This window comes from Lathyrus oleraceus, chromosome 4 (genome assembly GCF_024323335.1).
Source record: "Lathyrus oleraceus cultivar Zhongwan6 chromosome 4, CAAS_Psat_ZW6_1.0, whole genome shotgun sequence".
NCBI lineage: Eukaryota > Viridiplantae > Streptophyta > Magnoliopsida > Fabales > Fabaceae > Lathyrus > Lathyrus oleraceus.
The window spans coordinates 452,258,307-452,330,395 of NC_066582.1; the positions used below are offsets into that span (position 1 = coordinate 452,258,307).

General features: G+C 34.0%; 4 protein-coding genes across 4 annotated transcripts; 3 read left to right on the forward strand and 1 right to left on the reverse strand.

Annotated features, from left to right (window-relative positions):
* The first annotated feature begins 3,544 nt into the window (after window positions 1-3,544).
* Window positions 3,545-19,409, forward strand: LOC127137936 (pentatricopeptide repeat-containing protein At4g01030, mitochondrial). Its single transcript, XM_051064342.1, has 7 exons — window positions 3,545-3,614; window positions 4,021-4,151; window positions 4,235-4,545; window positions 4,774-4,881; window positions 7,424-7,500; window positions 10,477-10,936; window positions 16,074-19,409. Exons 1-7 carry the CDS (start codon window positions 3,545-3,547, stop codon window positions 18,985-18,987), a joined length of 4,071 nt encoding a protein of 1,356 aa, XP_050920299.1. The 3' UTR covers window positions 18,988-19,409.
* A 1,470-nt stretch (window positions 19,410-20,879) lies between these two features.
* Window positions 20,880-22,612, reverse strand: LOC127076066 (abscisic acid receptor PYL9). The gene is made up of 3 exons (XM_051017615.1): window positions 22,320-22,612; window positions 21,648-21,863; window positions 20,880-21,510 (listed from the first exon to the last, which is right to left on the reverse strand). The coding sequence occupies exons 1-3, from the start codon at window positions 22,446-22,448 to the stop codon at window positions 21,289-21,291; spliced, it is 567 nt and encodes a 188-aa protein (XP_050873572.1). The 5' UTR covers window positions 22,449-22,612; the 3' UTR covers window positions 20,880-21,288.
* Window positions 22,613-28,156: 5,544 nt separating this feature from the next.
* LOC127137937 (aconitate hydratase, cytoplasmic) lies at window positions 28,157-35,262 on the forward strand. Its single transcript, XM_051064344.1, has 13 exons — window positions 28,157-28,211; window positions 31,776-31,924; window positions 32,097-32,276; window positions 32,377-32,538; window positions 32,701-32,845; window positions 32,920-33,062; window positions 33,144-33,200; window positions 33,291-33,370; window positions 33,474-33,549; window positions 34,223-34,408; window positions 34,614-34,681; window positions 34,819-34,937; window positions 35,118-35,262. The coding sequence occupies exons 1-13, from the start codon at window positions 28,157-28,159 to the stop codon at window positions 35,201-35,203; spliced, it is 1,506 nt and encodes a 501-aa protein (XP_050920301.1). The 3' UTR covers window positions 35,204-35,262.
* Window positions 35,263-35,407: 145 nt separating this feature from the next.
* On the forward strand, window positions 35,408-45,506 carry LOC127137938 (uncharacterized). Its single transcript, XM_051064345.1, has 6 exons — window positions 35,408-35,553; window positions 35,646-35,828; window positions 35,917-36,027; window positions 36,102-36,183; window positions 36,272-36,367; window positions 45,369-45,506. Exons 1-6 carry the CDS (start codon window positions 35,408-35,410, stop codon window positions 45,504-45,506), a joined length of 756 nt encoding a protein of 251 aa, XP_050920302.1.
* Window positions 45,507-72,089: the final 26,583 nt, after the last annotated feature.

Below are 72,089 nucleotides of genomic sequence, written 5' to 3' on the forward strand. Positions count from 1 at the left end.
TTGTTCTTTCTTTTAGTTGATTTCCTAAGTTTTATCGCATTTTATAATTTCCTTCTTGTTTTATGTTGTATTAGTGGTTCATCTCTTTTTGTCGCATTTTATGCGTTTTTGTGGTAGTTCTATTTGGTTTCTAGGTCCAACAATAAGCCCGAAAGATGTGTAAGGGAAGAGCGGGAGTCAAAGACAGTGTGCAAAGCGAAATAAGGCAAAAACAGGGTGCTGACACGGGTGCCCGTGTCAGCTGACACGGCCCGTGTCAGCCTGTGCAAAAGTCAAAGAGCAAGGAAGCAGAAAACAGGGGGATGACACGGGTGCCCGTGTCAGCTGACACAGCCCGTGTCAGCAAAGGCTGAAGGCAAAGAGTTAATAGAGAGCCAACACGGGCGCCCGTGTCAGCTGACACGGCCCGTGTTGGTCAATTCGCCCTTTTTGCTTATTTTTATTGTTTTGGTCTCTTTGTAAGTCCGGAGGGCAGTCTTGGTATTTCACTATGTTTTTAGATGATTTGGAACTATTTAGTTTGCTATTGGTAAAGAGAAAGGGGACTTTTGGATCGTACGAAGAATATACAGAAAAGAGAAGAGAGCTTTCAAGGTGTTTGGAGAAGAAGAGATTTTCAAGATCGGAAGAGATTGAAGATCAACCTTCATCACCAAAGAATTGTAATGTCTCTATTTTGTAATTTTCTTTCTTTGAATACTATGAGAAGCTAAACCCCCCAATGCTAGGGGGGTGTCCCTGAATTGCTACTGTATGAACAATATTTCTATGTTTTTATGATCATCAACGTTGTTCTTAATTGAAATTATTATACAAAGTTCTTAATGCTTTATTTTATCGGACAAATAGAATTTTGATCTATGGTTAAGGTTCAGGTCGGACAAACCACCTTATCGCTTGTTGTATAATAATACTTCGGTATAATCGCTTAGGAATAAGGATCATACCATAGTAGCCGTTAATTCTTATTCAATTGCGTATTTCTTAACGCCATTTCGAATAGCTAAGGAATTAGGATTGAAATTGACTGTTAATGGTTTTCGGCTAAGGAATTAGAGAAAAAAATTCTTGAGAAACGACTTTGAATAATTGCAACGTAGATATTATATAATGTGGAAGTAGTGTAGTACAAATCAATTCACACATCTTGCCCTAACATGTTTTCTCATATCGTTTAACTGATTTTTATACGCTTGTGTAATTTATTCTCATAATTATCATTTTGAAAACAATAAACAAACCCCCTTTTGATCTTTTGTTCAATGGAATTATTGTAAAGATTTGTACTTAACACGCAGTCCTTGAGATCGATACTTGGGATAACTCCCATTTTATTACTACATTGGTGAAAATAGTACACTTGCTATTTTATCGATCACGCACCACCCCATATTGGATAGCCCATTTTAACAACTCTATCATACCCCCCCCCCCCCCCTCGAACCCACATTTGGTTACGACGATCATATTATCCTTATTTCTTTCCCTTTGGGTTTTATTGTTATTTTCCTTTTCCTTAGGAGTAAATAAAATTTGGTGGCGACTTTGTAAGTCATTCGCGAGCGTGCAATGCACCCGCGGGGTCGTATTTTTTATGATGTGACAAAATAAATATTCATAACTTCCTCACAGAAGATGATATTCCTTGAATTTTAGAGCGCCATAATAGATCTAGCTAGTCTGAGGAAGAATACACCAAGTTAACATCATTATCACTAGGCACATTATTATCCAAACTATCTCTATATAAGCTATATAACTACCAAAATATTCATCTCTACAAACCTCAAATCTACTTTTCCGCATTCCCGTCTGGTGAATAGTGCACATACAATGATAATTTGCATTTGGAGGCTTTAAGGTATTTTAAAAGTTTTTTTTGTACTAAGGATCGTCTCATTTCCCCTCCTATAGCCTTAAGCACTTTCTATTTGAATGTTGTCCAAAAAAAATCCTCTTACCATAGTTACAAATCAAGAAGTCTACCAAACTCTTATGAGAATAAAATCTTATAAAACCCCTAGTTTGAATGAGTTCCAACCCATTTTCTTTAAATTGTTCTATGAGGATATTGGGGATGATATTTTGAATTATGTGAAGTCTACTTTTAACAAAGGTTACATAGGATTTAAGCCTTTAAATTAGTGTCTGAATCATATGGATTTTTTTGGCTCAACCTTAAAAAACATGTTATCCATTAGGGATAACTCTTATGGGACTTGGTAATATGTTTTACCCGCATGGCTCTAAATTTTATAAATCATACCGATATTTATGTTGCTTCTCTGAAAAAACAACACATTAAATTGTCTTCCTTTACTAAATTTAATCTCTTATATTCAATCTATCCTTGTTAAATATTATACATTAATATAATAAAATTAATATTTAATGATTTCAATTTTCACTTTACAACTTTTTCGTATTCTATTAATTTGTGTTAGGTCAGACATTTGTTTATTATTTTGAACAATTTCATATTTTTGTTGTATTTAAAAACTTGTTATAGTATTTTTTATAGTAATGTAGTACTTAAAATGTACTATATTTAAAGTAATTTATTTTATATATCATATTTATGATAAATATTAGGTTTAATACAATTTTAAGTCCTCTAACTAGATCACGAGATTTATTTTGGTCCTTTATATAAAAAAAGTACCACACATGTCCCTAAAATGTACAAAATGGATCAATATTTATCCATTAGTTATGAATTTAGTGATCAATTTTTAGTTTTTATGTCGTTATTTAGACGAAAAGGACTAACATGATACATTTTGAAAAGTTGAGGGACCAATATTGTATTTGTTGTAATATACCTTAAAACCTCAAGTGTGGAAAGAGAAGGAAAATGACATATTTCGGTACTGGCATATTTTCAAGATTGTTCGCAGATCTGTTTGTTAATGGATTGTGTTTTGTGTTTTGTTTTAGATATGTTGGATCTTAGCAATTATAAATATATATTTCTTCTATTATTGCATGTGGGATAATATTGAAAACTTAAGAGTTAAAGGGAGAAATAAGGGTTTAGGGTTTAGGGAAACCTTTGGAGTTATCTAGAAATATTAGACAATACATCTAAACATCCTGGATTTGTGTGATTACTATATTGAGAGTTTGAGAGATTTTGAAACACTTGGGGGTAGAAAATAAGATTTGTTCTTGGGAACTTTGAATGATGTTTTCTTGTAACTCATTTTTAGTCTCTTGTAATTTTTTTTAGAGTATATTGAATTAGTGAGCTTCTCTCTTCCCCAGACGTAGATCATTTTATCGAACTGGGTAAACAACCCTTGTGTGTTTCTCGACTTATTCTATTTTCTTATGCCAAGTTAATTCACTTTCTAATTGCATTAAAGGTTATTATTGTTGAAGGCCATTTGTTTGATTGTAAATGTTATTTTTGTCTCACAATTAAACTTCTTGGTGTGATTGAACTCTAATTAATTTCTTCTGAAAGAGTTTTAATTACTCTATTGATTTCACAATAAGTGTTGCCCACCGTGGGGAAAAGGGGTATTGCTTACAAGTGAGCACCATGGGTAAATGGGAGATTGAGAAATTTCCCAGAAACAACGATTTTAGGGTTATGGAAAGTAAATATGCAAGTAACTTTAATTCAAGAGAAGTGTATCGATGCGTTGAAGGGTGAAGAATCAATGATTGCGTGTATAAGTAAAGTAGAAAAGGCCGAGATGATGGATAAGGCCAGAAGTTTAGTTATTTTGTTCCTCAAGGATAAAGTTCTAAGAGAATTCGTCTGGGAGAAAGCTACGGTTGTTATGTGGGCAAAACTTGAGTCATTGTATACGATCAAGTGTTTGGATCACAAGTTATGTCTGAAACAACAACTATATTCACTCCTAATTATGGTGAACAAATCAATAGTGGAGCAATTGACAAAATTTCACAAGATTATTGATGATCTTTAGAATATTGAAGTGAAGATTAAAGATGAGGACAAGGCTCTACTCTTGTTGAGCTCATTACCTTGATCTTTTGAACACTTTAAAGATGACATACTTTATCGAAAGGAAGGTACTATTACTTTGGATGAAGTCCACATGATGGTGAAATCCAAAGAACGTTCAAAGGAGAAAGATTTGAATATTGATGATAATGGTGAAGGCTTGATTGTCTTAAGAGTAGGAAGTGAGCATAGAGGGATGTCAAAATAAAAAAGGTTTGACAAGTCAAAGGTAAAATGCTATAATTGTTATAAAACTAGTCACTTCAAGAGGGATTGTCCTTAGAAAAGGACAATTATGATTTTGTTCAAGTTACGGTTGCCTTAGATGAGGATGGTTATGAGAGTGTTGGTGCACTAGTAGTGTCGAGTTTGGAGACTCAAGATAGTTGGATCTTAAACTCAGGTTACTCTTATCACATGTGTCCAAGAAAAGAATACTTTGAGACTTTGAAGTTAGAGCAATGTGGAGTAGATCTTCTTGGTGACAATAAGGCTTGCAAAATTCATGGTATTGGTACAATCAGACTTGAAATATTCAATGATCGTGAGTTTCTTCTTCATAATATGAGGTATGTTCTATAACTTGGGCAAAATTTGTTATCCAGAAGCATGTTTCATGATCTAGGCTATTTCACTAAAGTTCAATGTTGGGTGTTGAAGATTTCGTATGATGAAGTGATTGTAGCTAAAGAGTCTAAAATATGTGATCTATATATTTTATAAGGTTAAAATGATATTGTTCATTCATTATCAACTAATGAATACCATCATGATAATAATAATCTATGTGATTTTAGGTCAATGTATGATGATTACTTGGAAGTTGTTTCGGAACACTTTAATGAATTTCACAAAAGACCAGAGAAAAAGGCATTAAACCACTTATTTGTCATTGAGTTTCTAGGGTAAGGATGATGTCAAAGTAACTTACTTGTTTGGAAGAGAGTCATATCAGGGGAAGAAAAGTACAAACCAAGGGATAAAGCTTTTAGAAACTATGGTGGATAAAACTTAGTTTGAGGTGGTGTTTCCTACTATAGATACTAGTATTAGTGAAGGAACAATCACAAAGACTTATAATTATCATTTGAATCATGATAAGGTAAGGAGAGAGATTGTAACATCCCAAAGGGATGGTTATGCTAACCAAAGGCTAAATATGCATTGAATGCGGTTGAAGGGTTAGAAAATTCAGAAACATTGACCTTTAGGGATGCATTCGAAAGCAGTTGGAGTTAATGATGGTTGAAAAATCATACTTATAGGCCTGTTAGATTACCTAGGTAGAAAAAGGTGATTGGAAGCAAGTGGATGTAAGTAGCGAGATCAAGGTTCAAGGGTGGATTAAACTTGGTCAAGGTTGTTAAATAGTGGTTCAAGATTTAGAGAGAGCGACAAGGTGGTTGGTGGTTAAATTGACATCACCATCGGTTTCAAGTCAAGGTGGAGATTATTGTAATATTTCTTAAAACCTCAAGTGAGAAAATATAATGAAAGATGACACATTTCGGTACTGACATATTTTCAGCTTTGTTCGTAGATCCGTTTATTAATGGATAGTATTTTGGGATTTGTTATGGATATATTGAGTCTTGGCAATTATAAATATGCATTTATTATGTTATGGTGTGTGTGACAATCTTTATAACTTTAGAGCTAAAGGGAAAAATAGAGGTTTAAAGTTTAAGGAAACCTTTGGAGTTATCTAGAAGGATCAAACAATACTTATAAACACCTTGAGTTTTTGTAATTACTATATTGAGAGTTTGAAAGGCTGGAAAACACGTGGGGTAGAAAATATAGTTTGTTCTTATGAACTTGGAATGCTTTTTTCTTGTAACTCATTTGTAATCTCTTGTAACAACTTTTGGAGTATAGTGAATTAAAGAGCTGCTCTCTCTCTTAGACATAGATCATTTGATCGAACTAGGTAAACAAACCTTGTGTGTTTCTCGCCTTATGCCAAGTTAATTCACTTTCTTATTACATTAAAGGTTATTATTGCTAAAGACCATTTGTTTGGTTTCCATTGTTCTTTGAACTCTGAATAATTTCTTCTGAAAGGGTTTTAATTATTCTATCAATTTCACAATAGTATTTTTTGAAGTTAAGGGATGAAAATGAACTTTGAGATCAAATCAACAGATCAAAAAGGGTATTGAGCATAAATATTGGGATTTTTATTTTATTTTATAATAAAAATAATTGTAAAAGCATTTTTAGAGTTGGGTAGTCCGCAAGGCGTCTAAGATCGGGCTCAGGTAATATATTTTGAGCTTGACTCTGTAAAACCCGAAGCCCGTTAGGGACAAAGCGCTTAGGGTTAGGTAGCCCATTTTGACAACTTTTTCATGGATCGTCAGGTGGTTGAGTCTCTTATGATTCTGATTTTGAAAGTTGATAGTGCACACACTTTCAAGGAATTTTAGCCTATTAGCTTATGTAACATGACTTGTATGTTGGTCTCAAAGGTTTTGGTGAATCACCTTAGGTTGATACTTAGTGAGATTGTGAGACCTCAATGGTGTAACTTCATTCCAGGTAGAGGTATAACTGATAATGCTATTATTCTCCAAAAGATCATTTACCATATGTCAATGTCTAAGACGAAACAAGATGATGTTATTTATAAGTTTGATCTTGAGAAGGATTATGAAATAGTGTAATGAGATTTTCTTCGTCAAACCCTCCTTTACTTTAGATTTTCTTCTAGAATCATATTTTTGATCACGAGATATGTCTCCTCTACTTATAACTCTTTGTTGTGGAATAGGAGGATAAGGAGATCCTTTATCTCCTTATCTTTTTGTTTTTTTCATGTAAATTTTTTGCGATTTCAATTGTTAAAGGAGTTCAAGAGGGTCAAAGGAAACCTCCACTAATCACATATGATGGTCCTAAAATATCTTATTTTTTATTTGAGGATGATGTGTTACTGCCTACAAAGGCAAAATCTTCCCAATAATAGTTCATTGATAAAATTTTGGATATTTTTGTTGTTGTTGTTTTAGGTCTAAAAGTGAGTTTAGATAAGTCAAGAGTGTAAACCTCTAAAGTTGTCAGTAAATCCACTAAAGGTGGTATTGAGCAGCTAACCAATATCAGGTGTATATACCAGTTAAAAAATAATTGACATTCAAAATGAAATATAGACGCACAAGAAAAGAGAATTTAATTAAAATCTATGATAAGGTAGCTTTGAAACGTGCTTCTTAGAAAGATAGAATCTTGAACAAGCCAATGCATTTTACTTTTGCCAAGACTATTCTTACTTCTTTTCCCATTTCAATATATTTGTAAGACCCTTGATAAAGTTGTGAAAAAATTTGTTTGGTGTGGTAAGCTGGATCCATCCATACATATGGTTGGTTGGTAAAATATTATTAATTCTAAAAATTTAGGTGGTTAGGAATTCCTATGACCCGATGCAAAACACTTATTTGTTAGGAAAACTTGTTTGGAGCTTAGTGGAATAAAACAAGAAACTTTGAGTCTCACTATTAAAGATAACTATCTCTTTAAAGGTAATATGTTAAATAAGAAAAAAAATATGACTTAATTACATGGAAAGTCACCATTAAAGCTCTGGATATGTTGAAAGAAAATTTAGTTTTTCATACAAAAGATGGAGATACTAATATTTGATTTCAACCATGGCTCTCAAAACATCCTCTTTTTGAGAATTTCCAAGATAAATTTCTCTTCAACCTACAAGGTTGAAGATCAATCATCTAAGGGTTGATGATAGAAATATCATTGCAGGCTTAAATTTTTCGGTTCCCTATGGAGTTACTAATTTGATTCAAAGATTACAACTGATTTTTGTTACTTCAGTTGAAGATTGTTGGTTGTGGAGTAAAAATATGAATGGTGAATATATTACCATAATCGACTTTCACTGAATATCATCCATACATCATGATTATGATTCTAAATATTAATCTGTAATTGAATATGGAAGCTACCTTTTGTGATAAGCGTTCAATTTTTATATGGTAGATTTGTCATAACTCACTTCAAACAAATTGTGTCTTGTAATATCGAGGTGTTATTGTTTCTCTCATACATATCCTTATTGTGTTAAACAAAAATTCAAAACTAATGCTCACTGCTTATTGCTTTGCCCACAAATTATATATTTATGGAGTGAATGAGACTTCCATATATCTCTATAAAGTTTTTTGAAGTTGATAATACGAACTTCTTAAATTCTATACAGAACATAGTTTTCGAGGTTGGTAATATAACTCATTTGATTATGTGGAGTATCTAGTGCACAAAAAATTAAATTATCTTTGAAGGAAACTAACCTCTTAGAACTAATTCAAATCTATTTGATTAACAAATGCAACTTTTCCATCCACCATATTTTCAAAGAAGGAAACTCTTGCATAAATATTTTTATTAGGTGTTAATCACATAGAATCTTTTGTGATGATGCATGAGCAGCTGTGTTGTCTTTCTTTTGCATTATTAGAAAATATTATAGAAATATCATTTATTTCAATATAGTCCTTTATTTTATTTTTTTATATTTTTTTTCTCATGTTACAACAATAAAACATTAGAGATGCTTGCATCATTGATCATTTTATAATTAAAGGTTATGTAACTAATTGCTCTAAGAAAATGTTTAATGAATTTATAAAAAGAAAATTTGAATTTTAAATACAAATAAAGTTTTGTTAAAGTAATAAATACATTATAAAAAATGTCAAAAATCAAAATTAAACATTAATATTACACCTAATGCACACTCACCCAGCCACTTAAACTTCTACCTCTTTAACACTTGAAATCTGAGTTCCAAAGATAACCTTATCCCGAAATCTCAAATCCCCAGGCCCCAAAGCTTAACCCAAATTCTAACATCAAATTTTTATGGTACTTACTAGTAACAAACTCGTGCTATCGCACGAGTTCGCGTCTGGATTCATAATACGCTTTGTCAACTTTAAATTCATATTTTCAAATCATTAACATTTAGAGAATTACAAATATAATCTAATATAGTCCACCAACTATGATTCCTTTATCCAAACAGTACATTCAAAAACAAATGTAACATGAATAAAACATTTAATAGTATGGAGTTATTATCAACTTCAAAAGGCAACATGTCAAGATCTCCAAAAAAATCTCTCAACTAAATCATAAAACCTTGAAGTTCATCATTGCAACAATAAACATTTTTCTGTTTATAAAAATATTTGTAATGGTTTATAAAATTAATTGTATTGGATACTCTGTCATTGCATATTTTCGGTCGAAGAAACATATCAAAATAAGTTAAAGAGGGGCAAAAATGAAGAATACAGATCAAAGAAATATGCAAAAATGACAAAGTATGAAGAAACAAGGACTTAGTGAAAATATGAAGGAAAAAGGAGCAAAAAACACGCAACTACTGGAATAATCACGCGCAACATCGCATGTGTGGTATGGAAGTTTTGTCAGCATCGTGCGCGCGATGAAAGCTGTCACGCGAGCAATAGATTCTTTTATGGGCCTATTCTGACGCGTTTTGGACTGATTTGACAGCTATAAAAGGGAGTTTTTGGCATATTTTCAAGGGTTCTTAAATTTTGGAATGAAAGTGACGGTAAAGAGCACCAATGGGGCGATTTTGAGAGCATTAGAAGTCATTGGAGGCCACTTCTTCAAGGATTTTCAGATGTAATATTCATCTTATCAATTGGTATTTTATTGTATCGTTATGAATGACTAAACATCTCTAAGCTAGGTTTTGTTTGATGAACTTATTTTGAACCTGTTGGGACATATGTTTAATTTGTCATTGCTTCTTTTGCTTAATTATTTTTATGTGAGATACTCTTTAATTTGATCTTGAGCACATATGGAATACTGACCATTAGTCTATGTGTTGGAACTAGGGCAATTCTTGTACTTACGCTGGTTGAATGGGGATAGGAGACCTCGGGTAATGGCATTTGAATTAACGTTGTATTGCATCGCCTAATTCCACTTATGCTGGTTGAATATGGATAAGAGACCCCGAGTAGGAACTAGTGAGCTATACACAAAAGGATTGGGTATAATGGTTGTGTTAATTCACCGTTGAAATATAATGACTTTCTCATTCATGTAATGCATTAGACATCAATAAGGAGAAATAATGGATTCTATACAAAACCTGACTGCTTTCGTATTAAGTCAGAACAAATTTTATTTTTCGCATCCAAACTAACCCCCCCCCCCCCCCCCAAATTGTTATTTTTTATACTTGCACAACTATTGTTTTGTTAAACAACAGTCCTTATGGAATCAATATCTTTTTATTATTGCGACACTATTGGTGCACTTGTCGAGAAGTCATCAAGTTTTTATCGTCATTGTCGGGGACTGTTGATAATTTTAACAACACAACGCTCGTGCAACACTTTAATTCATTTTATTTTAAGTTTACAGTAGTTAATTCATTTTTATTTTTTTATTCGAAACACTATTGTGGGTATTTAATTTCTGTTGGTGCATTTCAGGTTTAAGAATAGAGAAACCCACCATGGTAGAACCAAGAACACAAACTATGGAGGGCTACTGCAAGCCTACTGATGCAACACAAGTTTCTCTGGGTTATGTCCCAGCCACCCCAGTAAATTTCAACATCAAATACTATGTCCTTTCAGATCTTAGAGATAAGCAATTTAATAAGAACACAACAAACGACCCATGGGAACATCTAGTGTGGTTCTACGATACAGCATCAATGTGTCAACAAGAAGGTATTATCGAGGATCGGGTTAAACTTAAATTATTTAGCTTCTCCTTGGTGGGGGAGAGCAAAGGGTTGGTTTTTGTGCCTTCCAAACGGAGTAATCAGAACTTGGAGAGAATTGGAAGAAAAGTTTTTGGAAAGATTCTTCACTATAACACAAGGAAGGCTGGAATTACACACTTCGAGCAGCAAGAAACCAAATCTCTCTATGATTCTTGGGAGAGGTTTAAATTATTGGTCCCCACCGAATTTTATTTATTCCTAAAAAGGAAAGGAGATATATCGATAAAACCCAAGAAAGAACGACAATGATATTGGTCATCACAACCAAATCAGGATCAGGAGTCGATTACGCAAGGGAAAGGTATTATCACCCCTCATATCCGTTATACTCAATAGGAACCATTAGGTTAGTTGTACGCGTTAATGTTAGCTTAGAAATGTTAGACTTCTCGAGTGATTATGAGGGAAAGAAAGAATAAGAATAAAATAAGAGAGAGATATTTTTGGATTTTTTAATGTGTCTAATAAGATTTACAAATTTTGCTCCTACGTATCTCTGGGTGCAATAGAAAACTCAAGACTGACGTAGTTATGGGTAGAAAATGTTTGTTTATTGGTCTATTTTAGTGAAAGATACTTTGTGTCAATTGATGAAAACATTATTGGCTACCCAAAACAAGTGGAGAAGGGAACGTTTGCATCACGACCGAATGGATTTACAAATCAACATTTGTGGGCAACGTCGCAAGCTTACTCACACGTTCAAGTGGGTGAAACATTGTTTTGCACAGTCTTGAAAAAAAATACATTTCATTTGAGAAAAGTGTTTGAGGATCAATCGCACAATGACGAGAAAATAGTTTGATTGGTTTGAAGTATTTTTGGATGATGAGAGAGTTCAGAGAGGCGATAACTACATCTCGGTTCCTAACTCTCGGGAGTTCATGTACTACACCCACTCCTTTTTCATCTTATTTGCAAAAGGGTTTTGATAATTTTAGATACTTTTTGAAGTTTGGCTTGAGAAAGCGCACTCAAAACTAGTCGAGGTTTATTAAGCGTTATGGAATTGATTTGAAGATGATGAGTGTTTAGATTGACGAGAACTACATCTCGGGTCTTAACTCTCAGGAGCTCGTGGACCACACCCCGTTCCTTTCATCTCTTTTATTGAAAAATGTTGAATAATGGTTACGTGTTTTTAATTTTTGATTGGGAAAATGACTTGACATTGGATCAAGCATTTGATGATCGATTGCAAAAAAATTGATAGAAAGGTTGGAGAGTTTGAAAATGGTAGAAGTGGATTGAAATAAGGGTTTGAAATGGTTTGGAGATGTCTTTGAGAAAAATTCTCGATGTTGGATCGAGTTTTTATTTTTTTGTTCTTTTTGAGAAATGGTTGATTTTATTCTTATGTTATAAACTAACTAAACAAAGCAATAAAAAATAAAACGGTAAAATTATTATACGTCATGGGAATATGAATACATTTTGTCGAATGGGGATAGGAGATAATGAAACAATTAGAGCAAAACTTAATCAACAAATGCAAGCAAGTGAGCATACGTGCACGAAAAAAGGTCTCGTTGTAAGAAGACCAAAGAGTAAGCCATATGAATTGGAGATAGCAAACACAATGTCATATGCACAAAACGCGTTCCTTTTAAATCGAAAGAAGTAAGAACAAAAATGAAACGTGCACGGATCAGTATCATGATGCGAGGGTGTGAGTGGATGTTACATAACACAGGGATATGCAAGGCAAATGGAAGTTGAGTTCGAACTGAATTTAAACAACAACGATGTTGGATCGTTGTATGTTATCATGAATCGACATAAATGCTAATGTGCAACGTGTCATTGCAAAAATGTAATGTGAATGGGAATGAACTCACACACTCAATCGAATGAAGTTATAAAGTGAGGTTTAATTCGCATAATGACAAAGCAAATGGTATCAAAACCGATTTTAAGTAAATCTCACAATCGACAAATAAAATTAGCAAAAAATAAGGAAATACAAGAGAAACTCTAGGTAATATGCTCAAAGCCGATTTATGCATATCGACAATAAATGGAATGTCGTATGTAAAAGGTCATAACACAGAAAAATACCATTAATATATTGATAAAAATCTGACGGCATAACGAAATTAAAATATCAAATCTGCGAATTGAAAAATCTAATTTATCGCAATGAAGTAGAAACCAACAACTAAAATCATAGAACCACAAAACTATTCTCAGAGCGTGGGAGGTGCAATTGATAAAAGCAAGAGCGAACAAGATAAGTAAAAAGTGGACCTAATCTCTTAACATTCATATCGCCCAAAATTTGAACTTATTTTAACACCTACATATAATGATACTACATATAATAACCATAATGTGTAAATAAAATAAAACAGAACAAATAAAAGTTGATTTGTCAAACCAAGATTTTAAAACATAAAATAAAAATAATAAATAAATAAATAAAATAAAGGTAAGAAACACAATGTGAGGTTTTTCCTTCTCAACCCATATATTCAAAACCTCTGTTTTTTCATGAAACCATGGAGAAGATTAACCTTAAAAACAAATCTGATTTTCATAAGTAAAGAATCAACACCAACATCATAAACAACTATTAAAATGGAAGAAACAATATACCATGTCCATGTAGTGCTTATTCAGAATTGTTCGTGGTGGTGCGAACTCGTTGAGTTGTCGCGTGCGTAAAGAATGTCGTCGTCGGTTGTGAAACTCAATGGATGTCATGGTTGCTTCGTCGTCACCAGGAAATGAGTGAGATGTAGGTTTTGTGTTGTATTCGTGGTAGAGATTTTGATGTGGTGGTTGCGGATCGGAAATGTAGCGGATGGAGTAGTTCGAAGGTGTTAAAGGGTGGATTTCAGTGAATAAGTCAGCAGAGGGAGAAGTTTGGTTGTTAAAGAAAATGAACTAAGTGGTTGAAGGGATGCTTTATGGTGGGTTATTTCAGGCAACGACAAGTTTGAGGTGCGGGTGTTTCGCGAGTTGCAGAGGGAATTTTGAGAAGATAGTGATGTGATGTGATGTGAGCGGCTGGACTGAGTGGTTAGGGGAGGGAGAAGATGATGATGTGTGGCGAGTTATGGTTGCCGGAAGAGAGTTGTTGAACTAGTGATGGAAGTGTTTCGATTATGGTGGTTGGTGGAAAGAAAGTGGAGATTGAAATGGAGGTTGATGTGGGTTTTCCGACGAGCTTTACAAGGATGATGGAAGATGTTGTTAGAGGTGGAAGGAGACGGTCGGATTGTGGTGCAAGGAGAGGGTGGTTGCAATGGTGATTTCAAAGGTGGTTGTGAGTGGATGATGAAGAAGAAGGATAAACAAGGGAGGAAAGGTTAAGGCCCTAACAATTCTCACGTGATAATTGCAATTTCCAATTCAAAATTTCATCAAGCCCCTAACAAATGAGTGTCGCGTGGACTCATTTTAAGAGAGGTCATTGCATCATTTTTCATTGCCAGTATTTTTTGTCCGTTTTGAATTGGGACTCCAATTAGTGGACGCCACATGTCACTCTATTGTTGGCAATTTTCCTTTGATTTTTCTACTTCTTTCATTATGTATTATATCAATTAAATAAAACTAGATAAAACAACATAAAATTAAACTAAATAGTTAGTCAATTCTATCTAATTTTTCTGAACAATTTGACAAAAGAATAAAAATAAAATGGCTGAATATGAATAAAAGGCAAGCGTAAAAGTGCTAGAAAAAATAAAATAACCGCACCATAATGATCAGTGCGAAATAAACTTTTCGAAAACATATAGGTTATTGTCAAAATTTAAAATAAAAAATGACTGGTTAAAAGACTAAGACGAATCAAAATGTGATCGAAAAAGTAATCAAAAAAATAAATCGGGCACACTAGGTTAAACTACGCGAAACGTAAATTAATAAAACTGATGTTTGCAAGCTCGATTTTGAAAATTTCCGCCCACTGATTTGACACACATTTGAAAATTGATTCAACTGATCTGTCTGTAGATCCAAAAATTTATTTCGACTTATGCAATATGAGATGAATCTTATGATATGCAGAGAAGCAAAAACTATGATGTATGTATCGATTCGGTGATTCAGAGTCAATATTGGAGTGTGACACCCCCACCTTCATCAACTTTAACAATATAGTATCACCATTATCATCTTTTACACAACATAAATATCACAAACAACTTTACCAACCACAAAATCGCCATAACCAAACACAGTAACAAACTAAAGAATCTAAAACAAAAGTAAAGGAGAGAAAGAGAATCAAAATTAAAAGAAAAGAGGGAATCTGTGTTTTTTCGATCGCTGAAAAATCTTCCAAAAATTGCCCAGAATGCCACTGCGCGTACACGCAAAACTATTATGTCCGACCACTGCATCTATGAGGAAACTCCGGCGAACCAAGAAAGCTTCGTCGCAAGCCACAAAATGCTCCACCACATGAAACAACCTGACACTGCCGCGAAATCGTGCTCATAACTCGCTGGAAAACCATGTTCCATTTCTGAATCAGACAATCGCGCTGCCTATTTATGGATCACAGTCGCCACCTCATCACCTTTCATCCTCCACTGGTTGGTTTTCTTTTTGCATTCGTTCTTTTCATGTTCACGATGCTTTGGTCTCTTTTTTCTAAAGAAATGGAAGTTTGTGAAATGTTTGCTCCATGTTTGAAATTGATTATTTTGTCTGCAAAATGAAAATCCGGAAAATGAGACGTCTTGTTTGGTGTACGTAAGTGAAATAACTTTATTTATAGACTACACTACGTTTGCTTTCCCAAAGGATAGATAGAAAAACCTTTCAATTTTATGTTTCTTAAGTTGCTCATTGATACACTTCATATTTCTCAATGTGACCATTGAGTTGTTCAACACTCAATGCATTAAGGAGATGATATTTACATGAAGAACATGACAAATAATTGTCGTATATGATAAAGTAAAGTGGTAAATAATACTCTCTTCGTTTCTTTTTAAGTGTCATTTTTTTAACTTTTTATACATATCAAGGAAGCTAATCATTATTTTACTTTTCAAACAATATTTTTTCTTTTATCTATAATAGTCTTAATTATTTATTACATTCATTTTAATTTTTCTCTTTCTATAATAATTACCTATGAGTAATTTTGACAAAAGTGCAGTTAATATTAACTTGAACTTTACAAATGACAATTAAAAAGAAACAATATATTTTTCAAAAAAATGACATTTAAAAAAAACAGAGATACTAGCTAAAAAGTAAAAACGTTAATTAAATTAAATTAAATACGTTTAAACGAATATAACCTTATAATTAAAAAAAAACATAAATTAAATTTAGTAGTCAATTTGAAAAACATGTTCTTTTAATAGATAGATTCATTCATTCCAATGGACATTTTGCAATTTTTTTGAAGCACCAAATCTTCATGGATAATCTATCTACTTTTCACCATCTTAATCCTTATTCTCATCAAAACCCTAAAAAAAATCACATGCTACCTAAAAGCCGTTCACCCCCTTCAATCTCTCTTCCAATTCCAGATACCCATTTCCCCCCTTCTTCTCCTATTCAATTTTCACCACAAAAAAATTCTCCTTTTTTTCACCCTTTTGATGAATTCAATGAGTTAAGAACTTTGAATTCTGTCAAAGAAATGCATGCCCAGATGGTTAAAAACCCTAAAAATGTTAACTTTACTACAATGGATGGAACTATCATGAGATACTATTTGGAGTTTGGTGATTTTGTATCAGCAATTAAAGTGTTCTTTGCGGGTTTTGCAAGGAATTATCTTCTCTGGAATTCTTTTATGAAAGAATTTGAAAGTTTTGGAGGTGACCCATTTGAGATTCTGGTGGTTTTCAATGAATTGCATAGTAAAGGTGTGGAATTCGATAGTAAAGCTTTCAACTTTGTTCTGAAAATTTGTTTGGCTTTAAGGGAATTATGTGTTGGTTTGGAAATTCATGCTTGTTTGATCAAGAAAGGGTTTCATGATGATATACACTTGAATTGTGCATTGATCAATTTCTATGAGAAATGTTGGAGTATAGATAAGGCAAATCAAGTATTTCACGAGACTCCATATCAAGAAGATTTTTTGTGGAATACAATAGTTATGGCGAATTTGAGGAGTGAAAAATGGAAGAATGCCTTAGAATTGTTTGGTAACATGCAGAGAGTTTCTGCAAAAGCGACTCCTGGCATCATTGCCAAGATGTTGCAAGCATGTGGAAAATTAAGAGCTCTCAATGAAGGAAAACAGCTTCATGGGTATGCTTTACGATTTGGACTAGTTTCGAATACTGTAGTTTGCAATTCCATTATTAGTATGTACTCTAAAAACAAAAGATTCAAACTAGCTAGGGCAGTTTTTGATTCGATGGAGGTTCGTAATCGTGACTTATGGTCTTGGAACTCAATAATTTCGAGTTATATGGACGATGGCTGTTTGAGTGATGCATTCGATATTATCGTCGAAGAAATGAAGTCTTCCGGTATTAAACTTGACACTATAACTTGGAATTCGGTTTTGTCGGGCTATGTTCTCCAGGGGTCATTTGAAATGGTTCTCACTAGTTTTCGGAGCTTGTGTAATGCAGGCTTCGAGCCAGATTCATGCTCGGTAACTAGTGCTCTAAAAGCAATTATTGAATTAGGTTTCTTTAAATTAGGGAAAGAAATCCATGGTTACATAATGAGAAGTAATCTTAACTGTGATGTCTATGTTAGTACTGCATTGGTGGATATGTATGTTAAGAATGATTGCTTAGAAAAGGCTCATGCAGTGTTCCGGCACGCAAAGAACAAAAATGTCTGCACCTGGAATTCTCTGATATCAGGTTACTCCTTCAAAGGACTGTTTGATGACACCGAAAAACTATTGAATCAGATGGAGGAGGAAGGGGTAAAACCTGATTTGGTGACATGGAATTGTTTGGTGTCAGGTTATTCAATGCGAGGCCGGATCAAGGAAGCTTTGGCAGTGATGAATCAGATAAAAAGTTCCGGAATTACTCCTAATGTGGTGTCTTGGACTGCTTTGATATCAGGATGTTCTCAAAACGGGAAATACACCGATGCCCTACAGGTTTTCAGCCAAATGCAAGCTGAAAATGTAAAACCCAACTCGACAACGATTTGCAGCTTACTTCTTGCATGTACAGACCCGTCTCTGTTGAATAAAGGCGAAGAGATTCACTGCTTTAGTATGAAACTTGGGATCGTAGACGATATATACATTTCAACAGCACTCATTGATATGTATAGTAAAGCAGGAAAGTTAGAAGTAGCACATAATATTTTCAGCAAAATTCAGGAGAAAACGCTTCCATGTTGGAATTGCATGATGATGGGATATGCTATACATGGCCATGGTGAAGAAGTAATGATTCTCTATGATGAGATGCGCGAAAAATGCATTAGACCTGATGCGATAACGTTAACAGCTCTTCTATCTGGCTGCAAGAATTCAGGTTTAGTCGATGAAGGATGGAGATACTTTGACAGTATGCAAGAAGATTATAATATTATTCCAACGATTGAGCACTACTGTTGCATGGTAGACCTACTTGGAAAAGCTGGGTTTCTCGATGAAGCTTTGGATTTCATCAAAACTATGCCGATAAAGCCGGATGCGAGTATTTGGGGTGCTCTTCTTGCATCGTGCAGAATTCACAAAAACATTAAGTTAGCAGAGATTGCAGCAAAAAAGCTTTTCAAGATGGAACCGAATAATTCTGCTAACTATGTGTTGATGATGAATTTATATTCGAGTTTAAACCAATGGGATGGCGTGGAGCGTCTTAAGCACTCGATGATTACTTTGGGAATAAAAAGTCCACCTGTTTGGAGCTGGACACAAGTTAATCAGAGTATTCATGTGTTTTTGACAGATGGAAGACCACATCCAGAAGAAGGGGAAATATATTTCGAGCTATATCGATTAATTTCCGAGATACAAAATCTTGGTTATGTGGCTGATCTCAATTGTGTATGTCAGAACATTGATGACAATGAGAAAGAGAAGATTCTTCTGAGTCACACTGAGAAGTTGGCAATGGTATATGGAGTGATGAAAATGAAAGGTGGATCACCAATTAGGGTTGTTAAGAACACAAGAATCTGTTGCGACTGTCATACAGTTGCAAAGTACATTTCTTTGGCTCGAAATTGCGAGATTTTACTTAGAGATGCTGGCCGTTTTCACCATTTTAAAGATGGAAAATGTGCTTGTAATGATTGTTGGTAAAGAGAGACCAAAGGAAATTATGGAAAGTGTGCTTGTAATGATTGTTAGTAAAGAGCGACCAAAGAAAAATACTTTTAAGCATTTCTTGCTCTTGTGGAGGTCTAGTCATGTCGCAACGGTAAGGTTGATGCCTTGTGACAGAAGGTTCTTGATCCGTTTCTTGTTCTTGTTGAGGGCAAGTCTTGGCACAACGGTAAGGTTGGTGCCTTGTGACAGAAGGTTCTTGATCCGTTTCTTGTTCTTGTTGAGGGCAAGTCTTGGCGCAACGGTAAGGTTGATGCCTTGTGAAAGAAGGTTTATGAGTTCCAAATCTGAAAGCAACCTCTTCGCATGTGGAATGTAATGTTTGCGCAGCCTCGCGTGCTGGGTCACCCATGTTATTTTCTCATCTTATATCAATGGAGAACAAAATACTTAATCAAGGAATATAACTATGTTACTTGGAAAATGAAGGCTCTTTTCAATGTTTAATACAAGGCTCCTTAAATTTCAATCTTCACCTTAAATAGTTTACTTCTTCAGCAAGGCACGCGAAAAGGTTGGAACAGAAACATTACTTGGGAGTCAACATCATCACCATCGGGATACAATACCTGTTTCAAAATGATTGTCGTTTTAGGATACCATACCTGTTTCAAAATGATTGTCGTTTTAGGAGAAAAAAAATTTAAATGAATTTTATTCTCACTTTTTAATATAAATTATTATTATTTTTTTCAATTGTGTCATTTAATTAGTATTTTTGGATCAAATAATAATTTTATTCCAAAAAGAATGATAATACACAAGTCGATCTAACGATCCAGGCTCTACAGGCAGACAAACACAACCAACAAACATCAAGTTATATTTCTCATACAAAATCTAGCTCATACAAAATCTAGCTAGCTAACTTTTTGTTGGTCTCCACATGCCAGAGCACATTTTGAATAATATATGTGCTTCGAAGCTCTTTAGTATTATGATTATGGAAAACAACTTAGTTGCGAATCATCCAAATCGAGTAAACTATTTCTGCAAGTGTACACTTCAACAGTTTAGAATCATCCAAATCGAGTAAACTATTTCTGCAAGTGTACACTTCAACAGTTTAGCTCTGCTGCCTTTACCTCTCGGGATGATGTTACACTAATGCAACTCACTATCCCATCCTTGAGGAACATGATTATAATTCAACCAAGCAAGGACTTGGCTCTAAACTCTTTTAGTTTCTTCACATTCAAAGAATAGGTGGTTACAAATCTCATGATCCCCACAATACAAGCACCTACCATCCGTTACAATCTCGAATTTACTCAATCTATCTTTGGTTGACAAGTCAACCATAAAGTAAAAACAGTTCTATCTTTGGTTGACAAGTCAACCATAAAGTAAAAACAGTTCTAGGTCTAGCAATGTTCCCAAAGAAAATTTTTCTCCACAACACTTTGGGTTTAGTACCTTATAACATCTTTATACATCCCCCGAGTTACATACTTTCCAGAAGTTTAGAAATCTTTCCAAGTTGTCGCCTGCAGAAGAGCATCTTTGTGCTTAAATATGACTTTAAGGATCCAAGAGCTATGCATGGCAGGTTGGAAAGTTGGAAAGTTGTCACGTCTCTATTTTTTAATGTATAAGTGTATCCAATGGATCCACAACTTATTCTCTTTGGCACAAACAATTACGGTTCCATTATAGAACTGTTTTAAAATATTTTCTTAATAGATGCATTTATATTTTTATAAGAGTCGCACACAAAAAGAAAAAAGTTGAATTTGAAGGTACTTGCAATACTTAAAAAAGAACTAGTAGCAAAACAAGTTTTATTTTGTTCTAAACAAAGTCCTAAACAAGTAGAATGTAAAATACATAACTTACAAACCTACTTCTTCCTAATTTGCTACTAAACAAAAACCATAAATAGTCTTTTTTTTCCAACAAAAGTATTTACAAATAACTGTAATAACAGAACACCATCCACAAAATCCAAGAAGAATTTAACAAGTAAAAAAACAACTTTTCCATTCCCAAACTCACGTGTGTTTATGAAATCTAGATCCTCATACAAAAACCATAGTCGATAACCTCTCCCCGAGCGGAGCTCGCTCGCGGAGAGGATCCTAACGTCGGTTTTCGAAACAAGAACACACATCTAAAAAAGTTGTAGGGATATGGTTTGGGGAGAATGTAATGTGTCCATGATAAGAGAAGAAAAACAAAACATCCAAAACTTGTGAGGAATAAAATTCATGTTTCCAACCATACTCCAAACTTGGACTTGGGATCAGAAATCAAAGGATCATAACCCTTTATACATTCTTACGGATTAACATTGATAGGATCGGTTCGACCCTGCACGGCCATCCTCTCCGAGACATCCGCTAAAGAACTCAGGTTGCACCTGATCAACGCCTCTACGAAGTAACACGTTTCATCTCTCGTGTTCCCTTCAGGCACGTCCACGACGAACGATTCAATCACCATTGTACCTGGTCTTCCATCAATAACCTCCGGATGGACAGTGATTACGGAGGAATAGTTCTGCGAATTCGACAGTAACACAATTTACTATCATTTCACCTTACATAACATCATAGGAAATGAAATTGCAACATTCATAAAATCAGATCAAATCAAACAGTTCACAGAAAAGGATGATATGATTGATTCATACATACCCTGAGCCTATGATCGCCACCAACAATCCTGATACCGAGAATATGTTCTTCATCATCAAGCTGTTCCAACCTCTCAGTACTAGTTGTAGCTGGAAGACCAGATTTAACATTCACTTCTCTAACACTTCCAATGCCAAGATCACCTTGCATAATACACCTGCTAACAAATGGTTTATATTTCTGTGGCTGATCAAATCTTCTAACCAGAGACCAAACCTGAAAGAAAAAAAAAAACATCACACTAATTAGACCAATCAAAAACCTCTTTTGACACAAAATTACAACATCACATCACAAATCTCAATTACTAAAATTCAACAAATCCAAATCCAGCCTTAAAATATTTCAGATTTTGTTTCTCTACCCAAAATGAAAACAACCCTTTTCCAAAAAATGATATCACAACCATAAACCAATCAAAACTTGCATCTTATGAGCATAAAAATTCAATTTTTACAACACCCTCATAAAGAAAGACAGACACACACACACAAAAAAAAAACCCCAAAAACAAGTAAAAGTCAAGATCTTCAAAAAATGAAGAAAAAAAAAAGTTTATTTTTTTATTCCACCAAATCAACAAGACGCTTAAAAAAGAGAGACCCAATTGAGAAAAAACCAAAAAGTATTAAATTGTTGAAAGAAAAAGAAAAAAAAAAAAAAAAAACTAACAAGATGAACAGGGGCTTTGATGTGTTTAACAAGTGCAGAGGAACACTGATTGTCTCTTAAATCATGTTTGTGATGTCTTCTTATGTACTGTGTCTCAATAGCAGAGTATTGTTCACCACCGTTGTTCATCTTGTTGGATGATTATTGTTTTGGTGGCTAGAACAAAAGAAAAAGAAGAAGAAGAATAAGAAGATAGAACAAGTGGTGGAGAGGGATAAGCTTGAGAGAGAGAGAGAGAGAGAGAGAGAGAGAGAGAGAGAGAGAGTAGTTGGTGTAAAAAAGTGTCAACCTTACTTGGCTTAGCTTGGCAGTTCATCATAATTTCATGAATCCACCGACAATCATTTATTTTATTTCTTACCTTTTTTTTTATTTTTTAATTATTATATATATATATATATATATAATATATATATATATATATATATATATATAATATATATATATATATATTATATATATATATATATATATATATATATATATATATATCAACATCAAATTGAGCATATTATGGGTGGGTAACTTTATTTTTATCTATTTCATGCTAGAGTTGCTCTTTCTCTTTAGCCCAATATTCTTGTTGCCTCTTAGAGTATGGAAGAGACAAAAGGATCTTCAGAATGTAGTTTGTATATTGAAATTTTAACAAGCATAGTATTTAGTTGAGTTTATAAGTTTTCAAAAAAAAAAATTGTGATAATAGTATACATTTTTATTGATTTATTATTTTAACAAAATGCATTTAATTATTAAAAAAATAGAAAAGAGAGATGCATTTAAGAATATCGCAAATTTCAAATCTGATTTTGACGTATAACTAATTCTTGCAATTGGCGGTGTCCACTGTATATCCACTTGTGATGCAACAAATATTAAAATATTATCTTAAAATAATTACTTTAAAATCCATAATTTATTTTTCGTGAAAGTTCTGGAACCCAGAAAAAGTTATCTTATTTTCATAAAGTTCAAATTTTTATATTCTCAGTAATAGTTGTCATCCATTAAAACTCACAGTTATATGTAGATATATTTTTTTGGTAAAAGACCATGTTTTATTTTAGATTTATCTTTTATTTCTTAAAGTATATAATGCTATTTAGAAATTACTATAATATTATAAGTATCAATTATATTTTTTATTTTTATATATGCTTGTAAAAGAAAAAAGTGTGTGAGTGTTTTGAAAGTATATCCGCAGCATCTTTATTCACAAAAGTTTTGTGGATGAGATGTGACCCCATGCTTGCATCCAATACTGGCCTTTCAATGTTCAACTAAAAAGACAAAGTTGCATGGTTTATTTATAATATAAATTTATAGTTATATTATAGTTATATAAGAGATATCAAAAGCAAAAATAATAAAAATAATAATATATGTATGTAATGAAATAAATTATAATTAAAAATATTACTAAAAAAAGTTCAGTTAAAAAATAAATAGTAACTTAAAATGATGATGACAAAGAGTGACAAGTATGTTGAGATATATTAAGTGTGACATAAAAATTGTACATTGGATGGAGAGTTAGATAATAAGGAAAAAGATTTTTAAATTTAATTATTTGAGATTTTAGGTGAAGATATTTTTTTCAAATTTATTTATATTTAATTGTTTGAGATATTAGGTGAAGATGTTTTTTTTTAAAATTCACTTATATTTAATTATTAGAGATTTTAGGTGAAGATGTTTTGCTCAAATTCACTTATATTTAATTATTTGAGATTTTAGATGAAGATTTTTTATTTAAATTCACTTATGTAATTACTCTTATTTTATTATAATCGGTTCTAATCTTTTAGAGGCTAATTATAATTAATAAAAATGGACAATCGTATATTCGTCAAATAAGAAAATGTTATTGGACCCACTTCTCTACCAAATTCTTATATTCGTCAACGTCGATATTAGTTATAACTATTTCTTCCTCCAACCTGAATATTGCAACAAAAAAAAAAAGCACAAGTCCAAATAAATAGTATAAATAGTATTAGGGTCAACCTTGATATAGTTAATCATAAGTGAAAAATACCAAATTAAGATTATAAGTTAGTTATAGTAGACGTTTTAGACAAGAGAATATCTTTACATATATAATAGTATTGCAATGACCACGTCTAAGTACAATAACAAATTTGTCAAGAAAATAAGATTCAAAAATATTGGGAAATAAATCACTATATCATAAAGTTATAGAAGATCAAATTAATTTATACATACAATTGTGCATAGAACTCCACTGGAACATCTTTTGTTTCATCTAAGACAACCATGTCAAAGTCATAAGGGGAGAAAAATACCACATTAGATGAAAGAGAAAGTATGTTCATATTGGTACCTACATTAACAATATATTTTATACTAATGATAAAAAAATCAAATATCGGCACTAACAGAATGAAATTTAAAAACATTCAAAATGATATGAAGAACATAATAGATGATTAACTACCAAGGCAATGTATATTATAATAATGTAATTTATAAGACATGAATAAAATTGAAAAACAACATAAGATGGTTAGATTATACAGTTAAGTATTCATAACATTACTCAAAATTGTGATTTTTTTTTAAAATAACCACTTTTTTCAATTTAAATACCTAAATAACCAATTTTTCAAAAAAAATACAAAAATAACTATTTTTCCCAACTAATGCGCCATTGAAATGGCGCATCCAATTAACTTTCAAAGGAGGCGCCCTTAGCCTTGGCGCATGCTTGCAAAGTCAAAGCAAGTAGGCGCCCATGCATCTGGCGCATGCATGCCTTGATGCCACATGCATTGGCGCATGCATACACTACATAGTGTATGCGCCAATGCATGTGGCACATGCACCTTCCATTTTTTTTTTAATTTTAAATTTTATAATTATAATTAATTAAATTAAATACTTAAATTAAAAATTATATTATATCATAAAATAAAAATACATAGAATTGACAAGAAATTCAATGACCCTCCCGATTGAAACACCCCATATTCCACATCCAGGTGCGTTAGCCTGTCTTTGAGGTCTCCTACGATTTTCCTGAGGTGTTTGGGGTCTTTAAGTGTTGACATGATCCAATGGTGGCTGGTGTGAAAGTCTGGTGGAAGGTCCATCGGTATTTGATAGATTTGTCATCATTTGTCCCCAATAACTAGGGGGTTATCGCCAACGACGCTTCCGTAATTGAGTTCGGTACCCATGTTGTCGTAGTTGGGTCGTTGTGGTTGGGTGAATTGTGGACGGTATGGTTGCCTGAATTGGGACATTGAATCGGTTTGGAAACGAAGCAATGGTTCCTGGGGTGTACTAAAGTCAAACAACGATTGGGTGTTATGGCGATGGGATGTTTGTGTGTTCATTGGTGGGGGCTACGATGGCATGACGCTGAATCGTATGAATCATCTGAGCTATAGACTATTGTAGTGTCTGCGTATGGTTGTTAGTGGTTAGGGTTTGATTCTTGGTTTTGAGTTTGGGTGTGTGACATGAATTGGTTGCGAGGTTGAGTGTTTAGTTGTTGAGTGTATATGGTAGGGTGATGGTGTGAGGTTGATCGTTAGGTTTGGGTGGGTTGACATTGTTCTTGGATCGGGATTTGTTGTTAGGCATATGATGACGAAGCTCGTTGGCGTGGATCAATCAAATACCTTGGCTCAGACACAAATTATGGCGTTGTAACCGACCTAAACCATGACATATACTGTTGAGTTGGTCTAGCACCTTGTATGACTGGTTCGTTTAAGATGTGTTGTCGTTGATTCCTCCAATAACGATACATCTCTTTTGCAAAGTCTCTCAAGTTGGAATAATCCCATTGGTCATCGACTATTTGTTGATGCCAATCTCCCAAACACGTCGTAGGTTCTGAAATTTATTGTTGCATGCCGAACTGCAGTTTTACACGGTAACTCTGGTGCATCTCCACAATAGTGAACCGAATAATTGGTGTTTTTGCTGTCCAAATTGCATCATCATCATGGTTAACCTAATGATCAAGACCCAAGTATGACCTCCAGATAAACTGTACAAGAATATGACATGATTAGATGATATGTAATTGGATAATATTTTTAAAATCAAATGTAGAATTGTGTAGTAGTATTACATCGTCTGGTCCAATATGGTCTAATAGATTGCGATAGACTACTACATCGTGATTCAGACACTTGTTGTAGTTCATCCCTTTAACTGACCACCTAGATCGAGAATATTTGAAAAATATTATTTACAGTTAGTTGTAATATAAAGTCTAATAAATTAGATGATAAAATTTTAAACTTACTTTGTTGCAAAGGGGAATATGAATGACTTCTCGTTTACCGGGGCGAGTGACGACATTCTTGACCAACCTCATGCTTATAGCAAATAGGCGCATGAATAAAACATACAAGTATTTTTTTTGGCATTTTTATAGAACACATTATATAGATGGGACAAAATAGATGAACCCCAACTATATGTGCTTACCTTATTTATGTTTCATAACAACGGCAAATACATAACATTTACCGTATTACCAGTACTTTCAGGAAATAAAAAATTATCAAATAGAATCATAATATAACACCGAGCTTTAATTATATTTCATACTCGGTAGATTCTTTGGTTAATGTTATACTTGCATAATATTGTTTAAGATATTTTAAGTTAATACTTTGACCACTAGCTTGACCAGAAGTCTCTCCCCTAGTTGTGTATTCACACAAAGGGGTACCCAACAATTCATTGCACCCAACAATATGCGATGAAATTTTATCTGTCATTAGCGACAATCCATCGTTAAAGGTGAGTACAATAATCTCGCATATTGTAACATAATACGACTATACTCTATCATACAGGAATGCTTGGATAACTAGGACAAACGTGGTTGAAAAAGTGTATGGAAATTGGGAGGAGTCTTACAAACAACTTCCAAAATAATTGGTGGCTCTTAAACAGTATGCTCCAGGGACTATTGTCAATTTGGAAACATTGTCGATGTATACCCCACACAGGACTTGTGCTATTGGAACTGGAATATTCCACCTACTCTCTGGGCGCATCAACCATGCATCAAAGGTTTTGCTTTCTGTAAACCTATTATACAAATTGATGGTACATGGTTGTACGGAAAATATAAAGGAACGTTGTTGATGGCAGTGGCACAAGATGGCAACACTAATATTTTTCTAATCGCCTTTGCCCTAGTTGAATGGGAGATTGCTGAGGGATGGATTTTTTTCCTAAAAAATCTCCAATTGCACGTTGCTCCTCAGCCTAACTTTTGTTTGATCTCAGACCGACACCCTTCAATAATGAGTGCCTACAAAAATATTGATAATGGCTGGCAGGATCCTCCGTCGACGCATGTCTAATGCATCAGATATATCGCTCAAAATTTTATGCGGGTGATCAAAGACAAAACGTTGCGGAAGAGGGTTGTCAACACATGGCATACAATAACAGAACCTTCTTTCAAACACTACCGCGAAGACATCAGATTGTCAAACGCAAATGCAATACGGTGGATCGACAATATTCCATTGGAGAAGTGGACTAGAGCATACGACAACGGTCAATGTTAGGGCCACATGACAACAAATCTTGTGGGATCAATGAATTTTGTCTTCAAAGGCATCTGAAACCTACCTATAACTGCTTTAGTGAAAGCAACCTATTTCAGGCAAGGGGCTCTGTTTAAGACCAGACGTTCCAAACAGAGTTCATTGTTATAATATGGGCAGTTGTACAGTGATGCTTCAATGAAATTCATTAGAGAGGAAACTGTCAAAGCGAACACACATGTGGTCACGGTGTTTGACCTTACTAAAGGTTGATACAGTGTTGTTGAATCCATGGATCACAATGAAGGCATGCTGAGGGGACAATATAGAGTGGAACTAGATAGAGGTTAGTACGACTGAGGAAAGCTCCAAGCCTTTCGTATGCCTTGCTCCCATGTCATAGCGGCATGTTCAAAGGTTCGACAGGATCTATCCTACTTACTATCCGACATTTACAAAGTCATAGGCCTCTCAAATGTTTACAAAATTAGCTTTTTAGTGGTAGCAAAAGAAGATTTATGGTCTGTATATCAAGGGGACATTCTCTGGCACAATGAAGTAATGCGAAGAAAGAAAAAGGGCCGCCCAAACAGCACCCGTATTCGAACCAAAATGGATACGACGAACAAAATGGTTCGATTATGTAGTTCATGTCTCCAACCCGATCATAATCGTAATAACTGTCCCAGTGTTGGAACAAGCACAAAAATATAATTTCAATTGTAACTCTTTTGCTTTATATTAAAAACAATATTTATTTCATATGATAACTTTGTGAGGAAATACCATCACAAACAAATACAACACATACAACACACAGACAACACAAACAATAACACAACAAACTACAACAAATAAAATACCATTACTATGATTATGCGATTACAACCATCAAAATAATTTTGAACATAATATACCTCATCCTGTGAACATCTATGTCAGTCTTAATATCAACCCATACACGAACTTCTCCATTTTGGTTGAACGTGGACTCAAGCCATTGAATTCTTCTAATCCTTCCACCCTCTGCAATTTCTCCATCTAACCAACGGTTCAACGTCCGATTAAGACGTTGGAACGATTCTATATTCCAAAATCGAATCTTTATCGGAGGCTGCACTGCTGAAAAGATTAAATCAACATTTCTCTTGTGAATGTATTCAGACATGGTTAAAGAAAACAAAATTGAAGGAGATTGAAGAAAATGAAGAAAAATGGAAGGAGGGTAAGAAGTTGTGTGAAAAAATATGGGAGATGCGCAGGGTATTTATAGATGAACACATGCATGCGTCAATGTCCTAGGCGCCACACATGCATGCGCCAATGCATGTGGCGCACACTCACAAGCACACATGCATGCACAAGATGCAGGAGCGTCTAGATGCATTAGCTTTGCAAGCATGCGTTAAGGCTAAGGGCATTTCCTTTGAAAGTTAATCGGATGCGTCAGTTGCGCCAGTTGTGCCAGTTCAACTGGCGCATCAGTAGGTAAAAGTGATTATTTTGGTAATTTTTTTTGAAAAATTGGTTATTTTGGTATTTAAATTTTAAAAAGCGGTTATTTAAAAAAATCCAAAATTGTAAAAACAAGTAATTGCTAAATATTCTTGAAAAAGAAAGAACGATGAAATTAATAAAGAAAGAACGATCTTACGCTAAATATTCTTGAAAAAGCATACAAGAATCTTCTATACAGCTCACACAAATACTTCTTTCCATGTTTACAAAACCAGCAAGAACTTCAGCGGTATGCGCACCTTCAGCATTGTACATGACACAAACACCGTACACAACATTGATACGTGAAAAACATTAATTTTTAATTTCATTTTATTTTTTATTCATCTTTAAATAGTTTATATCATTACTAACACTTATCATAATAATAAAAAAAACTATTCATCTTTAAATAGTTTTTATAATTTATTTTAATAGATTGTTAAATATATATCTTTCTTGTTTTTAAAACAAAATAAGGCCCTTTATTTTGGAGGTCATGGGCTAAAGACTGTATTGTCCATACTCAAGGTCGGCCCTGATTATGGTTCATTTAATGTTGCAAGCTTTACTAAAAGGTTCAACAGTGGCATCAAAATCTACTTTAACTCATTAGGAGAGTAGGGTGATTTATGATATTGAATTAAGAATGTAGAATGCCTGACATTTAAAAAAATATCGTCATAGTTAAAAATTTCACATAAGATAAAATAAAAATTATTGATCACTATTTATCATATAAGTGAGAAGATTATAAATATAATTTTTTAAAATTTTGAGTGAAGTTATAACATCCTAATTCACTACATGATTGCTTTTATTTCAATGTAATGATTTATCTCAATTCTAAACTCTTCAAAAAGTTATAACATGATACAAAATTTGTAGGCGGAGTTGGATGTGAAAAGATAAGTTACAATTCTATCGGATTTAGACAAATTAAAAGATAATTATTGAAATAAAACAAGTATAAAATAACAGTCTCATTCTTCTATTATCTCATGAACAATCACAAATTTAAAAACTTTGTTTGTATAAATAAAACTTTGCACAACCGACCTCTCAAAATAAGATGAGTTAAAATTTTCTTTTGATCAAGGGCTTATAATGTGTATTCATACAAATAAGAGGGTTGAGGCTCAAAGTGGTTAGAAAATAGAACATATTCATTCAAGAGTGATATGAAAGTTATAAGTTCCAAACAACGTACCATAATGTATACAAATATCACATGTCAAACAATTAAGAATCAATGCGAGTTTTGAAGATATGGAAACATGTCAGGAATATCATATTGGAAAAAACCGACAAAGAGAAAACAAAAGAATACAATCACAACACAACGACATAACATGAAAATTCTAAAATCTAAGAAAAACCATAATCGTTGTCAAAAGATAAACAAAGAATAATATTATGTGAAAATTATTATAACACATAATTTATACTTAACCATTCTGAGGCCTCTAGTACACTCACTCTCTCTAAAACAAATATTTAACTATATCTCACAATACTCTAACACAAAAGTATAAGAGAACAAAAAAATCAAATACAAGATTAAATTGCTTTTGACTGGTGCATCTTATAGTGAAGAACTTGAATCCTTTATATATTCTTGGACTCTCTTTTCCTTTATAAAACTAAACGATGTGAGACTTCTTAACATATATATTTTCAACAAACCCCCAATAATTTCACATCAATTGAAAGTAATACATCAACTTTCACTACGCCAAAAAGTGCTTTTGGCAGCACCAAAAAGAAAGCGCTTTTTAAAAAAAGCGCTGTAATAGCTTGAAAAAAAATTCGCCTATGTAAAGAAAGCGCTTTTAAGGTAAAAGCGCTCTTATAGGTCTCCACTTATGAAAGCGCTTTTAAGGTAAAAGCGCTCTTATAGGTCTCAGTCTCACATCTATGAGTTTCACACTTATGAAAGCGCTTTTAAGGTAAAAGCGCTCTTATAGGTCTCATGGGTTTCACACTTATGAAAGCGCTTTTAAGGTAAAAGCGCTCTTATAGGTCTCAGTCTCACATCTATGAGTTTCACACTTATGAAAGCGCTTTTAAGGTAAAAGCGCTCTTATAGGTCTCATGGGTTTCACACTTATGAAAGCGCTTTTAAGGTAAAAGCGCTCTTATAGGTCTCAGTCTCACACACTTATGAAAGCGCTTTTAAGGTAAAAGCGCTCTTATAGGTCTCATGGGTTTCACACTTATGAAAGCGCTTTTGAGGTAAAAGCGCTCTTATAGGTCTCATGGGTTTCAGACTTATGAAAGCGCTTTTAAGGTAAAAGCGCTCTTATAGGTCTCAGTCTCACATCTATGAAAGCGCTTTCATGGTAAAAGCGCTCTCATAGGTCATTTATAAAAATTATAATAAATCTAATATTACAAAATCCCTGACTTTCAGAAATCCCTCTTTCATTCTCTCTCGTTCGAAGCTCTCGCTGCCCTGGAAAAAATTCCACAGAGTACCTGGAAATCTCAACGATAAACACTGCAAATTTGAAAGAGACTGCATTCGAAAGAGAAGGATTCAATACCTGGAAATCTCATTGCGTTTTAAGGTTAGGTTTTCGTGTCTTTCTGTTTTGCCCTAGAAGTCAAAGAATAGGTGGTCGATTTTGGTTTGAATGGACTTGCATTGCTACATTATGGGTTATTTATTTGTCAGTATCGATTATTAGAGTTTGTGACTATGTTTGCTTAATATTCTGTAACTTACCGAAAGTTTCATCTTGTTGTTGATCATTCAGTTCAAGTTGATGTAGCAAGGTCAGAGAATGCCGTGCAGGCTAATATGGAGCTTGAGTTCCAGAGAAACAAGGAGAGATTTGCTTTTCTTAAATGGGGGTCAACTGCTTTCCGTAATATGCTTGTCGTTCCTCCTGGTTCTGGTATAGTACACCAGGTAAGTTCAGAATCAGGCATATAGATCATACCCTGGAATATATTTTTCATCACCATTATTTTTGGTTATTGACCAGGACTTATGATGTTTTGAATTCCAGGTCAATCTTGAATATCTTGGACGAGTTGTTTTCAACAATGAAGGATTACTCTATCCTGACAGTGTGGTTGGGACTGATTCGCATACAACTATGATCGATGGACTTGGAGTTGCTGGATGGGGTGTTGGGGGCATTGAAGCAGAGGCAGCAATGCTTGGCCAGGTACATTTACTTCTGAATTTTGATTCATCTGTAACGAAAGACGATTGGTTATATCCAAAGTAATGTAATGATTGCTGACAGTTCATTCATTAGAAGTACATGTTTGTATCAAAACAAGCAGATGCGTTAATACTAATGTTGTGTGCTATGTGATTGTGACAGCCTATGAGTATGGTGTTACCTGGTGTTGTTGGGTTCAAGTTGTCTGGAAAATTGCGCAATGGTGTTACAGCAACTGATTTGGTTCTAACTGTCACACAAATTCTTAGGAAACACGGTGTTGTAGGGAAATTTGTTGAATTTTATGGTAATCAAGTTCTCTTGTGTTTCCTTCTTATTTTTAGCTTGTGCTTGTTTATTTACTTGGTTTCTTTTCTTTAGGCAATGGTATGGGTGAACTATCATTAGCTGACAGGGCCACTATTGCCAATATGTCTCCTGAATATGGAGCAACCATGGGTTTCTTCCCTGTAGATCATGTAACATTACAATACCTCAAACTAACTGGAAGAAGTGACGAGACTGTGAGTATCAGCTAATTATTGTTTCCCAATGGTGTGAAATGCTTATATGACTACCTGACCTTCGTTTTTGATCAAATGTAGGTGGCAATGATAGAGGCCTATCTCAGAGCAAACAAATTGTTTGTCGACTATAATGAGGTAATACTAGTTGAATATACACTACATATGAGCAAAACAAATGTGTACATGTGTTAGGAGTAAATGCTGATTTGTTTTTCATTTGTTCAGCCTCAACAAGAAACAGCTTATTCATCCTATCTTGAATTAAATCTTGACGAAGTCGAACCATGTATCTCAGGACCAAAGAGGTAAGACACTACCCTTTGCACACTTTGTTAAAGATTAACGTGACTTTTAAAGTTTGTATTTTATCACCATGTAATAATTTATGCTAAATGATACTCATACCAGACCTCATGACCGGGTGGCCTTGAAAGAAATGAAGGCTGATTGGCATTCTTGTCTTGATAACAAAGTGGGATTTAAGGTCAGTATGATGTGATATTAAAACATTTTTTTCCATGTCTCTCAAGAAACAATGTTTTGGTAGTTGATTATTATATCTTGTAATAGTTCTCAATAAGATAAAACACTATTGTCGGCCCATTTGGCTGTTTGTTTGTGAAAATATGCTAAACATGATAACTATGGCGTCACTTTATATATATGTATGTCTGCACTTACTAGCATACTAATATATCTAAGATGCACTGACTAGCATACTAATATATGTAAGATGATCATCACAAAGCCAAGTTAAAATTGTTGTAGATTGTATCTTATGCAAATTGGCTCACTGTTCTGAAAAGTAAATAACTTCCTTTCTGCTAACTTGAATAATTAAAAGGGAAACATTATGTCAAGGGAAAAGAAATTGCCTTTTTTTAAACGAGATATAAAGCGTTTGATATTACTGGATTTCAATCCCATTTCCAGACAATTATTCTGATTCTGTCACCTTTCTCACTTCCCATGACCGCTGTACCAGGATTGAAGAAAGGTTTATAATAACTGGCATGCAATAAACAAATCCTTTTTCTAATACCAGTACTTCTGATTGTTTCAATTGGCTTCCCTTTAACTTGAAGACCCATCATCACTCATTTGAAAGCACAAAACATGGATTAATGTAGTATCCTTAATGTTTGCTTTGAGTGCAGGGATTTGCTATACCAAAAGAAGCACAAGGAAAGGTTGCAAAATTTGATTTTCACGGGCAGCCAGCTGAGCTAAAACATGGCAGCGTTGTGATTGCTGCAATCACAAGTTGTACAAATACATCAAACCCTAGTGTGATGCTTGGAGCTGGTCTTGTTGCAAAAAAGGCTCATGACTTAGGTTTGAAGGTGAGCCACTGATACAATTACATAATAATGTTACTGCTGTTTTTCAACACATCACAATTACGTAATCAATTTACTGCTGTTTTTCAACACAACATCCTCACTCTGATGTGCTCCACTTTTCCTGCCACTAATAAAAAAGACACTGTATTCCTTTTATGCTTTCCTCATCTTGATTGTAATTATAGATGTTTTCACTGTTTGTCAGGTTAAACCTTGGGTAAAAACTAGTCTTGCTCCTGGTTCTGGAGTTGTTACCAAATATCTACTTCAGAGGTATTTCACACTTATTAATATTTAATCATTAACTCTGTAATTTGTATTATAAATTTATGTACATTCCTTCTTCAGTCTTCACAATTTTGAAAAAATGTATTACTAAATTTGAATTTGTTTATTTACTTTTTGTACAGTGGCCTACAAAAGTATCTAAATGAGCAGGGTTTCAATATTGTTGGATTTGGCTGTACCACATGTATTGGCAATTCAGGAGATCTGGACGAATCAGTTTCTTCTGCTATCTCAGAAAATGGTATCTGACTGATCATCTGAAATATAATGTCTATGTCCAAAGCTGTTTTTTTGGCATTTGTTACTCTTTTCTTTCTTTCTTTCTTTCTTTCTTTCTTTCTTGTAAGTTATATATAATCTCCTAATCCTATTCCGCTCTAAAATTGCTGTGTTGATTTAATTCTTGTATGGTTTTGTGCAGACATAGTAGCATCTGCTGTGCTGTCAGGGAACCGTAATTTTGAGGGCCGAGTGCATGATCCGAATCAAAAAGTGTTAATTATATGATCCGAATCAAAAAATGCATGATTTTATAATTTACCTATGTTATATGATTTATAGGTATTTGCTCAAGGGTCACAACAACTGAGCCAGAAAATTGGTAGTCGACAGAAAAACAAAAGGGATCTTCCAGTGACTTATTTGCCAAAAAAAGGTGCTTTTGTGCCTCGATACCAGATATCTCTTGAAACACTTGTTGACTCATCAGATATGGCAACAGCTGGTGCTATTCGCTTACTGGATATGGAGGAAGATATCTTTGGTTATTCATGCACTGAAACAATCGGAAAAGAAGATCTGGAACATATTTTTCGGCATCAAGAATTAGGTGTCGGTGTTATACACACATACATCCGGTAATCCGATCTATATATTATTTAATTACTTGAACAATTTATTTACACATTTCAATAAAAATAGTCTAATGTTTATTATGTTTTTATTGAAGGTTCTTGTATGACAATTTCATGCGCGGGAATGATCAATTGTCAAACAGATTCCGTTTCGTGTCTTCCTCCCTGGTCAACAAAGCATTAATTTGTAGGGAACCGGATTCATGTAGAGAGTACTTAGTCAAGAGATTCAAGGCCAGCAGTACAAACAACTTGTATCTTTGGCCGTATAATTCAGGGTTAGATTTTAATTCTAAGTTTATTCTAATCTTTAATTGTTTCTTTTACGTAAAAAATTTCCATATAAACTTTTGTTTTAATTTATAGGTGTCACTGGTTGTTGCTTGCTATTGATCCTTTAAAAGAAGTGGTATATTTTCTGAATTCGATAGATGGTGAATGGACAAATTATCCGGATATGAAGCAATTAGTTGATACGTAAGTGAGACTGTTCTAAATATTCGTGTATATTTATGTGAGATTGTTCTAAATATATGTTTTTATTTTGTTAGATCAATAAAAGTGTTCCGATCTCAAAGACAAGCTCGAGTACCACGTACTAAATCCAGCAACATTACGTGGATAAAAGTGCAGGTACTTTAATTTTCACAATTTTGCTTATAATAGTGATGCTACTTGATAAGAAAAGATAACTATACATTCTTATTTTTTTTCTATGTAGTGTCCTCTACAGCGCAACGGTATCGATTGCGGATACTTTGTAATGAGGTTTATGAGGGAAATCATTAATATGAATCAAATAGAGATTCCAATCACGGTATGGATTTATAACTTAGGATTTGTTTTAATATTTATCGAATATTTCATATTATTTATTACTTTTAACTAAATCATGCATATTATGTTTTGTTATGTAGTACTTTGATGAATACAAGTGTGCTCATTACACGAGACTGCAGTTGGAACAAATCAAGGAGGAATTGTGTCAATATTTTATTGAGAAAAGATTAATTAGTATATAATGGTTTCAAAATAACATGAATACTTTGATGAAGAATGGTTTCTGGTTGGCAAGTGTATAGTTCTTTATATTTTTAACAGATTAGTTATGACTCCAAATAGGCCGTATAACATATTAGTTTTGACTTGTGTATAGTTCTTTATAATTTTAGTGATATCTTTAATTTCATGGATAGATTAATGTGTTCATTCTTGTGTTGGTTTGCTTTAAAAAATTACAAATGCTTGAATTATGACTCCAAATGTGTTTAGTGCCTATCTATCCTTGTGTTGGTTTGCTTGAATTATGACTCCAAATGTGTTCATTCTTGTGTTGGTTTGCTTGTGTTGGTTTAAAAAATTACAAATGCTTGAATTATGACTCCAAATGCTTGAATTAGAGAGGCTTGATTTACAGGTTTATGGGATTATTCCCAAAAAATATTACAGGTTGAAATGGTAGGCTTAAACTGAAGGCAGCATTTTGTTATTTTACTAGAGGAAAAGACAGCGCTTTTTAGTAAAAACCGCTGCTAAAGGTTGTCAATAGAGAGCGCTTTTTACTAAAAAGCGCTGCTAAAGGTTGTCAATAGAGAGCGCTTTTTAGTAAAAAGCGCTGCTATAGGTTGTCAATAGAGAGCGCTTTTTACTAAAAAGCGCTGCTATAGGTTGTCAATAGAGAGCGCTTTTTAGTAAAAAGCGCTGCTATAGGTGGTATATAGACAACCTTTAAGAGCGCTTTTTACTCAAAAGCGCTGCTAAAGATTGTCAATAGAGAGCGCTTTTTAGTAAAAAGCGCTCTTAAAGGTTGTCTATATACCACCTTTAGCAGCGCTTTTTACTAAAAAGCGCTCTCTATTGACAACCTTTAGCAGCGCTTTTTAGTAAACAAAAAGCGCTGCTAAAACCTATAGCAGCGCCACCTACGGCAGCGCTTTTAAGCGCTTTTAAAGGCCAAAAAAAGCGCTCTCATAGGTCTTTTTTGGCGTAGTGTTTTGTTATTTTCACCGACAATCATAATTCAAAAGAACTATTATACTCCATCATAAAGAGTATAAACACTTGAAGCTATCCCACTTCAAGAATTTTTACATTGTCTTCACTGACAATCATATTTCAAAAACTATCCTACTCTTTCATGAAAAATATATTTCATTTGAAGTTAAATCACTCTAAGAATTTCACATTGTCATCACTAACGACCGCGTTCTCTATCATTATTTCACTTGAAGATAAACCACTTCAAGAATTTCACATATCAAAAATGAGACTGAAAACTTATGGTGCAATTTTCATTTTGGTAGGTGTAACACCTCAATATTTTTTATATAGTATAATATATTTTTATTAAATTATTTTTCTAATTTCTAATTTATTCAAAAACGTATTTCATGTAGAGAATTCTGTAGCACCTAGTTTTTAACTAAATTGTTATTACTCAAGTTTTATCAATTTTATTTTTGGAATGTGATACTTGAGCTTTTAATAAATATATTAGTATTTTCTTTTAGTTTATTTATTATTTATTTACTTATTTATTATTTATTTATTTATTTATTTTATTTATTTAGTGTGGTGATGATAAATAATTATCTTTTGAAAAATATTTATTTGAAGAGTTATTCTTATATTTATATTTGAATATATTTATGATTTATTTGTGTGATTTTTCATACGCTTCGTATTTGATGATTTATATTATTTTACTAATGTATAAAGACTTGCTTCGTATTTAATGATTTATATTATTTTACTAATGTAGTAGAATTTGAATTTGAATAAAGTGTTATTTAGTGGGAAATTATATATTTTACGTTAGTATTGTAACGCTACTTTTCTATCTTATTTTATTGGGTTAAATGCATTTTTGGCCCCTCTAGTTTGAGGGTTTTAAATAATTGATCCCCTATTACAAAATCAGTGATTCTGGTCCCTTAATTTTGATGGTCTCCCTCCACTTTTGCATACATACAAAATCAACGATTCTGGTCCCTTAATTTTGATGGTCTCCCTCCACTTTTACATACACGTCATTGATGATTAGGATGAATTATCTGTCATTGATGACTAGGATATTTTAATATGAGATTAATTGAAATACACTGTCAGTGTAAAAGAGTTTTACACCATCAGTTAATTATAGACGTCGAATATTAAAAGAAGTTTGACTTTTATTTTAAAAATCTATAAAGTAATACAAATTGGTGATGGTGATGAATCGACAGTGTAAAACTTTTTACACTGACAGTGTATAGTAATTAATCTCTTTTAATATTTAATATTATTTTAACTAACTTAATATTTTTAATACTTTTTTAAAGAATTAATAATTTAAATTATTATTTAATTAATTAAAATTTTGGAAAAGCATTCCGGACCTAAAGCCCATTTCATTGCAAATATATTTAGTTTCAAAGGTCCAATTCTATCCCAACTCACTTATGCAATATCTTTTCATTGTTTAAGCTTTATAAACCCTTCTATAATTCTAAGACAAAACGATGTGGGCTTCTTCATCTTCATCTTCATCTTGTATGCAACAACCGTAAGCTTTATCATCAAAAGGATAAGTGAAAAGTATTGTGCTTGGACAAGTTGCTGCAACCAAAGGATAAGTGAAATTACTTAAGAGTAAGACACATAACATTAAATCAAAGGAGTTACTAACATGAATCATCTTAGACATTCATCACAGACTCAATCATAAATATACATACATAGGCTCATTAATCGAAAAACTATAGTCTACTTTCTAATTACTCACACTATTTTAGTAAATAACAACACACCATATCCAGGAAAGAAACCCAACCTTAGGTATCACCGGTTACCTTTTAGTAATTGACAATATTTCACAATTAAAATAACAAGTGAAAGAATGATGCTTAATAAATGAAAAAGAGACTTACATAAGCTACCTATATAATGGTAAAAATTGAAATAATTAAAAAATAATGAAGAAATTAAATTTAAAAATGTGGAAATCCAACGATCTATAAGGATGAGTTCCGATCTCTCTAAATAGTAGCCTTTCTAGGTGATCATCACTTCTTGAGGAGATACCTTGGTGCTTAGGGGCAATTTAAGTAGCTTTTTAAAACACATGAAAACTCTTTAGGAGTTGTTAGCATAGAAGATCTTGGTTCTCATTGGTACCGTGGAAAGGACAAAAAAATGATGTTATCTAACTGTCTTTTTCGTTTAGGTGGTTGTTCTATGTTATTCACAAACAAAATGGAGCTGGAACACAAAGCTATCTTAAAATTGAAATACATGGAGAGAACACAGTATGGTGCTGATGATGAAGCTTACAATTGTTGCGTACAAGTGGAAGATGAAGAAACCCACATCGTTTTTTCTTAGAATTATAAAAGGGTTTATAAAGCTTAAACAATAAAAAGATATTGCATAAGTGGGTTGAAACTAAATATATTTGCACTGAAATGGGCTTTAGGTCCTGAATATTTTTCCAAAATTTTAATTAATTAAATAATAATTTAAATAATTAATTCTTTAAAAAAGTATTAAAAATATTAAATTAGTTAAAATAATATTAAATATTAAAATATCCTAGTCATCAATGATAGATAATTAAAAATAATATTTTTATCCTAATCATCAATGCCATGTATGGAAAAATGGAGGGGGACCACAGAAATCCAAAGACCATCAAAATTAAGGGATCAGAATCGCTGCTTTTGTAATAGGGGGGGGGGGGTCAATTATTTAAAATGCTCAAATTAGGGGGATCAAAAGTGCATTAAGCCTATTTTATTTATATATTTTAATGTGTATTTTGTGTGTTTAAAAATATTATTAAAATTGTTAAATTACAATCGGTTCTTAGTGTGTGAGGGTGAATAAAAATTCTATGTTGGACTTGTGGCATGTTGTTTTTCTCTCCTAAATGGCACAAACACATAACTTATCTTGAAATTTAGGGTTTATGGGCTGAATTATTCCTTCCTAATGAGGAAATGACGCCTCCATCCTCATCCATCTTTGCTCTTTTAAATTTTACATGTTTTTGACCTCTTTAAAAAGATTCTTTAGTCTCCCATAAACCCTAGTTGTCATTCCCATTTTCATATTTTTTCTGAAATTTTCTAAGTCTCTAATCTTTATACCACAATACAAAGAATAAGAGAAGAAAGCAAGAAACCTTTTCCTCCAATGTTTCACATACCTTTTGTCTCAATCATCACTTTGTTTGTCACACCAAGACTTCTACACATCTCAATCGTGTGAAACTCTTAGATTTCATCTTTTCATAAAGTTAGATTGTGTCTTGCTTCTCATATATTCGTGAGACTATTTTCTTTGCGAATATAGAGCACCGCCTAAGATAAAGACAATTTTGCGAATGAAGAAAACCGCCTAAGATAAGTATAACAAGATAATTTTAATTGTAACTATTTTGCTTTATATTAAAAACAACATTTATTTCATATGATAACTTTGTGAGAAAATACCATCACAAACAAATACAACACATACAACACACAAGAAACACATAAACAACAACACAACAAACTACAATAAATAAAATACCATTACTATAACTATGCGATTACAACCATCAAAACAATTTTCAACATAATATACATCATCCTATGAACGTCTATGTCAGTCTTAATATCAACCCATACATGAACTTCTCCATTTTGGTTGAACGTGGACTCAAGCCATTGAATTCTTCTAATCCTCCCACCCTCTGCAATTTCTCCATTTAACCAATGGTTCAACGTCCGATTAAGACGTTCAAACGATTCTATATTCCAAAGTCGAATCTTTATCGGAGGTTGCACTGTTGAAAAGATTAAATCAATTTTCTCTTGTGAATGTATTCAAACATGGTTAAAGAAAACAAAATTGAAAGAGATTGAAGAAAATGAAAGAAAATGGAAGGAGGGTAAGAAGTTGTGTGAAAAAATATGGGAGATATGCAGGATATTTATAGATGAACACATGCATGCATGCGTCAATGGCTTAGGCGCCACACATGCATGCGCCAATGCATGTTGCGCACACTCACAAGCACACATGCATGCACCAGATGCATGGCACCTACATGCATTAGCTTTGCAAGCATGCGTTAAGGCTAAGGGCGCCTCCTTTGAAAGTTAATTGGATGCGCCAGTTTAACTGGCGCATCAGTAGGGAAAAGTGGTTATTTTGGTAAATTTTTTGAAAAACTGGTTATTTTGGTATTTAAATTGAAAAAAGTGGTTATTTAAAAAAAATCCAAAATTGTAAAAGCAAGTAATTGCTAAAAAAATGTATGAAATTAACAAAGAAAGAACGATCTTACGCTAAATATTCTTGAAAAACATTCATTTTTAATTTCATTTTATTTTTATTCATCTTTAAATAGTTTATATCATTACTAACACTTATCATAATAATAAAACAAACTATGCATCATCATAATAGAAAACTATGCAATATTAATTTAATAAGTATAACAAGGAGAACTGAACCCATAATCTTTACCACCATGTTTAAAAATCAATCTCTTACCACTTTGTCAATGAGAAATTCATATCTATTTTCTATTTTATAATTTATTTTAACAGATTATTAAATATATATTTTTCTTTTTTTAAAAACAAAATAAGGCCCTTTAATTTGGAGGTCCTGTGCTAAAGACCGTCTTGCCCTTACTCAAGGTCGGTCCTGGTTATGGTTCATTTAATGTTACAAGCTTTACTAAAAGTTTTAATAGTGACATCAAAATCTAATTTGACTCATTAGGAGAGTATGGTGATTTACGATATTGAATTAAGGAGGTAGAAAGCTTGACATTTAAAAAAATATCGTCATAGTTAAAAATTTCACAATAGATAAAATAAAAAATATTGATCACCATTCATCGTATAAGTGAGAAGATTATAAATATAATATTTTAAAATTTTGAGTGAAGTTATAACATCCTAATTCACTATATGATTGCTTTTATTTCAATGTAATGATTTATCTCAATTCTAAACTCTTCAAAAGTTATAACATGATTCAAAATTTGTAGGCGGAGTTGGATGTGAAAAGATAAGTTACAACTCTATCGAATTTAGTCAAATTAAAAGATAATTATTGAAATAAAAAAGGTATAAAATAACAGTCTCATTCTTCTTTTATCTCATGAACGATCACAAACTTAAAACATTTTTTTGTACAAATAAAACTTTGCACAACCGACCTCTCAAAATAAGATGAGTTAAAATTTTCTTTAAATCAAGGGCTTATAATGCGTATTCATACAAATAAGAGGGTTGAGGCTCAAAGTGGTTAGAAAATAGAACATATTCATTCAAGAGTGATATGAAAAGTTCTAAGTTCCAAACAACGAGCCACAATGTATACAAATATCACATGTCAAATAATTAAGAATCAATGGGAGTTTTGAAGATATTGGGAATAACCGACAAAGAGAAAACAAAAGAATACAATCACAACACAACGACATAACATGAAAATTCTAAAATCTAAGAAAAACCATAACTGTTGTCAAAAGATAAACAAAGAATAATACTATGTAAAAATTATTATAACACATAATTTATACTTAACCACCCTTAGGCCTCTAGTACGGTCACGCTCCCTAAACCAAATATTTAACTATATCTCGAAATACTCTAACACAAGAGTATAAGAGAACAAAAAAATCAAATACAAGATTAAATTACTTTTGACTAGTGCATTTTATAGTGAAGAACTTGAATCCTTTATATAGTCTTGGACTCTCTTTTCCTTTATAAAACTAAACGATATGAGACTTCTTAACATATATATTTTCAACAAACCCCCAATAATTTCACATCAATTGAAAATAATACATCAACTTTCGTTATTTTCACCGACAATCATAATTCAAAAGAACTATTATATTCCACCATAAAGAGTATAATCACTTAAAGCTACCCCACTTCAAGAATTTTGACATTGTCTTCACTGACAATCATATTTCAAAAACTATCATACTCTTTCATGAAAAATATATTTCATTTGAAGTTAAATCTTTCTAAGAATTTCAGATTGTCATCACTAACGACCGTGTTCTCTATCATTATTTCACTTGAAGATAAACCACTCCAAAAATTTTACATGTAAAAAATGAGACTTAAAACTTATGGTGCAATTTCCATGTTGGTAGATGTAACACCTCAATATTTTTTATATAGTATAATATATTTTTATTAAATTATTTCTTATATTCTAATTTATTCAAAAATGTATTTCATGCAGAGAATTCTGTAGCACCTAGTTTTTAACTAAATTGTTATTACTCAAGTTTTATCAATTTTATTTTTGGAATGTGATATTTGAGCTTTTAATAAATATATTAGTATTTTCTTTTACTTTATTTATTATTTATTTATTTATTTTATCTATTTAGTGTGGTGATGATAAATAATTATCTTTTGAACAATATTTATTTGAAGAGTTATTCTTATATTTACATTTTAATATATTTGATGATTTATATTATTTTACTAATGTATAAAGTCTTGCTTCGTATTTAATGATTTATATTATTTTACTAATGTAGTAAAACTTGAATTTGAATAAATTGTTATTTAGTGGTAAATCATATATTTTACGTTAGTATTGTAACGCTACTTTTGTATCTTATTTTATTGGATTAAATGCACTTTTGGTCTCTCTAATTTGAGCGTTTTAAACAATTGATCCCCTATTAAGTTTTATCAATTTTATTTTTGGAATGTGATATTTGAGCTTTTAATAAATATATTAGTATTTTCTTTTACTTTATTTATTATTTATTTATTTTATTTTATCTATTTAGTGTGACGATGATAAATAATTATCTTTTGAACAACATTTATTTGAAGAGTTATTCTTATATTTACATTTTAATATATTTGATGATTTATATTATTTTACTAATGTATAAAGTCTTGCTTCGTATTTAATGATTTATATTATTTTACTAATGTAGTAAAACTTGAATTTGAATAAATTGTTATTTAGTGGTAAATCATATATTTTATGTTAGTATTGTAACACTATTACAAAATCAGTGATTCTGGTCACTTAATTTTGATGGTCTCCCTCCACTTAATTTAAATTATTATTTAATTAATTAAAATTTTGGAAAAGCATTCAGGACCTAAAGCCCATTTCATTGCAAATATATTTAGTTTCAAAGGTCCAATTCTATCCAACCCACTTATGCAATATCTTTTTATTGTTTAAGCTTTATAAACCCTGATATAATTCTAAGACAAAACGATGTAAGTTTCTTCATCTTCATCTTCCACTTGTATGCAGCAACTGTAAGCTTCATCATCAAAAGGATAAGTGAAAAGTATTATGCTTGGACAAGTTGCTGCAACCAAAGGATAAGTAAAATTATTTAAGAGTAAGACACATAACATTAAATCAAAGGAGTTACCAACATGAATCATCTTAGACATTCATCACAGACTCAATAATATATATACCTACATAGGTTCATTAATCGAAAAACTATAGTCTACTTTCTAATTACTCACAATATTTTAGCAAATAATAACACACCATATCCAAGAAACAAAACCAACCTTAGGTATCACCAATTACCTTTTAGTAATTGGCAATATTTCACAATTAAAATAACAAGTGAAAGAATGATGCTTAATAAATGAAAAACAAACATACATAAGCTATCTATATAATGGTAAAAGTTGAAATAAGTAAAAAAATAATGAAGAAATTAATTTTAAAAATGTGGAAATCCAATGACCTATAAGGATGGAAATCCAATGATTTAATGTTATGTGTCTTACTCTTAAGTAATTTCACTTATCCTTTGGTTGCAGCAACTTGTCCAAGTTCAATACTTTTCACTTATCCTTTTGATGATAAAGCTTATGGTTGTTGCATACAAGTGGAAGATGAAGAAGCCCACATCGTTTTATCTTAGAATTATAGAAGGGTTTATAAAGCTTAAACAATGAAAAGATATTGCATAAGTGGATTGGGATAAAATTGGGCCTTTGAAACTAAATATATTTGCAATGAAATGGGCTTTAGGCCCTGAATGCTTTTCCAAAATTTTAATTAATTAAATAATAATTTAAATTATTAATTCTTTAAAAAAGTATTAAAATATTAAATTAGTTAAAATAATATAAAATATTAAAATATCCTAGTCATCAATGACAAATAATTAAAAATAATATTTTTATCCTAATCATCAATGTCATGTATGCAAAAATGGAGGGGGACCACAGAAATCCAAAGACCATCAAAATTAAAGGGGATCAATTATTTAAAATGCTCAAATTCGGGGACCAAAAGTTCATTTAAGCCTATTTTATTTATATATTTTAATGTTTATTTTGTGTGTTTAAAAATATTATTAAAATTGTTAAAATTACAATCTGTTCTTAGTGTGTGAGGGTGAATAGAAATTCTATGTTGGACTTGTGGCATGTTGTTTTTCTCTCCTAAATGGTACAAACACATAACTTATCTTGAAATTTAGGGTTTATGGGCTGAATTATTCCTTCCTATTGAGGAAATGACGCCTCCATCCTCATCTATCTTTGCTCTTTTAAATTTTACGTGTTCTTGGCCTCTTTAAAAAGATTCTTTAGTCTCCTATAAACCCTAGTTGTCATTCCCATTTTCATTTTTTTTCTGAAATTTTCTAAGTCTCTATTCTTTATACCACAATACAAAAAAGAAGAGAAGAAAGGAAGAAACCCTTTCCTCCAATGTTTCACATACCTTTTGTCTCAATCATCACTTTGTCTGTCACTCCAAGCCTTCTACACATCTCAATTGTATGAAACTGTTAGATTTCATCTTTTTATAAAAGTTAGATCGTGTCTTGCTTCTGATATATTCGTAAGACTATTTTCTTTGCGAATGTAGAACACCGCCTAAGATAAGTTATTAACCATGAATTAATTGTATATAATATTGGTATGATGATAATATACATATGTTTTATTTTAAAAATTTGTGATGATAATGATTATATATGATTTATGTTGGAAAAAAACAAATAAAATATGGAGAAAAAGAGGAACACAATAACAACACAAGAGATTAATGTGGCAACTTCGAAACTGGAGAAAAAACCACGACCATTGTCAAATGACAACCAGAGAATAATACTATGTGAAAATTGTTACAACATATAGACTATTCTCAACCATCCCAAGGCCCCAATATACCTGCACTCTTCAAAGCAAATATTTAACTACCTCTCGCATCACTCTAAACCAAGAGTATAAGAGAAAAATATAAAAAGTCAAATACAAACTTAAAGTGCTTTTGACTGGTACATCTTGGAATGAAGAACTTGAATTGTATATATAGCCTTGGAATTCCTCCTTCACAAAACTAAGTGATGTGAGACTTCAAAGAACTTGTAACCTATATATAGCCTTGGACTCTCTCTTCATTCACAAAATTAAGCAATGTGGGACTTCTTCAACATGTATATTTTCAACCAACTCCAACAATATCCACCTTGATTGAAAATAATACATAAGCTTTCATTGTCTTCATCGATAATCATACTCCACCATAAAGAGTATAGTCACTTGAAGATATACTACTCCCAAAATTTTCACATTGTCTTCACCAACAACAATAGTTTTAAAAAAACTATCATACTCCACATAAAGAAGAGTATACTTCACTTAAAGCTAAACCACTTTAAGAATCTTCACATGTCAAAAACCAGGTTGAAACTTTATGGTGCAACTTTCATGTTGGTCGGAAGCTCTTCAACCATCAACATAATCTCATAACACACTTTGCATTAAGGCCCATGTGTTAATCCTCTAGCAATAACTCATCCTTTTCCATGACAGTGGAAATCTCATGAGGACACACTTCTCATTTTTTAGAGAAGATCATCCTCTCTCACAGTGAGAGAAACATTCCTAGCATTTGACTCATAGCCCTTCTCTGATGCTACCTCATTAGGACATTTATACTTTATATGTCCAAACTTTCCACATTTCCAACATCTCACACCTGTTTCATTATTTTTCTTCACATACGACTTTCCTCTAGCAACCAACGCTGAGTTTGATGAAGTATTCTCCTCACCCTTCAATCTTCTTTCTTCAGAAATAATATTATTCGCAACTTCTTCAAAGCTCAAAGTTTCCTTCCCATATATTAAATCAAGTTTAATATGCTCATAGGAAGATGGAAGATACCATGTGAGTCTTAAAGCTTTATCTTCATTATTAACCTTGACTCCAATAATTTTTAATTCAGAAATAATACCATTTAGAACACTTAGATGACCAGATACTTTCATATGTTCATCCATACACAAGCCATGAAACTTCTCCATTAATAATAAATGATTTGATATACCCTTTACTTGATATATCCCTTCAAGTTTCTTCCAAAGCTCTTTGGATGATGACGTACCAAGAACATTCACAAGAATATTCTTAGCCAAAGATATGCAGATTATACTCGAAGCTCTCAAATCTAGTTCCTCCCACTTCTCGTTTTCCATGATGGAAATGTTTCCTTTCAATGCTTTGTGTAATCTTAATTGTATCAAAACATCTTTGACTTGAATTTTCTACAAGCGAAAATTAATTCTTCTATCAAATTTCTCTAAGTCAATCTTCACTGCACTTGAAAAACTTGACATTTCAGCCAAAACCTTTCCTACAACAAAACAAATTTTTTCCAACCAACACAGAGTATAAAATTTATTTTATGATGTGGAAGATCAGTCAAAACTGCAACCACAGAGCATACTAAGAAATTTATACCCCACAAAACCAAGGCTCTGATAATAGTTGTTGGAAACGAACAAACAAAACATAGATAAAAAGAGGAACATAATAACAACACAAGAGAATAACATGGAAACTCCAAAATCGAAGAAAAAACCACGACCACTGTCAAATGACAAACAGAGAATAATACTATGTGAAAATTGTTACAACACATAGACTATCCTCAACCACCCCAAGGCCCTAATACACCCGCACTCTCCAAAGCAAATATTTAACTACCCCTAACAACACAATAAACCAAGATTATAAGAGGAAAATATAAAAAGTCAAATACAAACTTAAAGTGCTTTTGATTGGTACGTTTTGGAATGAAGAACTTAAATCCTATATATAGCTTTGGAATCTCTCTTCTTTCATAAAACTAAGTGGCGTGGGACTTCAAAGAACTTGTAACTTATATATAGCCTTTGACTCTCTCTTTATTCACAAAACTAAGCGATGTGAGACTTCTTCAACATGTGTATTTTCGACCAACCCCAACTATTTGTTGAAATGTTTTGGTATGATGGTGGCTATATGGACATGATTATGAAATATTAGTATAATGTTGATTTTATGAGTATGATTTTTAAACGATTGGTGGTTACATGAGTTTGGATAGAGATTTGTTCTTTGAATACGTAAACAAGAAATACATATTCCTGTATATGGTTGTGAGTCATCCTTGTGCGTAAGGACACACTTGTATTTCTCCCCATTGGTATGGGTGACTTTTGTGGTGTGCGTCAGCCTTGTGCATATGGCCGTATTTGATTTTCCCTATTGGTATATGTGGCTTTATCCATATCATTTAGATTAGGTGCATGCATATATAGTAATTTGTGATTTGTGTGTTGACTTGATTTGTACTTTTATTTTATACTTATGGTTTTTGTGTTTAATTGCTTGATATGGATGACGGAATAGTATTCTGACCTTTACAACCAACATATTAAGTACAAAAGTTTGAAGATGATTAGATCTTGATGTGATTGACCGTCTACGCAACGTAGGGGGAAAATCATGAGTTTCCTTAGACATTTTCATAATTAAATAAAATTACCATCATAATTTATTTATTTTTTTAAACTTATTTCAATTTGATTAGAAATACAGAGGCAAATTTATATTCTATTAAGGATGTTTGTTGATATTCTATCACTTTTAAATTATTTTAAGTTTATGAACATTCTATTTAAAAAAATATAATTGATTGACTCCATCATTTCAATTTTTTAGTACTAGTTTAGTTTTCTTAAAATTAATTTGTAATTAATGAGTAGTTCTTTAAAAATAATATTGGATTTTAATTTGTTAAGCTTTAAAAAACAATCGTTATAATATGATCTCTTTTTTCTAATGAAAAAAAAATTATTTAAGTAATATCTTGGAACAAAATCTGGGATGTTACAGCAATATATGAATTGAAATACAACTTGAATCCATTGTTTCCAAATGAACATAAATAAGTTGATTTGTCCAAATAAGAAACCAAAATTAAATTCCATCTGAATGATGGTACCACAAAAGTGTATTTCAGATCTAAAAAATATGTAATACACAGTAATAATCTAAAATGTCCTATAGTTTCCACCTCCACTGACTTGTCATCTCCAACATAGATGTATCTTTCAACATCTTTTGACTTCCGGTAGTTCAGGAAACTCCTCATTGAAACACTGATGTTAGTAGTGGCACCAGAGTTTAACCACTAAGTGTTTTCAGGTACTGAATTGAAATTGACCTTAGAACAGACTAAAGCATGACTCATGCGATTGGAGCGGTCCCACTTCTCAATTCCCATAATCTTTCTTCTGTTCAGAGCTACTAGATTTCGTAGGAGAAAGTGTTTGCTCTATCCTTAATGCAAGGTCAAGATCCATGCAACCAAGAACAATTTCCATGTTCTTATTCCATTCCTTAAAAATTTTCCCATTAAGAACCAGAATCAGATTCATATTAACAAATATTGAAACAATTATAGCTGAAAATAGAACAAATGAAACACTATAAGTATACTAAAAAAATAATATGAATCTTTAATATGTTCAAACACTAGCATAATCAATCTCAAGATACCTAGTGCACCATCAATACCAAGTCTTTGGACAGTAATATTGACTGCTAATGGTACTCTTGTTGTAATGGTCAAACATTGATAATAAAATATGTTAAATAATAAACTCCTCTTTGGATTGATTTATCATTCACATGTGAAACCTTATAATATCACATGTTTACCATCACATGTGTGTATGAAATTCGGCCAAACACCAATTGTCCTTTGGGTCAATTGATACTTGCATGGATAAACACACGCATAAAAGTAAACCATTTAATATTTCTTATAAGAAATCTCCCCAAAAGAGGTCACTTTGGTGACATTTTATTTTAATTGACTCACTCGAAATATTAAACTTTGTATAAAATTTCAAACCGTAGTCAAAACTTGAATAAAATTGTATCAAAGTTAATGGATGAAACAACTAAGGGGCACAACCATGCAAACAAGTACGACATGCCCATGTTCCAATCCATATATGATTTTTCAGACGAAGCACAACAATAAAAAATACAGTTCTAAATTTTACAAAAAATCAAAAGCCCAAAAAAAAAAAAATCTTCCAAAAACGACATTGAAGTAGTCCGGCGACGGTCTAGGCGTCACAAGTCGTGACGGTCGTCACGCGCTATGGACCAACAGAGATTGTCAGTCATTCAACGATGACAGTCGTTATCCAAAAAGGGGTACCTGTAACACATCGCTGACGATAGTCAGCAAAAATCGTGCCCACCACTAGGCTTCAGAGCCTGAATATCAACATGAGTTAATAATCAAAGTTAAAAAATATTGCAATCATAACTTTTCTTAAAGAAATGATATTTAGACATCCATAAACCAGTTTTACTCCATAAGTTACTAAATTAATATCGGATAGTTATGAGGTGTCTAAATATCATTACCTTTTATTTATTTTAAAAAGTAAAAACATGTAAAGTAGTTCTTACCACAACCAAACATAAAACCTAAATGTAATCTAGATGGAGTAGACGGATCATCTCATACAAGATTGCAACAATTCATGTAAATTACGCGTTGAGTTTGCTTATATATGCGTACAACAATTGAAGAAACACATCATCAAATAAAATCAATGTTACAATTTACAATATAAAAAAAATAATCCTTATAAAAATTGGAATATAAAAGTCAATCTCAAATTTAGAATCCTTATTTCAAAAAATCCCAAAATCAAATTGAATCATGCATAAGTGGCTATGACACCACTTGTTAGATTTGTTCATAACCTTAATGATTTATATCCAAATAGAAATAAAAAACAAAACTCAAAAACGAATCTGTATGAGTCGATAACCCATCAACCCATATCTCTTAAACCCATACCAGAGTTCAACAAGAGAATGAAAACGCAAGTGTACCTGAGTTTGCCATTGAAATCGTTGAAGATTTGCAGGTATGTGATCTTTCGATTTGTAGAGTTACTTAGGATTTATTGAATCTATTCTTATAGGGATGGAGAGAGAATCCTGATAAATCGTGTGTTTCAATCGCTCTACAAATATGGACCATAACCCATATAAATAATCTTAGGATTATTGCTTAGTTTTCAATATTCTAATTTGTCCGCTCATCAAACTAGATATTTGATTATGGTATCTATATAAAATCTTATCTTTCATGTCATTTATGCTTTTAGCTGCATACTTAATATTAATTAGACCACTATAATTTTGGCTAATTAAATAATGGTCCCGACACATGTAATATTACATTCGTGACCAAAAAATTCTAACAATCTCCCACTAGTCACATATGTACATTTACACATGCGTTAGACTTTATGAGCTCAAAATTTGTCATTATTTTCTTTAAAAATATCCAAATTATCTCATTTATTAGTCATGCTAGTATACAAAATCAAAGTGATTTTCATTATATAAATCATAACTAAACCCATCAATGATCACTAATAGTGACATAACTAAATAACATATATTCATCATGAAACGTGTAGCATGAAAATCACATGAAGTTTCTCCATACATGTCGATTTTCAACTGGTCATACTTTACTTTAGTGAGATCATTCAATAACCTTAGGGTACAAAGATTAAATAGCTGAATATCAAACTCAATCATTTGGAAATTTTCCAAAATCGCGGTATGCATACATAATACCAAACATAGAACACAAAATTTATAAATGACAAACTCCCGCTAAAGTAAAGATTCCTCTAACATTAAAATACCCATATGGGCAGTGTGCTTATGAAAGACCTTTGGCGGAAGACCTTTTGTAAGAGGATCTACTACCATGGAGTTTTCCCTAAGTGTTATTTGGAAATTTGTCTACTTTGTACGCTTTCCTTAACTACTAGGAACTTGATGTTAATATATTTTGACTTGGATGAGATCCTATTATTATTGGAATATATGATGATTGATTTATTGTTATAGTATAACTTAAGTGTTGTTTCAATTTGTTCCACAACTTGCAGCTCAGTGACAAGGTTCCTCAACCAAATCACATGGTTAGATGTCTCATAACATGATATAAATTCCGTTGCCATGGTGGATGAAGTCATAAGAGTTTGTTCGGCACTGCACAAAGAAGTTGCATCACCAACCAACATGTAGATATAGCCAAGAAACTTCTTCAAAGGTCGGAGAATATCTTCCATACAAGAGTGTTTATTTGAAAATGAGTATGAGACTTAGGTAAAGAAAACATCAATTACAACGTTTGATCTTCATCATCGATACTAACCTCAATATTCTCCAGATTAAGAGTCATCTTATCGAACGTATCTAAGTGCTCTGTCAAGACTCTATCTTCATTCATCTTGAATGAATACAGAGTATGCTTCTGGTACAGATGATTTATTAGGGATTTATCCTGTACAACCCTTCGAGTTTGCTTCACACGTCTGTCGTCGTCTTCTCCTTCGAGACCTGCCGGAGAATCTTATCACCAAGGCTCAATATAATGCCAATATGGGCTTTCTCGATCATCGTTGTCTTCTCCTTATATGTTAGGGCATCATCCATATTTTTTGTTCCTTTCAACGCTTCTAACAAACCTTGTTGAACCAGTAAGACTTGCATCCTCAAGCGCCATAAACTGAAATCATTCACATCAGTGTATTTCTCAATCTCATACTTCGTTGACGATATCTCATCCACGCTCACCGACCAATTTGTAATTGTTGGTGTAAGCCCTAGAGGCCAATACTTTTGGTACTTGTATCGAATTATTTATTAATAATAAAAGGCTTTTTCTTTATTATGTTTGTTTAATAAAGTCCCTAGAATAGCTAGTCCGTTTAATGTATCAAGTATGACTTAATCATGAGATCACATTAAACATAAGGACACTATTCTTAAAGTATCCGTAGTTGAGCTTTATTGTGAAGTGGGATAACATTAAAGCATGAAGACTATTATGTTTATAGACTGATGATCACATCTCATGGATCATAGATAAGGAGTTATCAAGTCTTAAACATATGTATGAATATTAAGAGTAATATTTATATTGGATTGACCTGCTATGAGAATACTATATAGAATGTTATGCAAAGTGTCATAAATTATTCTCATGGTGATAATGGTGTATACCACCCTTCGACCCGAAACCACTATGGACCCTAGATGTAGATGAAATTCTGGCGTAGTCAGTATTCAGATGTTCTACTTCAAGTCACGACATCTGATCTAACATTTTACTTATTACAGCAAGACAATTATTACACTCTGTACTAATGTGCACCCTTTCACAGTGTCACATCCTCTCCTTCTATGTCATCCTAGAATGGAGGAACACTTAGTTATGTACACCATAACATTCACTACTGTTGTTTTCCTACACAGTTATCAGCACGATGTCTCAATCCTGTTTTGGACATCATCTGTTACATTGTTCCAGTTTGTTGGTCATGTACTTGTATTTCCTAGATTAAAGGTTGTAACAAGTTAAACTAATCTCCACTTATTAAGGAGCTAACAAATAGATTATTTGTTAGGTTCATTAATTGTAGCTTAGTTGTTAGTTTCCTAGATTTTAGATCAGCTGGTGGATTCCTGAAGAATAGCCTGAGAAAAATCCTGAAACAGAAAAACTAACCATCCAACAATATAGCATATGCTGTCAGGAATGAATGTCACACCATTCCGTCTGACATCTAAGCCCAGAACCATATGCTAAGTCTGCTTGGTTCCTGAACACAGACTGCTAAATTTGCTGTACTGTAAAAGACCACCCAGTCTCTACTTCTGTATCAGCTTACTGGAAGAACTGTCAAGACATCCAGTTTGACAATTTCACACTGCTCTTTTGGCCAGGTCTGATATGTTGTTGAAAACCAGACTTCACTACATACTGAACTGAATTCATCAGCTTATTAAACAGTATGTGCTGTTGTTGATGAATGTCAAAACATTCTGATTGACATTCCAACAGAAGGCTATGTATCAGGTTTGTTATTAACTTGATTGGCAGACTGTAACACAACCTGAATTATGGCAGACATGATTATAACATGCAGTAGGTAAACAAACACAGGAAATTGTTAACCCAGTTCAGTCCAACATGACCTACATCTGGGGGCTACCAAGCCAGGAAGAAGATCCACTATTAGTAGTATCAATTCAGAGTTAAACTCCCCCGTTTACAACTCCTCACTTAATCCCTACCCAATGCAATCTATACCTAGGAACTCCTAGATAGAAACCTCCAGTTTCCATTCCTATCACTACAAATACAATGTAATGTGCAAACACCTTGAACTTGCTTCACAGCTTCATTCAAGAACATAATTACTCTTGCCTACAGGCTTTGAGTAACAAACACTCTCAGGTTTACCACTGAGAAACACATGGTAACCTTCCCACAGATTGGGAGGTTTACCTTACACACACCCTTAAAAATTCATTCGAAGAGGCTTACAAAAACTAGATTACAATCAGCTATTTATAACCTAATCACCCAACTGGATTTGGGCCTTCAGAAAATTGCAGCAGACTTGTTCTTTGCTGTTGCAACTTCAGCAGAAAAATTCTGCTACAAACAAGGTCTTCAAGTTCCTAAACTCTCTCCATATATATCTCCATATTTAGAGCCTATATATATTCTGATTTAGTCTTCAAGACCTCCACATGGGAGTTAGGATATTCACCAGATATCCTTGCTGATCCCATGACATATACTGAATTAATTAATTCAGTTTCCTACACATGTGCGATGTCACAGACCTGATGTCGTGACATCGTACATGACATGTTGGTCCAGATGTTGAATTTCTTCAACCCAACATATTAAAACAACAGAGATGATTACATTATTTGTTTTCTAAAATTACTGCCAATCCTAAGGAATCAACAGTAGAGTCGAGAGCCTTATTGCTGATCAAACATTGTCCGTAATTGGATGACCATAAAGACAATTGATGGGTACTCCACGAAGCATGCTAAGGGACATGAGTGACCTAGATGGAATTTGCCCATCCTGCGTAACAGGATAAATGTCTATGGGTCCAATATTGAACTGGACAAGGATGACACGGTCTATGCCTTGTGTTCAATATAGATATAAGGGCAAAAGGGTAATTGTGCATATTAGTATTATCACAGAAGGATTTGTCAGATCACATGACATTTTCGTGTCTTGGGTAGCAGTGATGTGTTGCTAGATACCGCTCACTGTTTATTATGTTAAATACATGATTTAATATAATTGTCAATGCCGCGAAAACCTACAGGGTCACACACAAAGGACGGATTGATGAGAGATAGAGTAACTAAGGAACACCATAAGGTACAATGCACTTAAGTGAATTGTAGAACATCGTAAGGTACAGTGTACTTAAGTAGAATACGAAATATGGTAAGGTACCATGCGCTTAAGTGAATTTGGCATATTATAAGATATGGGCCACATACACTTAAGTGGGCTTTTTAGCTTGAAGCCCACACAAGTGGTTCTATAAATAGAACCATTGTGTAGAAGCATTTAGCAGTTGCAATTTCGTTTCTCTCTCTCTCTCTCTCTCTCTCTCTCTCTCCCTCTCTCTCACTCAAAGCCTTCATTCGTAGCAGCTAGCACTGAGATTGAAGGAATCCGTTCGTGTGGACTGAGTAGAGGCGTTGTCATCGTTCAACGTTCGTGATCGCTCCGTAGATCTACATCAAAGGTTACAATCGCCACAAGAGGTAACGATTCTATCACTGATCATGCCCATTCGTAAGGATCATTAAAGGAGAAATTTTAAATTCCGCTGCGTTTTGGATCGCCCTTCTCCTTCAGTAATGACAAACGTCGCACCATAAACGAATAAAACTATGAGAAATATTGAGTTTCTTGAACAAACACAAGAAACTCTTTTTAGGTTTTTGAAAGAGAGGGAGGAGGGAAAAGAAGAACATGAATTGGTTGAAACCGTTTTTCTATTCACTTTTCCAATTAGGGCAAAATATTACAAGTGAATAACAACCAACGCTTAACCCTCTCTCAACAACTGAGAGAGCAACCTATTTATAGACTACAAGTTAACTTAAACACTAAGCTAACTTAAGCAACAAACTAACTTATACAATTGCATGCTAGAACATGTTCGACTATAGCACACACATCTTTAACTCCTACATGTTTGAATAAACTTCGATTACAATATGCACAACTTCTATCGAAACATGAAGTTATCCCCGTCGAGACTAGAGTTCAATTCAAAATATCACAATTATTATTGTTTTTAAATTTCAATGCATTCTAGAATTTCAACAAGGCTCAATAACTAGAAATATTAGAGTTAGTATTAATGAAGGTGAAGCGACAGTTGCGCAGGTATTTGAGTTCAACTCAAACACAACCAATAGGTTGTGACAGTTGCAAGTGTTGCTTTGGGTTCAACTCGAACACAACCAATAGGCATTGATTGAGACAAATGTTGATGCATATGTTTTGTAAGATAATGAATTTGTTTTGTATATTTTTCTTCTATTTTTGTCATACTTAATTTGTATACAGTAATTCAATTTTTATATAAATTTTTCACAATTTAAAATTATTTTGATATTTTGGAGTAACACATGACTCGTACATCTTCGCAGAACACATGACTATGTTTTGGAGACTTTTTTGGGTGAACATATTTTGTGTGATCAGACACCATTACAAAGTGAAGATATTTGATGGCCTTTGATATATGTGAATCTTCATTGTTAGCATGTATGTTTTAGTTGGTGTATATCAGTTTTACTTTCATATTCATTTTATTTATCATTTTTTTTCATATTAATTTCAGATTAAGTTGTTTTAGTTGCTGGAATTCACTATTTTAGCTTAAATGATGTGAAGCAACTCTTATTTCTAAGAGTTATGAAACTCCAAAATTAAATCATTCCACATGCTCGAGTAATGCAATCACTAACCAACGTTATCTTTTTCATAAAAATCTTAGAACTAAATAATCTATTTTTTTTTACATAAATATCTTTTTCATCGAACGAAAGTTACATATAGAGCCCATTTGTTTTGACTTTTTTTAAAAATGATTTTTATAGTGTTACATATTTTAGTATAAAAAACTTTTACAATTTTTTTTCTTCATAAAAGCTTCAAATGAAAATTTGGTTTGAATAGTTATTCTTAAAATGTTATTTTAGGTATTTCATCATTTTATCGAAACTTTTTTTGAATATCAAATTTTTAAAAAATCACTTAATTTTGAAGCTATTTCAAATAGTTTTTCATAAAAATCATTTTTAAGATACAATTTTTTGAAAAAATTATGATTTTGATTATGTTTTGATCTTCAATAAAGTATATTTATGTTATAGAATGAATAATTCAATTTTTTAATTTATAAAAAAAATTAAAAAAACTTATAATATTTTAAAAAATATTTTTATAGAATCCATTTTAAAAACTAAAAATAAAAATTCATTTTTTTAAAGGTAAAATAAACTGGTCTATAATTGGAGCAGAGGATAAGAAACCACGCCAAAATCTTTTACGTGGAATTCCACATCTCCACGCACTCACATTTGTTTTGTTGCTTAATTTTTTTCTTACAAAAGTAACTTTTAAGTTCATATTGCTTACATTTTAAAAAATGTATAAAATATTATTTAAAGCTTTAACACCCAAATTAATAAATATAACAAAAAGCATACCTTTTTTTTTATCAACTACCATTATTAATTATTGATATGTTTTCATTATAAATATAAGATGTAGTATAATGATTTAGGAGTAGTATATATTAATTAAAAGAAACAATTGAAAAAAAAAATTCTAACTTTTAATTTCTGTAATTTTTTAAATCTATTCATATTCATACGAATTTATAAAAGAACCCACCCACCAACCAAAATAGTCTGTTTTATTCCTCCCACCCACCTGCCAAAATGATATGAGCATTCTATTCAGTCACTTGGGGGACAACTTTGGTCCAACTCCATGCTATTGGACCAAGTGGATAGAACAAGACATATTTGCTATTAAAATATTATTAAATTGTTAATCACTTTAACTTCCTACTTCAATGTGTTATTTTAATTTCAAAAACCATGTTTGATATTAAAGCTACCAATAATTTAGATGATATTCTAAATTTACAAAAATATATTTTTGATTAAAATTGATATAACATTTTTTTTTGGAATAATTTGAGATTATTATTTTAATAAACTTGTGTTTTCATTTAACTTTAGGTCTGATTTAAACCCTCGACAAATACGAGCAGTGACGGTAGGCGTTAGAAACCTTCAACGACGCTCTATTCTTGTTTTTCGCTAACGAGGGCGTAAGGGTAACTAAAGAATTTCATGATTACCTGACCACTTCTTCTACATCTTAGGAAGTACTTGTCTAAAATTAGGAAGCACGAGTCTTTTTTCTAAGACGTGAAGATCCTTGAGAATTCATGAAAAAATAGGGAGACAAATAATTTTCTATTGATCGTTCAAAGACAGTTGAAGGTCATTCAACAATAAAAGAAACAATTAATATGAGTTGAATTAGCTGGAAACAACCACCAAACTACGTTAGTTAAGCCTCATATATGGACGAGGTGTGAGAACCTTTATTGAGTAGATCACTTTCTTCGCCCAAGAGGTCCGTTAACCGCGTCCCTGAGGCCCATTAACAGTAGACACGATCCTAGTGTATCTAGATCTCCTTTGAGAATAATTTGTTCATCTTTAGGCCCTACTGAAGATGAGAAAAATACACAAGAAGGGGGGTAGAATTGTGTATGCCAAAAACGTTTCGCTTCTGATAATGCAACTTCAGATTCTGAACAACGTTCAAAGTCTGATATCAGAAATATTAACAACAACGAAAATAATAATGATCAGAAGTAAAAGCAAGCAACAAACAAAAATTATCCTGGTTCCTCTCCTCAACTGAGAGTAGTCCGGTCCCCTTTCCTCAATAAGAGTTTCTCACTATAATAAACAAATTACACTTTGCTCAAGCACACTAGCAAGAGATTTTACTTGCTCAATCAACCTAGAAAGAGACTTCTGCTCAAGCAACCTTGCAAGAGACTTCTGCTCAATCAACCTAGAAAGAGACTTCACTAATTAAGTACACAAACAAAAGACTTAACTGCTCAAGTACGCATGCAAGAGACTTCCTTTACTTTAAATAAACAATTTAGTAGAAAAGATAACCATTATACTTATATACACAATCAGAAGTATAGTAGTTGTGCAACAACCACAAAAGTTCTTAACCTCTTAAGATTTCTAAGATACACAAAGATAAGAAATCTTAAGATTTTATGCAATAGCAGTTACAAATGAAAGCTCAGAGTTATGCTTAAGATATTGTATTTTTTTGTTATTGTGAACCTAATATTAGTAAAGAAGCATGCCAAGAGAGACGTTGGAGAATACATCTAGTTAGAAGTATTGTCCACTGAATAATGGCATTGTTCATAACATCTTTCGAAGTACTAGGTATCTACCAAAAGGTAGAACAAACTAAAGAGGTCACATCACCATTTATTGAGCCTTGCAAAATGAAATCCTAGTTGACTCAGTCCAAAAAAACGACACTTTGACAAGACTGATATGCTTTGGTACAATGTACAAATCAGAGCCTCCTCAAGCCTTTAGAGTTTGAGTTGTCACTAGAGGCTGGAACACATGACCAGAGGCTGAACCTTCAGAGGCTGATGAACACATTAAGAGTTATCAGATTCTGATTAATCAAAATCAGAGTTATATTGCTTCTCCATATATTCTTTCAACATGATTAATTATATGCTTGTGATTATGCACACTTAAACATATTTTAGTATACCCATTTGTTCTTTAAGTACTTTATTATAATCAAAACCCAAGAGATATGAACAATCTTGTTCCAACAATCTCCCATTTTTTAATGATGACAAACAAATGTATTTAAGAACAATGGTTTATCAGTTCAACTAACTTGACAACATCAGAGTCTGAGGTTTGTAAGTTCCCCCTGAGTCTAATAGTCCATAGGTTGTGTTTTGTAAGCTCCCCCTGAGTTTTATCCAAGTTAATTTATACTTATTTTGATAAAATAATGTTCAGACGAAAGCAATATCAAAATAATTAGGGTTCAGGTAAATTAAAAGCATTCAATAAATACTTTTAATCCTCTTAAATATTCCCATGAATTTCTTCCCCTTTTGTCATCAACAAAAAGTGAGATTGGTCATGATAGCATAGAAGAAAACAAAAATATTTAAGAATGGAAAAATATGTGGGAAAATTGAAATCTGATAACATATAATGGAAAAATGTGTGGGAGTAACCTTTGCTCTTCCCAATAAAGAGAAGCAACTACAATGGTTGAAATATTTATGCATGTCTCAAGACTGACATGCGTCATTCAAGAATATCAACCATCAGAAGTAATCATTGCAGTCATTAAATCATCAAAAGTTCTAGCTTCTAATCGCAACGTACAAGTCACTCAACCTCCTCTATAAAATCATACCTTCACATACATACTTCTCATCTTTTCAACCAACTATTATTATCTTCCTAGAAACATGAGTTCTCCATCAAAGAAGGCCAAAAGCATTATCTCGTCAGAGGTCGATGTTGAGAGCAAAATCGTTACAACGGTACAACACCTTCAACGGTCCACTAAGGAGGCCTAACCATCTGGGTTAACTACTGTAAGGGATGCCCTGAGAGTAAGGAAGCCAAAGAAGAATAAGAAAAAGCTGAAGAAGAAGAGGAATAAAAGGGTGTCAAGGAATATTTTTTCCTTTACTACAATGATTTTTCTTATTAGTTATTTCATTTGAATGCATTAGTCGTCCAAGAGATTTTTCAGAAATAATTCATCCAAAAAATAACACAAAGAAGGCAAAAATTATTTCTAGCAATTATCAGACAAGAAATAATGTTTCTCAGAAAATATAGCTTAGAATAAATCACATAAGCATGCACACAAAAATGACAAGCAAAAAAGATAAAGACGGTAAAGTCATATATAAGAAATTAGTTTAACATATAAAACAAAAAATAGGTTCTAGATCCTAAGTCTAAGGTTTCTTCAGAAGATCCAAAATAGCTCTAAGATATGCACCCATGATGTCTTGTCTAACATCCATAGACCTTATTCTTTCATTCATTTCATTCTGCTTGACAGTCATGGCTTGTTGAGTAACAATAGCAGAAGCCAGGTTTTTCTCCAAAAGATCTTGCCTAGAACGGGAGGATGCAACATACTCTGAAGTGACATTTTCAGATTCTGAATAATTGATGCAACAGAGGTTAGAAGAGAATATCACTTAGCAGAATATGCTACTAGATCATATGCAAAAGGTCTCTCGTTGACCAGATAATGGACTTTATCTAAAAATACATTTTTGATTACATCCATGTTGGTTTGGATAGTTTGTGAGAGGGATGAAATGTTTGTATGATAAGGTTCAGGTTCAAAAGATTGGTTTATAAGGTCAGGTAGTTTTAGGGATATTTCAGGGTGAAGGTGGTCAAAAGGGATCTGTTCAGACTCAACTATAGGTTCATAAGCAAATTTAACTAGAGATAGATCATGAACAACGTGTTCAGTTTCACTCTGAAGTTCAGATACAACTTGATCCAAAGTTTAACTCTGTATAGGGCTAGGTTCTCTATGAGGAGATGTTGGGGTGAAGGCTGAGATGGTGGTTGAGTTTCTGGTAATTACAGGTTAAAGAAGGGTTACATGTTCAACTTTAGAAGCAGAACATGCTTGGTTAGAAGGTTGGTCTTAGGGAGAAATTTTTTGAATAGGGATGGCAGGGATAAGTCTAGTGATTACAAGAGAAGGATTTGAATATTTGAGGTCAAGATGAGCTTCAAACCATGCTTCATCATACTCTGACTTAAAGCTAGAAGAAGTAGATTTCCGACTAGAAACATCTAGGGGGGTCAAGCATTGTGTTTAGGGGTGACGGTTGTTCAAAAGAAGAGAATACAATTAACTTATTTTGAACATCAATGGATCCATCAACAGAGAGTGAAGAGTTTATTGGAGATTGGTTGGGTGAGGGAGTTAGTGAGGGGGTTGGAGATTTGTGGTTAAGGGTGGTGTAATTAAAATCATCTTCAGATATTAATGTCATATTAATACCTATTACACCAATATTCAGAGCTTCTGAAGCAGCGACAGTTTCTGAGATAACTTCTTCAGAAACATCAGAAGTTGTAGTTGCAATAGACTTCGACCCACCATTACTTCAATAGTCTGAACCTTAATAATCTTCAGTTTATCAACAACATCCTCTTGATTTCCAGTAATAGAGGTTTCTATATGCTTCTCCAACTGATCTAAGATAACGGATGCTAATAGTTTAGCACACTTGAGGGTAGGTTGAATTACACTTTTCTGAGCAGTGTCATTTGCATCTTTCTTTTTTGTGATAAAGGACACACCAACTTCCTCTTCTTCTTCTTCCACCTCAATCTCAGACAACTTCCTTAATCTCTTCTTCTTTAAAGGTGCTTATGAAATGACAGAAACATAACCAATCTTCTTGGGAGACTTTCCCCTTCTAGTTTTGGAAGGCATCAACTCAGTGGATGCAATAACTTCTTCAATTTCCTTCTCAATCTCCTTCTGATGAACCACTATCTTTTTAGGGGGTTTATGAACAGCATTAAGAACAACTAAAGCCACATTCTTCCTCTTATTAGAAGGTTTACATACATCAGTAGGCTTGTCAGGAATATCTTTGTATCTGATGCTTTTTCCTTCCTTGAACGCCTGTATGATGAAATTCTTGATTACTTCGGGGTTATCAATCTTGGTGATGATAAGATAGTCCTCAAGATAATCAAAATTGATACATCTAACAGAGATATGTACCTTTGAAGCAATGATATCACTTTTATTTATAAGATTCATATTAGCCAGAACACAAGCAGATAAGATATTTCCATAGATCTCCTCCAAATCCCCATTGTCAGGCAAGTTTTTAAGGGCATAAATTAGACGACCCTGATAATTTTTTTTAACAACAATCTTGCATAAGGAAGATTCTTCTTGTGAAGCTTTGTGTTGTCATTGATTGCTTCACACATATGGTTGAAGATGTAAGCTGGTAGATTTATCTTGTCTTTATATTCAGGTAAAAAATGAAGTGATTGTGATCCCATGAAATCTGATTAGTACTTCCTTCTTTGGGAATCAGACATCTAATTAAAATCTTGAATAGAATCCTGGAATCTTTCTTCATTTTCTTGACCTTTCCAGAGTCATAAGAATACAAATTTCCAGCTGTCATACGGTGAACTGACTTGGGGTATTTTGCTTTTTATCGCAATGTCGCGGATAGCAAGAGTCGCCACCGACTTTTCTTTTATCCAATAAGGAAAGGTGGAAAAGAACAGGAAAGACCTCAATAGATTTTGGGTTCGGGAGGTACATTATACAAAGGGAAGGTATTAGCACCCTTTGTATCCATGGTTATCCATGGGCTCTTAATTGCTGGATCACTTATATTTTTGTCTGAAAAGTGTTGGTGAATTGTTTAAAAATGTTTCGAAAAGAGAGTTTAACTTTGTAATGATTCTCGTATGAATGTATACAAAGTATTTATCTCGTTTGATTTTGAAAAACAGTTTAGAAAAATATAACTTGGTAATGATTCTAGTATGAATGTATACCAAGTGGTGATTTTCTAGGACTTGCACAGTGTGAGGGGTGGAAAATGTTTTAGGTTATGATCCAGTAATTGAGAGTTATACCTTCCTAAGGTCGTTATGGGCATTTCCTATCCTTATGAGGGTAAAACTGTCCTTACTATTGAGAAGTAAGTAGTTTTATCCTTTGGATGTAAAAGGGTCATTGTAGGGTCATCGATAGGTCATTGAAGGCAACAGTTGTAAGGATACCTTAGCATTCGAAGGGACGATCATCATTTAACCGTAGGCTACACCGAAGGGTCATCGAGGGACAAAATCGTATTTTCGAAGGCAACATCCGAGGGACCATGATTTATTTTATGATGATTTAACCGAAGGGTCTTTGCTAAGTGTATCCCTACATTCGCGGGACACGACCGTTATACCGTAATACCGTAGGGCAGCAAAGAGAGGTCCAAGATCACATATTTAAAGGCCGTATTTTACAATCAATTAGACAATTAGGATGAATCTCCACATTAAAATCAATACATTAAAATCAGCTAAGTAATTGAGGGTGGATCTCCACATTAAAATTAATACATTAAAATTAATTAGGTAATTTAGGGTGAAACTCCACAAAGGGCATCCCACAAATAAAGTGGAATACCTATCTAGCTAGCTTTCCCGGCGATGTGTGAACCTTTGCAAAACTCAGCAAACATGTCAGAATACCAAATCAGGGTGCAATCGAGAATTACACCACAAAAGAAACCAGAACAGCAGTAGGGTCAGATAAACAATGCATGGCTATGATAAAAACATGACAGGTGGGCAAAAGTCAGAACAGAAAAGTCGGTTGCTGTCGCGTTCGCTCCTGCTTCGCCTAGCGAAGTCTTAGCGAACACTCGTTGCATGCTCGCTTAGCGATGTGCTAGCGAGCGGCTGCGGATTCCGGTTTTAATAACGATATAATGGCAGCAAGCTTTACACCTTATAACATTCATTACAGAGATTATGTGGTTAGACATTCAGATGTTCATGCATACTTAAATTCATATGTAAAACTTAAGATAGTTTCATAAATTCAATCATGATACCATGTGCAAATTAAGAACATAAGGTAGTAATAGCAATGCCAACCTGTTTGTAATCGAATTGTAACCTTGAATTGGCCGATCGGATCGAATTAAGCGGAAGTGACCTTGCTGCCGCCGGCTTTTCCTTCAGGGTTTCCTTTAGGGTTACTCGGAATTCTCAGGGTTAGCCTCCAGGGTTTTCCGTCTGTGAGCGCTAGGGTTTGCTTGCTAGGGTCCTCCTTTCGTCCTTTTTCGTCCTCCCTTTTTCTGACTGGAGTTGTGGTATTTATAATGCCTTTTTTTCATGACCTAATGGGCTCAGAGTGAAGCCCAGAATTTTCTGTTATCTGCCAGCTTCGCTAGGCGAGCGTGTAGCGAACGTTCGCTAGGCGAGCGTGCAGCGAACGTTCGCTAGGCGAAGGATTTGCTCGCCTAGCGAGCAGGCCAGTTTGGGCCATTTTCTGGATTGGGCCACTCGTGAGCTGGGCCTTTGTTCCTTTAAGATCAGTGTCATAAAAATGAGTCGGAGTGCCCTGAAAAATGTCTTGAAATATTAATGGGCAAATTTTGGGGTATGACAGCTGCCCCTGTTCAATATTCTTGAACCGAGAGAGTCAGAATGGTATGTACGCCATTCGTGGTCTGGAGGTGGAAGATTATTGAACACTTAGGATGCCCCAAAAATTTGCACTTGTCAATTAGTTAGTCTTGATGGAGATGGGTTTAAAGATGCCATCTAGGAAGTTTGATGATGAGAGCTTCAGAGTACGTCGTACGTTAGAAGATATCTGAAGTCATGGGTGTCACTGGGTCATACGCTAGACCGTATAGTGAGTCATTCATTAGGCCGTCGACTTCACTGGGGAGTTAGAATGGGTCATACGCCGCTGGGGATAACAGATCAGAATGGATCATACGCTAGATCGTATCTGAGTTGCAGAATGGGCCGTCTGTTAGGCTGTATCTGACGAAAAGTAGTCGTACGCTAGACTACACCTCGGGATGTACCGTACGCTAGGTAGTATCTGAGGAATGAAGATCCGAATGGGTCGTACGCTAGACCGTATTGTTGGAGGAGTAATATGTTGTGCCGAATCAAAATGAGATAAGAATCCGAATGAGTCATACACTGCTGGGGATAAAGGATCAGAATGGATCGTACGCTAGATCGTATCTGAGTTGCGGAACGAGCCGTCCGTTAGGCTGTATTGTTACTGGGGGTGAAGGATCAGAATGGATCGTATGCTAGATCGTATCTGAGTTGTAGACTAAGCCGTCCGTTAGGCTGTACCTGATGATGAAGGGGGGTAGTCATACGCCAGACTACACTTCAGAATGTACCGTACGCTAGGTAGCATTTGAGGCCTTGAAGGTCCAAATGGGTCGTATGCTAGACCGTATTGGAGTTGTTGAAGGTCGGAATGGATCGTACGTTAGATCGCATCTGAGTTGAAAGAGTCATATGTTGAGCTGAATCAGAATGAACCGTACGCTAGGCTATATCTGATAGTATTTGTATATGTTGTATTTGCAATAAATGTCTGGGATGGGCTTATAGATGCCATCGTTAGGAGGATGTCAGAATGAATGTTGACATGGAGTATATCTGAAAGATGTAGTTGAATCCTGAACGTAATTGATGAGGATGTCCGTCTGAATGGACCTTTGTTTTGACTGTATCAGGGGAATAATTAATCTGAAAAATAAAGTTAGCTTCATGCCATGTCATGATGCATGAGATGTTTTATGCTTTCGAAAATAACTGCGAACGATGTATGCATGCGTATGCTGTGAAATGATGTAATGAATGAATTATGCATCTGAAAAGTTATTCCAGAGGACTCTACTGGGGAAAACAAATCTCAATCTTCTGGTTGGGAGATACTGGTATCGATGACCCTTTCTTAGCCGGGGATGCTTGATTTCTGTCTGATGGTAGAAATGTTCAACAGAAGCCTGGCTGGGGGTGGAAGAGATGACCCATTTGTCTAGTAATGCCACTCTCTTCTGGGAATGACTGGCTTTGCTGGGGGATAGGATTAGCAACGGATTCATTGGAAAGCATGGTTAGACCTTCTCCTCGATCCTGAAGTCTTTCGTAATTGCTACTTCTATTTTATGCATGCATTTTTGGTAAACATCGATCATATTCACATGCACATATCAATTCAAATTAAATCAATGGACGTTTATGCAAGCAAAACAGAGAAAGTAAAACAAAAGCATTTTTTTTTGAAACTAAAATTATATTGATTTCGAAAGAGGGCCTATAGACAGGCAATTTTGTGTACAAGGAGGCAGAAATCCTAGTAAGAGGAAATTGCCAAGAAAACGAAGAGAAAGCTACGCAGAAAAAGTCCTATTGATTCTAATTCTGCTACTGTCATTATGTCTTCAAGCATCTCATCTCCTGCTGTCGGATAGAAGTGATTGGCTTGTTCAGTCCCTTTGACTTAGGTGAAGCTGACCGAGAACGGGACATAGTCATACGCTTTGATCCCTAATTTTTGCCTGGACCGCCTTTTCAGGTTTTCAGTCCACCAGGATACCCTTTTTTGCCCAAGCCGCCTTTTCAGGTTTTCGACTTGCCGGGTGTACATGCGTAGTATTTTTTAACTATGTCCATGTTCACGGGATGCGGGGACTCTCCGTCATCCACTGTAACAAGCATCATGGCTCCACCAGAGAATACCTTCTTAACTACAAATGGCCCTTCGTATGTGGGAGTCCATTTGCCTCTAGAATCACCTTGGGGTAGAATGATACGCTTTATTACCAAGTCGCCACTTCGGAATTATGGTGTTTTATTTTGAACTGCGTGCAGAGTTCAGTAATCATCTGGTTGTTCAAATTAGCACCATTATCGGTGATAGCTCTTTCAGGAGATAACAGATTTTGCAAATGTGTATTTGATAAGATCCATCTTAGAAATCAATAAAGCGGTACGATTCAACATATACTGTCTTAGTCGGCGAGCAGCCCAGGCCAAAGCACAACAAGCTTTCTCGAGCTGTGAGTATCTTGTTTCACAGTCGGTACCTTTTTGCTAAGGTGGTATATTGCATGCTCTTTTCGACCAGATTCGTCATGTTGCCCCAACACACACCCTATTGAATTTTCTAACACGGTCAAATACATAATTAGAGGTCTTCTTTCAACTGGTGGCATCAGAATTGGAAGTTCTTGGAGATACTTCTTGATTTTGTCTCAGTAATTTGGAGACAGATTTGCAAGTAGCGGTCAAATGGGAGCTAAATCGGGCGACGCGGTCCAGATTTATGATTTCGATCGATACCCCATGCGGCTGAATAGTATTTTCTTCTTGCAGTAGTCTGGCAAGTTCTCAGGTACTTCACAATCTTCCTCACTTCCATCCTCGGCTTGGTAGATCGGATTGTCAAAGTCATAATGAACAGTAGCAGAATTATTATCAACAGGATCCAGAGTGGATATGGATCTGCAATTTGTTACGTGAGTGTGTGCAAGAAAGCATAGCTTGTTTGAAAGATGACATGAAAGATAAAGAGCGCAATATTTGAATGCAAAAAGTCCATTGATTCATTGAATGTGAATATGCTTATGAAAATGACAAAACCCTTGAAAAATTAGCTATTGTGCCCCGGGCATAGACACAATGCTTTAGAATGCTAAAATAGCAATAACAATTACTCTTGACTAAAGGAAATCGGGATAGTGTCTTCAGCCTTCCAATTATTGAGTCCGTCGCCAATTGTTGGGAAAATCCAGCTATCCAGGTCGCAATCGCTGTCAGCGTCTTCTACAGCATTAATTTGACTCTTGGCTACCTTCTCAGAGCTAAACCCCAGGCCAAATTTGTCAGACTTGTACGGTACGTCGATCAGTTGACCCCAGCCAGTACAACCACCATCTTCAACCACAACTTGAGCGTCCTTCAGGGAAATCATAGCAGGAGGAGTCTGAATAACCTTGGGCACACCGGAAGTTGGCTTAAGGACAGGATTGGTCGGAGGAACTACTTCAAATGACTGACAAGGAGTCTCAATGAATTCACCATCCATCTCGACGTATCTGAAGGCATGCACACTACTGACAATGTACTCTTCTTCTCCACACACGGTGACAATTTTGCCCTCTGTGGGATACCTCAGCTTTTGATGGAGAGACGAAGCTACAACACCTGACCCATGAATCCAAGGGCGTCCCAGTAAGCAGGAATAGGCAGGACGAATGTTCATTACATGGAAGGTAGTATTGAAGACTTGAGGTCCTATCTTGATAGGGAGGACTACTTCGCCATGGACAACACTCTTCGCACCATCGTAAGCACGTACCACAATGTCACTAGGTTTCAGTTCGATGCTTTTACAGTCCAGCTTATCCAGCACAGCTGTTGGCAGCACATTCAAGGAAGAGCCATTATCGATCAACACATGAGACAAAGTGATTCCCCTACACTCAATGGAGATATGCAGGGCTTTATTGTGATTCTTTCCCGCTGGTGTCAGGTCCGCATCGGAAAAGCCTAGGCCATTGTCAACAGCCAAGTGAGCAACATAATTTTCGAACTGATCGACAGATGTTTCCTGAGGCACATGAGCAGTCTTCAAGAATTTTATCAATGCATTGGCATGAGATTCAGAAGATAACAGCAAGGATAACATCGAGATCTTAGACGGGGTATGCCCCAACTGTTCTACCACATCGAAATCACTCTTGCGGATGATTTTCAGCACTTCTTCCATTTCCTGTTTGGCAACATCTTCGGGAGTAACTTCGACCGGTGTCTCTGACTGAGAAGGATTGACTGGTTCCTTTCCTCGAGTTTCAAGGACAGGAGGTGAGATTTCTGGAGAGAAGATCCTTCCACTTCGAGTAATTTTACTAGTCCCAACGATGCCATTAGGATTAGTAGAATTGTCAATTTGCTTTACGCCATGGACGTAAACATCACCGCCATAATTCCACGGAATAGCTTTGCTTGAGGAATACGGGATCGGGCCAGGTGCAGTAATGATTAGGGGAGCTACCCTGGGCTCAACAGTAATCTTCACAGGCGCCCTAGTAGCGGTAATCTTCACTGGAACTTTGGACCTAGCAATCACAAATATTTCTTCAATAGGGTTTTCCGCCTTAGGAATCTTTTCGAAGAGAACTGTACGATCATCCATCAGCTGTTGAATACCATTCTTCAATTCCCAACAATCATCTGGTTGGAATATACAGAGATTGCAATCTTCAGCACAACCTGGAAATAAACCAGCTTGCAATAAATTCCTCTTTATGATCGGGAGAGGAGATGTTAAGTCCGCCACATTGGAAACGTGATCGTCGTCATCCACGACATTAACCGTCTTGTCATGATTAGGCATAGGAGCAGTGATGACATTAGGGGTCTCCGGAGGCTCAAACTCAATTTCTCCAGCTTCGATCATATCCTGAATCTTATTCTTCAATGACCAGCAATCGTTTGTATCATGCCCGGGGCTATCAGAGTGATATGCACACCTGGCATTAGGGTTATAACGAGAAGAAGTAGTGTTGGGATTCGTAGGAGGATCTCTGAGGGTGATCAAATTTGCCTTTAGCATTCCCTGCAGTGCCTGTGCCAAGGTCATATTGATCCTGGTAAACTGCCTTCTTGGCCTGTCTTGTTTGGGCTGGAAGTTTTGAGATGGTGGTGCTGCAATCGTAATTCTTCCGATGTCATGGTCACGGTTTTTCTTGTTACGACCCTTTTGACCGTACACAGCATTTGATTCATTCCTCCCCTGATAGGACCTTTTGGTGCTTGCAGAGGCAGCCGCCTGTATCTTTCCACTTCGGATGCCGCTTTCAACACGTTCACCTGTCAATATAAGTTCAGTGAAACCTGATGAAGAACTTCCCAGTAGATGGCTGTAGAATGGGCCGGTCAGTGTGCCCATGAACATATCCACCAATTCTCTGTCAGTCATAGGGGGTTTGACTCTGCCAGCCAAATCTTTCCATTTTTGAGCATATTCTTTAAAGCTTTCTTTAGATCCCATAGTCATATTCTGCAGCTGTAGCCGGGTAGGCGCTAGTTCAAAGTTATACTGGTACTGTTTATAGAAAGCTGTTGCTAAATCAGTCCAGGTGCGGATGTTAGAGCTCTCGAGCTGATAATACCATTCCAACTGTGTGCCAGACAGGCTCTCCTGGAAGAAATGGATCCATAGCTTCCTGTCAGTGGTATGCGGCTGAATCTTTCTCACATAAGCTCTCAGATGCATCTGAGGACAGGACGCACCATCGTACTTAGTGAAAGTGGGGATTTTGAATTTGCGAGGAATGGTCACATCGGAGACCAGACCCAAACTTTCGAAATCCAGACCGGGCGCCTTCTGACCCTCCATAGCTAGCATACGTTCTTCCAGCAACTTGTACTTATCATCTCTTGGAGAGTACTGTTCATTTTCATAATCTTCATCGTCGTCCTCAGGGTTGAAGAGATCGACATTCTCCTCTTCTGAATCATTCTCTGTCTCCTCTTCTGGACCATTCGGGATCCCAAACTTGACTCCTGCGGCCTGTCCTTTACGCCTTCTTCCCGGGTTAATGAAACTCACAGCTT

What these genes read in the sequence shown, in the direction of transcription:
- LOC127137937 (XM_051064344.1), top strand. Translation starts at nt 28,157, where the DNA reads ATGGATCACAATGAAGGCATGCTGAGGGGACAATATAGAGTGGAACTA. An exon ending in GTTCTGGTATAGTACACCAG is followed by an intron (nt 32,277 to 32,376) that starts GTAAGTTCAGAA and finishes TTTGAATTCCAG; the next exon opens with GTCAATCTTGAATATCTTGG. An exon ending in TGTATCTCAGGACCAAAGAG is followed by an intron (nt 33,371 to 33,473) that starts GTAAGACACTAC and finishes TACTCATACCAG; the next exon opens with ACCTCATGACCGGGTGGCCT.
- LOC127137936 (XM_051064342.1), top strand. Translation starts at nt 3,545, where the DNA reads ATGGGTAAATGGGAGATTGAGAAATTTCCCAGAAACAACGATTTTAGG. An exon ending in AAGGCTTGATTGTCTTAAGA is followed by an intron (nt 4,152 to 4,234) that starts GTAGGAAGTGAG and finishes TTATAAAACTAG; the next exon opens with TCACTTCAAGAGGGATTGTC. An exon ending in TTTGTCATTGAGTTTCTAGG is followed by an intron (nt 4,882 to 7,423) that starts GTAAGGATGATG and finishes CTTATTTGTTAG; the next exon opens with GAAAACTTGTTTGGAGCTTA.
- LOC127137938 (XM_051064345.1), top strand. Translation starts at nt 35,408, where the DNA reads ATGGCAACAGCTGGTGCTATTCGCTTACTGGATATGGAGGAAGATATC. An exon ending in ATGAAGCAATTAGTTGATAC is followed by an intron (nt 36,028 to 36,101) that starts GTAAGTGAGACT and finishes TTATTTTGTTAG; the next exon opens with ATCAATAAAAGTGTTCCGAT. An exon ending in AAATAGAGATTCCAATCACG is followed by an intron (nt 36,368 to 45,368) that starts GTATGGATTTAT and finishes CTTTGGTTGCAG; the next exon opens with CAACTTGTCCAAGTTCAATA.
- LOC127076066 (XM_051017615.1), bottom strand. Translation starts at nt 22,448, where the DNA reads ATGAACAACGGTGGTGAACAATACTCTGCTATTGAGACACAGTACATA. An exon ending in TCAAAGCCCCTGTTCATCTT is followed by an intron (nt 21,864 to 22,319) that starts GTTAGTTTTTTT and finishes TTTTTCTTTCAG; the next exon opens with GTTTGGTCTCTGGTTAGAAG. An exon ending in GTGGCGATCATAGGCTCAGG is followed by an intron (nt 21,511 to 21,647) that starts GTATGTATGAAT and finishes TCGAATTCGCAG; the next exon opens with AACTATTCCTCCGTAATCAC.